This window comes from Hoplias malabaricus, chromosome 12 (assembly GCF_029633855.1).
Source record: "Hoplias malabaricus isolate fHopMal1 chromosome 12, fHopMal1.hap1, whole genome shotgun sequence".
In the NCBI taxonomy this organism is placed as follows: Eukaryota; Metazoa; Chordata; class Actinopteri; order Characiformes; family Erythrinidae; genus Hoplias; species Hoplias malabaricus.
In genome coordinates, this window is record NC_089811.1 from 38,745,122 (window position 1) to 38,801,591 (window position 56,470).

At 41.9% G+C, this 56,470-nt stretch overlaps 1 protein-coding gene, 1 long non-coding RNA gene and 1 pseudogene across 4 annotated transcripts; 1 reads left to right on the forward strand and 2 right to left on the reverse strand.

Moving 5' to 3' along the window:
• Nucleotides 1-14,841: 14,841 nt before the first annotated feature.
• LOC136664153 (protein FAM171B-like) lies at nucleotides 14,842-39,557 on the forward strand (annotated as a pseudogene).
• Nucleotides 31,700-41,707, reverse strand: LOC136664154 (uncharacterized). The gene is made up of 3 exons (XR_010795084.1): nucleotides 41,132-41,707; nucleotides 34,494-34,643; nucleotides 31,700-31,997 (listed from the first exon to the last, which is right to left on the reverse strand). It is a non-coding gene; the product is annotated as an uncharacterized lncRNA (long non-coding RNA).
• A 10,993-nt stretch (nucleotides 41,708-52,700) lies between these two features.
• On the reverse strand, nucleotides 52,701-55,666 carry dap1b (death associated protein 1b). 3 transcript variants are annotated; one of them, XM_066640992.1, is made up of 5 exons: nucleotides 55,545-55,622; nucleotides 54,152-54,323; nucleotides 53,818-53,905; nucleotides 53,465-53,528; nucleotides 52,702-53,298 (listed from the first exon to the last, which is right to left on the reverse strand). In XM_066640992.1, exons 2-5 carry the CDS (start codon nucleotides 54,210-54,212, stop codon nucleotides 53,182-53,184), a joined length of 330 nt encoding a protein of 109 aa, XP_066497089.1. In that variant the 5' UTR covers nucleotides 54,213-54,323; nucleotides 55,545-55,622; the 3' UTR covers nucleotides 52,702-53,181. The 3 variants fall into 3 exon arrangements, with proteins under 3 accessions (XP_066497090.1, XP_066497089.1, XP_066497091.1); XM_066640993.1 differs by lacking the exon at nucleotides 54,152-54,323 and having other exon boundaries at nucleotides 52,701-53,298; nucleotides 55,533-55,644; XM_066640994.1 differs by lacking the exon at nucleotides 54,152-54,323 and having other exon boundaries at nucleotides 52,705-53,298; nucleotides 55,545-55,666.
• Nucleotides 55,667-56,470: the final 804 nt, after the last annotated feature.

The following is a 56,470-nucleotide window of genomic DNA, read 5'->3' on the forward strand; positions in this document are numbered from 1 at the left end:
AGTGTCCGTAGGTGTGAATGTGTGAGTGTTTGTGTTGCCCTGTGAAGGACTAGTGCCCCCTCCAGGGTGTATTCCCGCCTTGCGCCCAGTGATTCGAGGTAGACTCTGGACCCATCGTGACCCTGAACTGGATAAGTGTTACAGATAATGAATGGATGAATAAATGAACGAAAAGGCTATTCATCTGTGCTTTCAGAAAAGGGGAAATTCAGTCAACATTTTTGGTGAATTGTGAGGAGTGATGGGAAAAGGACGCTGGCAGAGCCCTGAAACAGGCCTTGAGTTAACATGACCCCACTGCCCCACTCCTTTTTCCTCTGAATCACTAAAAAAACCTTGCAAACAAATGACAAGAGTCTGTGGCCCTGTCCAAATTGTGTGTCCATCCTCAACCCGGAGAGCGCTATGAAGGCCCTCAAACACACAGGCTTCATCTCAATGGAACGGGTCATGCTCCGCTCTGAGAGTAATTAACCACTGTGATCTAAGTTTTTTCCTTGCCTTCAGGCGGACAAGAGAGAGAGAGAGAGAGAGAGAGAGAGAGAGAGAGAAAGAGAGAGAGAGAGAGACAGAGAGAGAAGGTGTCTGCTGTAACTATGGCTGAGAGAAAGGCACCCTGCGGCTAGTTGTCCTGTTAGCCGCTCTTACACATGCTAATGCACTCACCAAAGCCTTGGCACCACTTCTGAGGAGTCGTGATGAATTAGTAGGTGGGAGGTGACTTTTTATAGTTCTCTCAACTTTTCTATTGCAAGACCATCACTGCAGTCCCTTTGAAACTTGAATAAAATGTGTTATGACAAAGATCCAGCTGCCTAAACGAGAATATGGTCCATTTGAATCTGGCATTTAACCCTTTGGGGTCTAAAGGCATTGTCATGACTTTTTAGATTCACATTTAAATGCACACCTATAAATAAATCAATCCCCTCGCTTGTAGATGTGTAAAGTACTCATGGTGACGGGCGGATTCCATATCTCATATATCCTAAGCTTGTTTCATAGCTTCATAACTCCATCTGCGAGCCACATGTGATCTTACACTGAGATGAAATCAAGAGCACGGACTCTACAGATGTAGAAAATGTTTGAAGTAATACACTGAATGATCACTTGTTTAGAAACCCCTACCTTGTATCTACTCTCATTGTCCATTTTATCAGCTCCACTGACCATACAGGAGCACATTGTAGTTCTACAGTTACAGTCTCTGCATTTTTTCTTATCCCTATTTCACCCTTCAATGGTCAGGACACCCACGGGACCCCCACAGAGCAGCTGTGATGTGGTGGTGGATCATTCTCAGCGCTGCAGTGACACTGACGTGGTGGTGGTGTGTTAGTGTGTGTTGTGCTGGTGTAGAGTGGATCAGACACAGCAGTGCTGCTGGAGTTTTTAAACCCTGTGTCCACTCTCTGTCCACTCTGTGAGACACTCCTCACTCGTTGGTCCACCTTGTAGATGTAGAGTCAGAGACAGTAGCTCATCTGTCGCTGCACAGTGTGTGTCGCTCGTCCTCTAGTCCTTCATCAGTGACACAGGACACTGTCGGCTGGATGTTTTTGGTCGGTGGACTGTTCTCAGTCCAGACACTGAGGGGTTTAAAAACTCCAGCAGCACTGCTGTGTCTGATCCACTCTACACCAGCATAACACACACTAACACACCACCACCACGTCAGTGTCACTGCAGCGCTGAGAATGATCCACCACCCCAATCACACTTGCTCTTTACAGTACTCTAGTGGTCCTGACCATTGAAGAACAGGTTAAATGAGGATAAGAAAGTATGCAGAGAAACAGGTGGACTGCAGTCTGTAACTGTAGAACTACAAAAGTGCTTCTGTATGGTCAGAGGAACTGATACAATTGTCAATGAGTGTAGATACTAATCCAGTGATTATTCAGTTTATTTCTGCACTGTACAATTGGAAAGATATTAATAAATATACAAACATCAAATCTGATGCTCAGGCCACCCCACTGGACTATAACCATATATAATAATTTATTACAATGTGGTTATCATTGTTAAAACCCAAAATATATTGTAATTTACTGTCATACCAGGCAGGAACACAACCTGGACAGACAGACAGACGCGTAAACATTTGCACAGCCAATCCACCTGGCAGCACGTGTTTATGAACTGTGGGAACAGGAGCATCTGGAAGAAGCCCACGCAGGGGGAGAACACGCCACAGACAGTGACCCGAGGCTGGGATTAAAACCACAACCCCACAGTCCCGGAGCTGTGTGACAGTGATGTATCCTGTTGGACCACCATTTTGCTCCTTTATTATTGTTCTGTATATTATGGTACTGTGGTATAAACACCAGCTTGCAGTTGCAAACTTTGTAAATAACTAAAATATATAGCAAATGGTACAGCAGTGGTGTTAAGGTACAGCTGTGTTCCTTAAAGGTACATTATATTCTCTTCTACAGAAGGTGTTAATATTTGTAATCTTTCATTTTAGAAATGTGTAAAATGAGAGAACAGAACACAAGTCCTGGAGATGAACCGGGGTATATGAAATCATTCATTCATTATCTGTAACCGCTTATCCAGTTCAGGGTTGTGGTGGGTCCAGAACCTACCTGGAATCATTGGGCGCAAGGCAGGAATACACCCTGGAGGGGGCGCCAGTCCTTCACAGGGCAACACACACACACTCACACATTCACTCACACACTCACACCTACAGACACTTTTTGAGTTGCCAATCCACCTACCAACGTGTGTTTTTGGACTGTGGGAGGAAACTGGAGCACCCAGAGGAAACCCACGCAGACACAGAGAGAACACACCACACTCCTCACAGACAGTCACCCGGAGGAAACCCACGCAGACACAGGGTGAACACACCACACTCCTCACAGACAGTCACCTGGAGGAAACCCACGCAGACACAGAGAGAACACACCACACTCCTCACAGACAGTCACCCGGAGGAAACCCACGCAGACACAGAGAGAACACACCACACTCCTCACAGACAGTCACCCGGAGGAAACCCACGCAGACACAGAGAGAACACACCACACTCCTCACAGACAGTCACCCGGAGCGGGAATCGAACCCATAACCTCCAGGCCCCTGGAGCTGTGTGACTGCGACACCTACCTGTTGCACCACCGTGCCGCCCCGTATGAAATCAACAAAGTTTTAATATCTACAATTATAATAGATTAAAGTACAATTATGTTCCCTAATTAAAGGGTACCACCACAGTGACAGTGTTTCTAACAGTGCATTCTATGTACATTTACTGATCAAATCCAGCAGTTTATTTCAGTGTCATAGGGATTAAGCAGTTAATCTCATTCATTTCCAGATGGAAATGCAGTAGCTGTCCCTCTTCATTTGATTTTAGGGCTTCACAGACCTGTAGAGTCTTGTGTTCCATTAGCTTTAAGACTCACGCTCCATAGTCCAGAGTAAGTCAAGCTGAAATGGTCTTATTTTAAAACATTGCCCAGCCCTAGCCGGCTAGTCCTTACGTTTAGGAAGATTTTTTATCACCATTTTTTAATCACCATCAAAGCCCTTTAGTGATGTTTCCTTAACATTTACTCTACACTCATCAACATAATCAGGTTTAAAAAGAATTTGACGTATAGCGTAAAATACCAAACACTAACTAAATTCAGTTCTCATTAATTTACTTCCACCACCAATCTCAGGTTTCTGCAGGTTCATTTTGAAAGGTTTGTTAGAGATTATAGTGATATTGGCTTAAAAAAAGATAATATTAATAAATTCCTCAACCTTTTCCTTATTAAATGTAAAAATCTTTAACAGAACATTTCATACTCCTTCCTCACAACACTGGGCTGCAGTCAGTTAGCGACATCACACCATAACCATCCTCGGATCACACTGCTGTTCGTGAGCAGTAACGTCTATACACTGATCTGTCATTTCTGTTTATCCTGAATTCACCCAAGTTTTTTTTCCCTGTCGTTGTCTGCTTGCGGTTCTGTGCGCCCAGCTGTTTCCGGCTCCAGTTACTTGGAGGAATAGAGACTCCAGCGCTACATCTCTGCCCAAACAAAGCTCTGTCCTAGTGGGAATCACTTCCTACATCCAGCAAGGCCCAGGCCCGAATCTACTTTCAGCTGTCTGCAAAATGTCAGGAAATAAATCTGTCAAATTCTAAATAAATTGTCTGCTGAAATCTCTTTGACATTGTTTCACCCAGTGGAAGCCTGTCACTCGACTCAGAAAAAGAACTGCGTGGTCCTGAACACACAGCCGCACTATTTCCAGCATGTATGATTATTCCTGTCTAATTACACATGGCTTCAAAAGATCCTCAGGTCCCTGCTGCTGAAGTGTAACAGACAAGCTCAGTATTTTAGAGTATTCTGTTCAATACACATTACCAACATGATTAATGTAGACCATCCCGAGCGAATAACCAGGACAAAAAAACTAATTAGCGACCCCTTTGTATATCATGCTCATCAATTCCATCCCTATTTAATTAACGACATTAATAGGAACCAGACTCCCTCCTCTCAGACGATGTAATTCTTTAATGTACTGAGGTACTGTCTAACAGGAAGGGACTGTCATCCGAGGATATGAATTCTTCTTTAAATTGATACGATGCTGTCTTTCTAAACGAGTGCCATCAACAATGTGTCTGAGAGTTTTTCCGAGACCTGCTCCTACAACGTTTCTGCTGAAAGAGGGACCAACAGCTTTCCTCCCTCTGCCCATCAGTGATGGCTTTACAGTTGAGGCTGGGACCTTATTTTTGTGCCACGTTGAGGTGTAAAGTGGATGGTTTTTGTTTGTGTTTTGCCTGCGTTATGCGTATGTCTAATCTAAAGTGTTTTAGAGCTTTCATTTTCTGTCCTTATTAAATTAAATATTACTCTAAGACACAGAGTGAGTCACTACAGCAGTTGCATCAAGGTACATTTTGCAGTGTGCCTGCACTTGCACGAATATATGGCCCATTGATTGTATTGTATGTCATTCGTGACTCTTTTCATGTGTTAATGCACTTCAGTAAGAGTTTTCTGCATTTTAGGACCAGCGTATTTATCAGATCTGCTACAGAGATATGAGCCGAGCAGAACTCTCAGATCTTTAGGAACTAGTCGGTTAGTCCTGCCTCGGGTCAAAACTAAACATGGAGAAGCAGCGTTCAGCTTCTATTCCGCGTTTAAAAGGAACCAATCGATTGAGAATATTTGAAAAGACTTTAGACTCTTTTAAATCAAGACTGAAACCATTCCTGTTTGAGCAGCTACAGCTCTGTTTACAACACGTCTCACTGTTAATTCTGTAACGGGGTGTCCGTTTTTTCTTTTATTGAATCATTCTAACTGTTTGAACCATTTCAATTAAGTGCACTGTTTTTAATTGTATTAAATGCCTTTTCTTTAATTATCCTTGCTCTTTATTTAAATGTTTTTAACTGTTCTTTTGACTGTGTTTGATTGTGTTTGAAAGGCGCCCTATAAATCAACTTGCTTGCTTTACATACAGGATATTGTTCCACACATTTTCTCCACTAACATTATGTAGACCTTTCTGTTAAAGTTTGCCAGTACCACATCAGGCTTTCAATTTAGAGTGAATTAAAGTGGCACACAATTCATCTCTGTACAAGTAAATAATTACACTATAAATGCAATTTGCTCTATGAGCTATTGGCAAAAGAAAACAAAACGTGACCAATGGGTTCATCTAGACAGCACCTCATTTAAATAATCAGCCTTTTCCCACACTAATATATTGAAGTTTAAAGTTCTGTTGTCCCTCACAGATCACTGAAGGCAGATTGATCAGATCAAAACATAAAAAATGACCTCCTTGCTTCTCCTTTCTTTTTTTTTTTGCCAATAGCTGCATTTATTAATCACCTCCAATTTTCATGTACAAGCATTTTGGATTTCTACAAATAAGCAAGTGAAGGAGAGAGAGAAAATATAACATTGCGGCTACTGACAAGGTTCAAATGCTTCATTGATGTTCAAGTATATTTTGCCTCAGGGAGACCAAGTATAAAAAAGAAATAGCACATTTTGGATTTGCAGTTACAAAGATGTCCAGGGTCTGTTTACTTTGTGTTCAAATCCCATCATTTACATTTATATTTACAGCATTCAGCAGACGCTGTAATCCAGAGTCACTCACAAACATGTTTAGTGCTCAAACAGAATGTGTATCCTCTCTAGTACATATAGGTTCAAGTCCAGTCTCCCCTTGAGCTCAGACACTGTCTGAACAAGAGCCAGTGCTGATACCTAGAAAGAGCTAAACATAGTAAGTGTGATACAGCATCTAGTCAGTGCTCGTATCTAGAAAGAAATTAATTGCCGTAAAAGTGTAATAGTGTCTGTTACGGTATCAACATTTGAAAATAAACTGATCCATCACACTGTTATTTTAGATGCCTTTTTACTACAGGGCTCAGCTAAATCTACAAACTTTAGCAATAGTTTCAGACCGTCTGTAACGTCAGGTGGGCTGCGACAATGTTTTAATATGAGAAAGGGACTTCAAATGAATCCTATGTGGGCTTATGTCTTAAAAACATCAATAAATATGTGACAGTTTCTGGGCTTCCCACCTATTCATATTAGAGCCTGAATTCTTTCCCATGAGAATGACAGCTTCTTTTTTGATAACAGGTTGTCAGAGTATGCTTTAGTGAAACTTAAAGCAGTGTTTCTTTATTAATCTTCATCCTCATCATTACAACACCTTGTAGGGCTTTGTTCTGAACACTTTACTTGTTCATATTCCCTTAAGGTTTAGAAATAATTAGCAACACTTGGTTTTGTCAGTGTTATGCAGAGGAAATCATGTTATAAACATGTCATAGCAGATCATACGCTGTCATAATTTGATTTGGCTGATGTTGTTCAGTAATATAACAGTGTCAGGTTGCCATCACTGGAAATTGCAATGACAGATGTTTTAATGTTTAACAACATGGCGTCATTTCTGATCATTTTGCTCTGAACTTGTTCGCCATGGTGACAATCGTTATGATACGTAATGGCAATAATCACTGATAGATAACATTACACTGCTACAGTTTTTTGATATAATCTGTCATGAAAGATTATGACAGCAGGATATGAGCCTCTATGTCAATATTCATTCATTCATTCATTCATTATCTGTAACCCTTATCCAGTTCAGGGTCACGGTGGGTCCAGAGTCTACCTGGAATCATTGGGCGCAAGGCAGGAATACACCCTGGAGGGGGCGCCAGTCCTTCACAGGGCAACACAGACACACACACATTCACTCACACACTCACACCAACGGACACTTTTTGAGTCGCCAATCCACCTACCAACATGTGTTTTTGGACTGTGGGAGGAAACCGGAGCACCCGGAGGAAACCCACACAGACACAGAGAGAACACACCAAATCCTCACAGACAGTCACCCTGAGGAAACCCACACAGACACAGAGAGAACACACCAACTCCTCACAGACAGTCACCCTGAGGAAACCCACACAGACACAGGGAGAACACACCACACTCCTCACAGACAGTCACCCGGAGCAGGAATCGAACCAACAACTTCCAGGTCCCTGGAGCTGTGTGACTACGACACTACCTGCTGCGCCACCGTGCCGCCCCTATGTCAATATTGTGTAGCACAATTAACATAATATATAACGTGATATTCTTATACATATGCTACACTGAAGAAAACCCAGCACCAGGCCAAGCTGTTATGTGGAGTCATAAGCAATGATTGATAGAAGAACACACACCCTGTGGCCGCCATTTTGGTTCAAATCATTTATACTGGAAGAGTTTATCAGAATCTAATCCATAGTCACTTTTGGGACATAATAGACGTCACCTCATTTAAAGGTTTACGATCATTGTGCTGAAATATGACTGCATGGAGGCCAGTTTTCCTCAAAATGTGATCCATCTTTTGACATCTACCAAAGCTGGACAGTTTTCACCTTCAACTTCAGCTTGAACTGAATGAAGTTTGTAATTGGGAAATACACCACAGAAGGAGTTCACTCAGATGTCGACTCTCACAAGAGAATGTGATGACCAGATGACTGAGGGGTTTTAAGCTTTTCTGTAGTAGATTGTGTGGAAAATGAAACATTCCTTAAAACGTGAAGTGGCAGACAAATGAACTGCTTCAGTTCAACATTCTTACACACTTCCCCTGCAAATCCTCAAATCTTCAGATCCGTACAGACGCATATTGTGAAAATACACAGGCTTTACATCACCTTCTGAGCTGTGGCTCCTCTCATTCTAGGCTTATCTAACTCTGTATTCTGCTGCTCCTCTTGCAAGCAAGGTTCTGGAAATGGTTTTCTGGATTAGCAAATGCATGGAGGCAAACAAAACTCCTTGACAGTGATAAATCATGTATACAGCACATTTAAAAAAGTGGACACAAATGGGTACAATTTGTGGAAAGCCTGAGTCCTTGGCTAAATGCATCAGTTCTAAACCTTGTTTACATTGCCGTTCCTTTATCTTCTATTGCATGCTTAGTGAATGTGCCTCTTCCTGTTTTCAGAGAGCACTGGCCGTGTTGGCAAACAAGACTCCATTTATTTACAGTCGATTGAATTCATCATTCTGCCTCAAATACCCAGAAGTACTTTGTGGGTCCCTGGGCAAGTTACGCTGTGCTGATGTCTTGAGGCTCATAAGTCTGCGAGAATGTCAACCTACAATACCAAGAAATTGGCCTCTATCACAGAGCCCAGAGATTTAGAGCCATGCCTCGTGTATGCAACACTGACGTCAAGACAAGCAACTGTTTATAAAAGCAAAGCTCAACTCTGCACTTCACATTATTGGTCATAAATTATGACTGATGTGATGGTGACAATATTCATGTTCTTAATTATGGCCAGTGGCAGTAGAATGTGGAACAGTTATATAACAACAACAACAACAACATGTTACAAAAGTAGTACATTCAGTACACCAAAAGGTAAACACTGTAAATGAAAGTGCACCAAAAGCCAAGCTGAAATAGACAAAGAACCCAAGATAAAAACGAGAACACAAACGTATTATTAGAACTTGACAGTCCAACACATTTGAGAAATGACATCCAAACCCAACTGAGCCTGGCTTATACAGTCGGGTCCTATCAGCTACAAAGACTATCATTTCACCCCAGTGTTTTGACAACTGAATGTCAGAGAAATCACTGACACTGCGAAGTGGGTAACAACCCTGACTTCAGTGTAGGAGGAGAGGGTTTTGTTCCCTCGGGGAGGCAGATAATGCTTTACCAGTAAGGTTCCTAACACTGAATTTCTCTACATCTAATGTGATTAGAATTGTAAATCACCCTGAAACAAGTATATCATCAGAATCAAAAGTAAAATCATGCATATCCAAAACTCAATATCATTACTGGAAAAAATAAAAACCTGAAATTTCAAAGGAAGTCGATGTAAATTTGGAGCTTTTCATTAGGTATGACATCAATGTGAAGGCCAGCTCTTATGTTCAAATGATTAATTAAAAATCAACAAATAAATGGAAAAAGATTTATTTATTTCTTTTTTTTAGACAGTGATGTTATACTAAACGCTGTACAAGTGTCAGCTGTACAGTGACACTGATTTAATATCAACATTTAATGTCATGTATGCCAAGGTAGATGATTAATGGATGGATTTGTTCCTGGTAAAAATACACAAGAATATGAATCTCAGGCTACACACCGGTGGACCTCTGCAGGACGTGGTGCAGCCTCCTGCCGGGTGATAATGGGCAAAGGTGTTTGCAGATCTCCGTTTGTCAGGTGAGAAAAGCAGTAGCTTGGCACCTTCATTACAGCCCTACACCGTGTTTTCTGCACCAGAGTACAGCACTTAGAGTAGATTCCACACAGTATGTTCACAGCTTGATAGACTGAAATCTAGGAGCAGACAGGTGGAGTTGTGCTTGCTTCTCTAAGACTTTCCAAAGAAAAATGGCATTGTCACTTCTTCCGTGACCAGGATTTTACTGCGGACTCTCACGATGAAGGATATGAAGGAATAATGCTATTTATTTAATATTTTTAGGTCGATTATAGGACAATGAGTTCTAATGTTGACCATTGGCTCTTTTTGAATGTGTATTTGTAAAGTCCTATTCTAAATTTTTAATGAAGTTCTGTGAGCCAGTTTTAGCAATAACACTCTCGTGGAGGTGGTGTGGATTTTTTTATTGATGACGTGCCTTTGTTGTTGTAGCTCTGTGGACTGTATTTTTGATGGAGTAAGGTCTATCTGGGTCAGTACAGGATTGATACGAGTCTGAAGCGAGCTGGAGCTGGACCCTCGACTCGGTACTCCCTGAGGTAGAGGAGATTTCCAGAGAGAAATGAGTCATTACAGCAGCTCATTTACGGTGGTGGTGATGGTGGGGGGGTAATCCAGGAGACACGCTCAATCATCCATCCACAGGCACTGTGTCTGGACTCCAACTGACCATTTTGAGTGTGTGGAGGTCAGGTACTGGGGACATGGTGGGGAACAAGGAGGAATCACTGCTCCTCTGGGGCCCGTGAGAGAGTGTGGGTGAAGAGGGCAGCAGAACAGAGCCTTGGCAGTGGGAAGAGTCTCTCTGCAATAGCTCAGTCTGACAAGTTCTCATCATCTCCTTCCTGCCTTCAGCACACTGCTGAAGAGCAGCAATTATAAGCCAAGTGCTGACTGGTGGCGCCACATTTCATTGACTGCTTAAAGGAATATGTCACTCAAAAATGATAACGTTGCTAATGATGACAGTTATTATCCTTTCTTTAAAATTGACAGTCAACAGGGCCATGTAGCATTATGCAAATGAGATTATGCTAAAAGGGTCCCATGAGATCACAGAGCTGGGCTATAGCATAGTTTGCTATTAATTATTTGGATACAATCAGCCAATTGACAGAACAGAATTCACAGAATGTAGACTAATGAGGCCTATGTGCTGACTGTTCAAAACAGTGTATAATAAGCTGCATGCATTCTCACTAATGATTATCAGAGCACAGTGACGAGACTCATTTTAAGCTTCGCTCTATATTGCAAAACCTAGGAAAGTCATTTAACTAGGATGGAGTAATTATTTCAGGACAAATTTACTGAAAGGTTTAAGCTCATGTCCCAGAAATTGTATGTAAATGTGCGAAACATTTCTATGCCTCACTTTGCAGGAAATTTCAAACTCTGACTGGATTTATTGCTTTTATGATCACATCTTTTTGTCACAGAGAAGTTTGCGAATTTGCGCTAGTCAGGTGCTACAACTGTTTCCCGAGACCAGAGATGATCATCTGTAACACGCTTTTCATCTCACTCTCACTTTTTTGTGTGTGCTTAAGGTATTGTATTATATTGTGGGAATTAGAGCTGGCATCTAACATCTATAACAAGGTATGGGTTTGTAACAAAACCAGAAAACACCTAAAATTAATAATAAAACAGATCACTGGAACACCCTTATTATTTAAGGCTATCCATTTACAGCCAAAGAACACACTTAAGTAATCTAAAGATCGATCATCGTGGCTATTTAGTACAAGCCGTTCATTTTTGGATACATTGCTGAATGGATTAGACAGAAGATCCATTTGCATAATGAAGGAAAAAGGCAAAGGAAAATACGTTTCCAACTTCAAAATTATACAAAACAATATGCAACTCATTACAAGCTCAAAACCTGGTACACAATTACAAGAGTCAGAATCAGATAAACACGTTTCATTTCTGTGAAACAGCTCAACTGTTGCTTTAGAAATTAACAAAGGAGATTAACAGACCATTCAACAATCTGAGGAACATATAAATATTATGTAGAGGTGCTGTTGTGGTGGTTGGTGATGTAGCACGCAAAGATCACATGGAAATGGTGGCACTGAGCATGCATTAACGGTGCCAGTGGGGCTAGGTACAGCTTTAGTCACCAGGGAGGCCAGTGTGTATTTACGGTTGCAAAACACTGATGAAGGGGAGGTGCCCACCTGATGACCCCTGTGAAAAGCTAGTGGTACAGTGGATGGTGTGGGTACTCAGGGGCTGGGCTCAGTGAGAAACCGTAGACGTTAAGGAAAGCTGGTTGCTGATCGGATCATAAACGGCCACAGCGACCTTAGTGTTTAGGTGTAGGATTCAACAGGAGTTTTGGTGGCTGCCGGTAGGAAGACAGGCCCTATTCAAACCTCTAAAGGATTGGCATAGGATATTTTACATCTTATCTTGTGTATTATAATTACTGAGAAAACTCAATTAAAGCTGCTGCTGGTGCTCACAGAACTATGAACTAAGCACCACAAAGTCCAGATCTCAGCTTCATTGCATGCGTTTGGGATTACCTACATTGCAGGAAACGCAACTGACATCTCAAACTGAACTGAACTGAAGTGTTGTAGCAGATTAAACACTGAAAAAAAGCCTCAAAGTGTGTGGCAGCGGTAATAAAGGAAAATCTTGTTTTGTACTATTTTCTGTTGAAGACACTGTACTTAACAGCAGTTTTAGTGAAAATTAATAGTTTTCCGGAGCACTGTATATGGTTTGAATGTCTGTATCTTTGTGATTTGACTCCCAGCTTTATCAGGCAGGTATCTTACTCTACAAATCACCGTACAGACACAGCCAGGCCTCTTCGCTGCAGAAACAAAGGCTGAATACATTTTTTTGTGGGGTTTTTTTCTGGGTCTGGAAAGATGGATTGCATCATGATGCCTTTTTGCAGGTGCAGCAAAGACAGAAAATACTTCAAGAACTTCACTGGCCTCTGTACCCTTGAGCTAGTGTACTGTTTGCATTTTCTGCTGCCTCATCTCTTTATAATGAAACAAAAAATAAATAAATAAATAAAACAAAACACCTGTACAGCTGAAATGTGCGCTGCTGATGTAGACACTGTTCAAACCACATTTGTAATAAATCAAACAGCACACTCACCTCAATTCAGAAACAGGTTTGATGTGCATGGAAAATGCTACAATGCTGCTCTCTAGTGTCAGAATGTGGCAAAGTAAAACAGTTACTTACCAAGTACTTTATGGGGAAATGAATGTGTTGTGAAGGGAATGCACTTCATAATTAAATAAGAATAAACACAAATGTGCAAAAGTAAGGGTAAGAAAATGTGTGTGTCAAAGAATTGATGTAGCAGCATGGTTTATAAAGGCAACAACATTATTAAAAGGTACTGCACGTTTTAAAGTGAACCTGAGCATATAGTACGATATAGTACTGCATGATACAATCTGGCCCCTGCTCCGTCAAGAGTTGTGCAGCGTTCAGTTCTCTTAGAAACTGTGAGTCTATTTGTCCTTGAAGTGACAGATCTATAGTGTTTTCCAGAGGGTAGTAGTGTGAACAGTTGATGTCCAGGAAGGGAAGGGTCTTTCAGGATGTTGGCTGCTCTGCTGTGACAGTAGTTTCTTTTCCTTAGCTGCAGTAACAGCTTCTATTCCTCTAGGGAAAATTTTACATTAGATTACTGTGAATATTCCATGGCATTAGGGAGGTCATGTACTGATGTTAGATGATTAGTCGTGTATCAAAAAACCCACAGCACTCCATCAAAAAGCCATTGGGTATATTGCCATCACTCCAAAGAACACAGTTCCACTGCTCCACAGACAAATGCTGAGGGTGTTCTAGCTCCTATAATGACTCCGCTTGGCGTTGTTGTGATCTTAAACTCATGTACACATGCCCCAAATCAATCCCATTTTGTTTTGTGTTTTCCTTTGGAGATGATATGTGTTCCGCAGGCTCAACTGTGTATCCACAATGAGTGCAGCGATAGTGAAGTGGTAGAGTTTGCAAACTTGTGTGTTTTGGATTGTGAGAGGAAACTGGAGCACCCGGAGGAAACCCACGCAGACACAGAGAGAACACACCACACTCCTCACAGACAGTCACCCGGAGGAAACCCATGCAGACACAGGGAGAACACACCACACTCCTCACAGACAGTCACCCAGAGGAAACCCATGCAGACACAGGGAGAACACACCACACTCCTCACAGACAGTCACCCGGAGGAAACCCACACAGACACAGAGAGAACACACCACACTCCTCACAGACAGTCACCCAGAGGAAACCCATGCAGACACAGGGAGAACACACCACACTCCTCACAGACAGTCACCCGGAGGAAACCCACGCAGACACAGAGAGAACACACCACACTCCTCACAGACAGTCACCCGGAGGAAACCCATGCAGACACAGGGAGAACACACCACACTCCTCACAGACAGTCACCCGGAGGAAACCCACGCAGACACAGAGAGAACACACCACACTCCTCACAGACAGTCACCCGGAGGAAACCCACGCAGACACAGAGAGAACACACCACACTCCTCACAGACAGTCACCTGGAGGAAACCCACGCAGACACAGAGAGAACACACCACACTCCTCACAGACAGTCACCCGGAGCGGGACTCAAACCCACAACCTCCAGGACCCTGGAGCTGTGACAGAGACACTACCTGCTGCTCCACACTGCCGACCTATAAGTTGGTTTACCAAATTATAAGCACATATTTACTACTGTTAATATGAGTATTCCTGATTTATGTTGTCAGTAATAGTAATTGTGAATTGCTTTTTGCTTCAATCACTTATAGTTGCAAGTTTTAACCAGAAGGTGGTGGCATATAATCCCTCACTTGTCTCTCACACTCTTCCTGCTGAAAACACTGGGGTGTGCTCACACTCCTGCTGCGGGGGTATGTACTAGGCTTATTTCTCTATCTCAGACTCACACATGGAGAACTCATGAGGGGGACTGTAGTCTTCAGTAGCTCTTCTCTTTCAGTTATGTCTCCTCTTTTCTGCTTTTCTTCACCATGCGCTCGTTCCCTGTGTTCTTGCTCTTGTTTACTTTGTCCAGATGCAACGAGGATGAGATGAGAGGGGCCCATAGGGGTCAAAGCTTCCTAGGGACACAGGACAGACTCAGACATCAGACACAGAAGCGAGAGAAAGGGGTCTCCTCCAGGGTAGTGCTGCTGGGTAAGTTAAGTTCTTGAGTTTACTGGCTGCATGTGTGCGTGTGTGTGTGTGTGTGTGTGTGTGTGTGTGTGTGTGTGTGTGTGTGTGTGTTCATTCCTTTCTCACCCAAATCGTGATGAGACACATTCATAGTCCACTGTGAAACGTGAAGCAAGTACAAACAAATAATAGAATATACGTTTTTTTGATCAAACAAGTGATTATAGCTTTGTCATCAGTTGTGGTTTCACACAGCAGCACATTCTGCAAAATATAGTGTATTTATTGTGCTATTGTTCTAATATAATACATTTGCATTTGTAAATTCACATAGTTAAATGTCATGTTATTATCTGCAGTGCTGAAGCAATGCTAATGAAGGTGACTGTAGCAGCATGGACGCAATCAGCAATCAGAAACTGAACTAGACCCAAAAAACAATGGCGCACAAACGCACTGGGCCTGTGTTTTTGTGTCTCTACCACTACATCAACTCTATGGTGGTTGATTGGGTGATTACATTAATTATTGTATGTGTACAAAGGTCTTCAGTGGAGTTTTCATAATGATATTAAGAAGTGATGAAGTCCTCCACTTTCTACTCTCCCCCTACACACTGTAAAGCTATGTATTTCAAAGCATTAAAGAACTAGAGACCATTTCCAATCACTAGACAATGGTGAAATAGTGGTTTGAAATACTGAGTATCTTCACAATACCTTAATCTCTTTCATTTGAACATTGCGCTGTGTTACTGCTTGTGTTGGTAAATATACCACAGTATACACTAGAGTCAATATACGGCAACAGAAATGAGTGGAGTATTTAACAAACACAGTGCAGTTTACATTAAAATACACTGTTCTTTGAAGAGCTCTGCAGTGCGTTGTACTGTAACGTAAAAACCCATTATTGGTTGAGTTTGAAATGAAGTTTGCTGTGTTTTGTTCTGCCCTATTGGGTAGGGCTGTGTTTTCGTACAGGAAACAGCTCAGTGCATTTCCCTTCTATAGTGCTACACTTGGATCTGCTAAACAGCTCCCTCCCGCTCTGTTCTCCATCTGCTATTTTTCACCCAGCCGAGCAGCAAAGCTTCCAGGACTCTAAAATTTAGAGAAGGCTTTCTGACCAATGTTCTGTAGAATCCTGTCCTTCGGTTTATTTTTTTTTTTAATTAACTATACATTAAATGTTGAACTAGCATAGTTTTTTACAAATAAAAAAAAGTAATGATTAATTGTATATATTTATGTTTAAAAACATGTATTGAAAAGCTACCTAAATTTAAATAATCTAAACCAAAGCTCAAACATGCTTTTAGATACAATATTATCCAAAGGAACAGAACAAATTAATGCTCATGCTTTTACAGAGCTTTTTCTTTGATGGGAATCAAACGCAGTGACATTTTTCTGGCTTGATATATTTAAACTACTTTTGGTTATTTTTTGTTGAATATTTTTTGTTGAATAAACTTTCCGTACCCACTGTAACTGGTCTAGGTCATGATTGTACTAGGATATAGTCCTCCTGGGGTCAGTGGCTGGGCATCTATTACACTGTCTGGTATTTGAAAAGTGTATAAATATATTAATTATAATTTGTCTTAGGGTGATTTTACATCTGCACTTTTTAGTCCGGTTAAATCAAACTCTGGTTGGTTTTCACCCTTGGTGCGGTTCGCTTGGGCAGGCGCACTCGGATGCGGCTCAAAACAACAGCACCGAGACCCTTGAGAGGATAAGTGAAGTGATCTCGGTACCAAATGAACTTGGTTTCTGGTGAGAACGTGATCTGACCTCAATCCGACCCAACAGTAAGGTGTATGCCACAGCTCAGTGCTAAATGGCATTCATAGCCAGAGTGTGCTTTGCTTATTGGATGCAGTAGGCAGGTGAACAGAGAACTGGTTAGAGTTTAGCCACTAATCGGAGTAATGCATCAGAAACGCAATAATCCACAACATGGGACCTTCTTCCTGTGTTTACATTCATGCTCAGGCTCAGTCAGGTCCGACCAATCAGCGTTAAGAACATTCTCATGTGGTTTGCGGTGACATGTGTTGGATTTTCAGTTTGTGACAACAATTTAAACCAAGATTCACTCCAAGATTACGAGCTTTCTAACTGATTCGGACCAGAACAAAAACTACATGTGTGAAAACGCCCTTCAACTCCAAGTTCTATTTCGTTTATGCATGATGATATAATGAATTTATCCATTACAAAAAAAAAAAAGTAACATGAGTTTTGTAGGGTGACATGGTGGTGCAGATCCAGGGACAGGGAGGTTGTGGGTTCGAGTCCCTCTCCAGGTGACTGTCTGTGAGGAGTGTGGTGTGTTCTCTCTGTGTCCGTGTGGGTTTCCTCCGGGTGACAGTCTGTGAGGAGTGTGGTGTGTTCTCTCTGTGTCCGTGTGGGTTTCCTCCGGGTGACTGTCTGTGAGGAGTGTGGTGTGTTCTCCCTGTGTCCGTGTGGGTTTCCTCCAGGTGACTGTCTGTGAGGAGTGTGGTGTGTTCTCCCTGTGTCTGCATGGGTTTCCTCCGGGTGACTGTCTGTGAGGAGTGTGGTGTGTTCTCCCTGTGTCCGTGTGGGTTTCCTCCAGGTGACTGTCTGTGAGGAGTGTGGTGTGTTCTCCCTGTGTCTGCGTGGGTTTCCTCCGGGTGACTGTCTGTGGGGAGTGTGGTGTGTTCTCCCTGTGTCCGTGTGGGTTTCCTCCAGGTGACTGTCTGTGAGGAGTGTGGTGTGTTCTCCCTGTGTCCGTGTGGGTTTCCTCCAGGTGACTGTCTGTGAGGAGTGTGGTGGGTTCTCCCTGTGTCCACGTGGGTTTCCTCCGGGTGACTGTCTGTGAGGAGTGTGGTGGGTTCTCCCTGTGTCTTCGTGGGTTTCCTCCGGGTGACTGTCTGTGAGGAGTGTGGTGTGTTTTCCTTGTGTCCGCGTGGGTTTCCTCCGGGTGACTGTCTGTGAGGAGTGTGGTGTGTTCTCCATGTCTGCGTGGGTTTCCTCCGGGTGACTGTCTGTGAGGAGTGTGGTGTGTTCTCCCTGTATCTGCGTGGGTTTCCTCCGGGTGACTGTCTGTGAGGAGTGTGGTGTGTTCTCCCTGTGTCCGCGTGGGTTTCCTCTGGGTGACTGTCTGTGAGGAGTGTGGTGTGTTCTCCCTGTGTCTTCGTGGGTTTCCGCCGGGTGACTGTCTGTGAGGAGTGTGGTGTGTTCTCTCTGTGTCCGCGTGTGTTTCCTCCGGGTGACTGTCTGTGAGGAGTGTGGTGTGTTCTCTCTGTGTCCGCGTGGGTTTCCTCCGGGTGACTGTCTGTGAGGAGTGTGGTGTGTTCTCCCTGTGTCTTCGTGGGTTTCCTCCGGGTGACTGTCTGTGAGGAGTGTGGTGTGTTTTCCTTGTGTCCGCGTGGGTTTCCTCCGGGTGACTGTCTGTGAGGAGTGTGGTGTGTTCTCCATGTCTGCGTGGGTTTCCTCCGGGTGACTGTCTGTGAGGAGTGTGGTGTGTTCTCCCTGTGTCCGCGTGGGTTTCCTCTGGGTGACTGTCTGTGAGGAGTGTGGTGTGTTCTCCCTGTGTCTTCGTGGGTTTCCGCCGGGTGACTGTCTGTGAGGAGTGTGGTGTGTTCTCTCTGTGTCCGCGTGGGTTTCCTCCGGGTGACTGTCTGTGAGGAGTGTGGTGTGTTCTCCCTGTGTCCACGTGGGTTTCCTCCGGGTGACTGTCTGTGAGGAGTGTGGTGGGTTCTCCCTGTGTCTGTGGGGGTTTCCTCCGGGTGACTGTCTGTGAGGAGTGTGGTGTGTTCTCTCTGTGTCTGCGTGGGTTTCCTCCGGGTGACTGTCTGTGAGGAGTGTGGTGGGTCCTTCCTGTGTCTGCGGGAGTTTCCTCCGGGTGACTGTCTGTGAGGAGTGTGGTGTGTTCTCCCTGTGTCTGCGTGGGTTTCCTCCCGGTGACTGTCTGTGAGGAGTGTGGTGTGTTCTCCCTGTGTCCGCGTGGGTTTCCTCCGGGTGACTGTCTGTGAGGAGTGTGGTGTGTTCTCCCTGTGTCTGTGTGGGTTTCCTCCGGGTGACTGTCTGTGAGGAGTGTGGTGTGTTCTCCCTGTGTCTGCGTGGGTTTCCTCTGGGTGCTCCAGTTCCCTCCCACGCTCCAAAAACATATGTTGCTGTGAAGGACTGGTGCACCCTCCAGGGTGTGTTCTGGACCCACTGTGACCCTGAACTGGACAAGCGTTTACAGACAATGAATGAATGAATGAATGAATTTTGTACTGACATCAAAATCCTATGCCTGTACAAAATCAGATAAAACCATTAGATAATAAAAACACTGCAGTAACCTGGAGCATATCTTGCTCAGATGTGGTTTAACTGGGGGGGTCCAGGTTTCTTCGATATATAATGTTTATCTTCGAAAAATTATGTTTATCTATTGTCTAAAATCTTAGTCCTTGTCATTTTCCCATGTCCTGCTGTTAAAATACGCTGAAAGGCTGGAGGCTTAACTGCATCCTGAGAGATATGCAAAGCCAAAAAATAATAATATTAAGTAAATAAATAAAATAAAAATAGTGGTGTTAGTGGAGTAACTCTGCATTTGATACTGATTTTAAAATAAAGGGCAGTCACCCTTTTACATTAAGGCACTGTATCATTTAATCATTTACTGTAGTTAAATACAGTAAGTGAATGAATGATGCCTTTAATTAGCACCAATAACTGTTGCTTATGTTTATTACTTTAAATTCAATAACATTGACTACATTAGTATGTGTGATAAATTAATGTACGTTAATTGTGAATCCATCTGGCTGCTGATATGATTTATTCATGCCATGTGGGAGTGTGTGTCTGTGAGAAACAGCAGGGAAAGCCTTCAGTATGGAAGAGTTTGTGAAAAGACTTAAGATCTGGGCTAGAATACGGAACATTTGAGGAAGAGAGGTGTGTACTGGGATGTAAAAGCTGCGTTTTGTGGCTGTGCTGAACACTGCAATATAGGAGATTTCCGCTCTGTAGTGAATAATAACCTACAGAATGATTGGATCAGCATTATTTCCTCACAACACTGGAGCCACAGTAGCTCAGAGATTAGTGTTGTCCGATCTCAAACACTGGTTTAATCCATCGGTATCAGAAATGTTTGGCTTGGTGTCACAAGATTTGGTTAAAGCTGTTTTACTGACTGCATAAAAACCCAAATAAGCGTGGAGGTAAATGTCTAAACAGAAGTACCGTTTCCCACAAAGCATTGTGTCCTTATAAACCACAGCCAGGGCACCTCCCACTGGTATTAACTTGCATTGAATCTCTTCCACTGAAAGTGTCGAAAGTCAAACCTATTCCTCTGTAGTGACAGAAGTCAGGATTTAGGTGTCTGCTCTTGGAAAGTATGGATTTACTGTCCTACTACCTGACGTGCTATATAGAGCTGGGATAGTCAGCCAGAAATCCACAGGGCCATGACTTATTGCTTCTGTTTTCACATATATACTACATCTCCTCTAGTCCAATATTTAGTAGGCCCCTCTCCCCAGTTCCTCACCCCAGTGTTTCTTTTATAGTCATATGCTGACAGACAAGTCACCACTGCAGGACTTCACTGTTCTACAGAACATGAGTGTAGAGTGTCCCAAAACTCATACAAGTAGTAATTCTAAGAAAAAATGTATTTAATCATAAAGTATACAGTATAGGGTTATGTATAGAATACTATGCTAAGAAATGTTCAATTCTTGACCACGGTGCCGAATTGATGTTCCTGGACTCTTAGCAACACTCTCACAAACTGCTTCGATGTTGTGTGTCGAACGAGTCGTTGAAGGACAGCCAGAGAGTCTAAGATCACTAGTTCTCACAGTCGATGAAGTTAAATCACTTTTCTGACCATATTTTGTACGGAAATAGCTGTAGCTGTAGCCGCCAAACCTTCATTATTTGTAAAATATTGCTCAACAATGAAAACATGTTGTTCTCTCGTGTAGCGCTCCATTTGTAACAACCCTGAACTGTGAGCTGTTGCGTTGTCTTTTTTTTTTTTACCCCGTTGGCAACACTTTACTGCAGAAATGCCACCAAAATCTTGCGTGAATTGTGGGACCAATGTCATTATCTACACTTTAACACTGGTACGTTACAATGTTACAGGCTATAAACTCCACAGCAGTGGTAGACTGGCTGCCATTTTTAGTATCGAGCCAAATAAAATCATCTCACCTGCTCAACAAAAATAAAATTAAAATAAAGCTAACTCAGGGCGGCACGGTGGCGCAGCAGGTAGTGTCGCAGTCACACAGCTCCAGGGCCCAATGACAGTTCCAGCGCCCAATGATTCCAGGTAGGCTCTGGACCCACCGCGACCCTGAACTGGATAAGGGTTACAGATAATGAATGAATGAAGACAACTCATCCTCACTTGTTTCCGCAAACAGTGTTAAGCGCTCTGCAATAGTATTCCATGTTTCTTTGGTTTGACTGCACGTGAATCTGCACATGAAGACCATTCGGAGTAGTTCATGTATTTAGCTCCACACAGTTGGAGGACCACACACAGGACGACCACAGTTGCTCACCCACAAAAACCTTCCTTATCACATTGTTTTAAGAATGATTACACTTGGATGTTTGCCCCAGCACGTTAATATCATCATTTATTATTATATTTGTCCCTCAACATTCAGGAATAATAGTGCTTTGAATTTAAAAGGTAAAAAATGGGGATTGCTGCTTTAAACTTTTTTTTTCCTCTTTTTGGAAGACACACTAAAGATCATAAACTGGCTGTTTATTAACTCCCTCCAAAGCAATGATTGATAAGAAGTGCACTTCTAGCATTACTCATATCACCAGGACAAAACATCACCTAAAAAAATTATGAAACAGGCTGTTTATAAAAGACAAACTGATGCCAGCACTGATAGCTCTCATTCTGGAACTGCTGGCATTTTGTTTCTTAAGCTTTCCACTGGGATTCCTCATTTACCACAGAGCGTTAAACGCTGAGCGTTATTTTATAGGGTCGTTTTTCACTGCTGTCCACACACAAGTATATTTCTCTGGTGTAGCATAGTAACAGCAGGTTAATTCAGCAATAACTTAAGAGAAATATCTCCCTTCCTCCAGTGGTGTGTGTTGGGCCATTGCCTGTGCCGATAAGCATTTACGTGCAATTAAATTAAACGCAGATGTAAGCACCACTGAGCCTCACCAAGGTCAAGAGAGGCTTGTAATTGAAACACCATAACAGTACAGTGCTGGAACAGATACCATGGCAAGAGTTTAGCATCATCAGCAAATAACGCTTTCAGGACCTTGCTCTAAAGCTGACACCACAGATTGGATGCCATTGTGTCCTTTGCTCGAAAAACCACCCATGTGGGGGCAAATAAGGGAGACATCCCATAAATAACGCATACAATGTAAATGAAATTTGCTCGCAGACATCCAGCATTCATAATTAAATTAGGTGTAATAACACTCATCTGATATACAACAGCTCAAATCTTCTGTGCTTCTGTAACAGCCTCCACTGGGAAGTCTGGGAAGGTTTTACAGTAGATTTTAGAACATTCCTCACAGTCACCTGGAGGAAACCCATGCAGACACAGAGAGAACACACCACACTCCTCACAGACAGTCACCCGGAGGAAACCCACGCAGACACAGGGAGAACACACCACACTCCTCACAGACAGTCACCCGGAGGAAACCCACGCAGACACAGGGAGAACACACCACACTCCTCAGAGACAGTCACCCGGAGGAAACCCACGCAGACACAGGGAGAACACACCGCATTCCTCACAGACAGTCGCCCGGAGGAAACCCACGCAGCCACAGAGAGAACACACCACACTCCCCACAGACAGTCACCCGGAGGAAACCCACGCAGACACAGGGAGAACACACCACACTCCTCATAGACAGTCACCCGGAGCGGGAATCGAACCCACAACCTCCAGGTCCCTGGAGCTGTGTGACTGCGACACTAAGTGCTGCGCCACCATGCCGCCCGTTAAGTCTACTTATTTATTTATTTATTTAGGTGAATTGGTTTTGGGGTTAATTGATGTTGTGTTGTTTGTCAGAACCCTTGTCCAAGTCCTGTCAGTTTGTTTCTGTCTCCCTAGAGAGGTGAGCACAAGGTAGATGAGTGCGCACTTACATGGTGCACATGTAGTTTATTTATTATACAGATACACCAGGGTAGAGGGCAGGTACCACCCCTGTATTTTCTTTATAGGATATAGTTAAAGTGTATAATGACATAACTTAGGTGTTAGAGTTGTTTTGTTATTTTCTTTTCTTTGATACTGTCCACGTTCCTCCCTCCTAAGGTTTGTCTAACTGTAATGTGTTACTGTTGTATGATCTTTTGTATTAAAGATAAATATATTTGTAGTCCTTGATACAAACTGGTCACTGCTTTGCTGGCTCCTTCTGCACATTTGTTACGGTTCCCTTACTACCACCATAGACCAGCCCGTTAGTAGGGGTGTAACAAGAGCAATTCCACCGCTGTATTGGTCAGTACTTGGGACATTAGACTGCTCTAGTGAACGCTTGGCATTGAGCATCATGTTGTCATTGTAGTGTGGGAGGTTTCATGGCTAAATAGGAGCAGCCTGGTGGCCAATCTTCATTAATTGCACATTGCACCAGTAAGAGCAGAGTGTGAAGGGTTAATTAGAAGAGGGTAAGAGAACAGTTTTGCTCAAAATATTGCAATGCACACAACAATATGGGTGACACACCAGAGTTCAAAAGAGGACAAATTGTTGGTGCACGTCTTGTTGGTGCATCTGTGACCAAGACAGCAAGTCTTTGTGATGTATCAAGAGCCACGGTATCCAGGGTAACGTCAGCCAAGAAGGACGAAACACATCCAACAAGATTAACTGTGGACGCAAGAGGACGCTGTCTGAGAGGGATGTTCGGGTGCTGACCCGGATTGTATCCAAGAAACATAAAACCACGGCAGAATTAAATGTGCACCTCAACTCTCCTGTTTCCACCAGAACTGTCCGTCGGGAGCTCCACAGGGTCAATACACACGGCCGGGCTGCTGTAGCCAAACCTTTGGTCACTCACGCCAACGCCAAACGTCGGTTTCAATGGTGCAAGGAGTGCAAATCTTGGGCTGTGGACAATGTGAAACATGTATTGTTCTCTGATGAGTCCACCTTTACTGTTTTCCCCACATCTGGGAGAGTTACGGTGTGGAGAAGCCCCAGAGAAGTGTACCACCAGACTGTTGCATGCCCAGAGTGAAGCATGGGGGTGGATCAGTGATGGTTTGGGCTGCCGTATCATGGCATTCCCTTGGCCCAATACTTGTGCTTGATGGGCGCGTCACTGCCAAGGACTACCGAACCATTCTGGAGGACTATGTGCGTCCAATGGTTCAAACATTGTGTCCTGAAGGCAGTGCCGTGTATCAGGACGACTATGCACCAACACACACAGCGAGACTGGTGAAAGACTGGTTTGATGAACATGAAAGTGAAGTTGAACATCTCCCATGGCCTGCACAGTCACCAGATCTAAATATTATTGAGCCACTTTGGGGTGTTTTGGAGGAGCGAGTCAGGAAACGTTCTCCTCCACCAGCATCACGTAGAGACCTGGCCACTATCCTGCAAGAAGAACGGCTTCAAATCCCTCTGACCACTGTGCAGGACTTGGGTATGTCATTCCCAAGACCAACTGACGCTGTATCGGCCTCAAAAGGAGGTCCTACACCACACTAATAAATTATTGTGGTCTAAAACCAGGTGATTCACTTTCATTGTCCAACCCCTGTGTATAGACTATGACAACAAATAAGTTTAAGTGAATAATATAAAACCTATAAAGGGTGTCTACAAACATTTGAAAATACAATAATAAATACAGCAGTACAATAAGGAACCGTTTTATTATTTGAGATATATAAATTTTAAGGCTGTTTTTACCAGTTGCTCATTTTATAAAGCCATATTAAAGTCAAAATAATCATCAACAGAATACATGTAGTAACAGTCTGAAATCTGGTTTTAGAATGTCCATATTGAGGGAAAAAAAAAAAAAAAAGCTTGGGCCAGTGCATGTTAAAGCTTTCCCACCAGGGAATTTCAAACGTCTTTAGAAGGGGATTATAATAATCTGTCATCATTCAACCATGGATAGATTTATCAGGCCTGTCATACTGACTGCCTCTCTATTAAAGCCACTGCCGTGCAAGCAACACTGTTATTGTGAGGTCTATCAATGTGTCAAAACAGTATGTAATATGTTTTTAAAAGCATGACATGTGTTGCAAATTCAAAGTGGTTGATCTGGATTAACAGTAGAGTTTTTGTTCATGGTGTCTGTCGGTTGAAGGAGTCTGTATAATTAACGACCACATCAGATTCAGTGTAAATCCTGCTGAACGTAAGTGACAGAGAGATGTTTACCACTAACCAAATTCAGGAGCGGTCTCCACTGGCCATTTTCCAGACAGTTCTTGGCAGGGCCTTGCAGGACCAAGCATACGGCCGAGCACAGATACACGTTACGTCACATAGATTACTAGATATTTACCTACTGCAGTTACAAAATTACATTGGGTTTGCATCCCATTTTTCAGCTTTTACTACTTTTGTTTTGCTAATTGCTCTGTTTCACATAAGACACATTTATTTTTTAGGAGATGGGTATGTCTATATATTTAAATAAACCTAGCATAAATGTTAAAAAGGTTAGAGCATAGGAAATCAGTGCAGAATGCTCTATTTGCTGTTCATTGTTTTCTAGAAATGCTAAAGGAAGGATTACATTTACAGGCAAGCTAAAGTACACACTGTAACCTATTTTCTGAGGGCATCTATAATACCATTCACTGTAGGGTCATTCCTAGAGTGACCAGATCTGAGATGGTGAAAAAGAAGACGCGTCTTGGGCGGGGGGGTCCCTTGCTGCCGTTGTATTCTTAGCTGAACCTATGTGTGCTTTTAGGTCCTTTACACCTTTATTTGCTACACAAAACATGAGAATTTTTTTTTTATTCATCTGAGAACTTACATTTACGTTTCGGCATAGCTGCTCGAGATGAGGGTGGGTACATGAGCTTTGCCTGACGTAAACAAGGACTACTGACGTGCAGACTGACCAATTAAATGTTTACAGAGAAGGTTATCGACCAATAACGGCAGCTCTACAGTCAGACCGTCCAATCAGAAGATTTTAGGCTACTTCACCACGCCCCCTTCTCACTCAAGCGAACCAATCGGAGTAGGGGAGTGCGGAACTAGTTTGTGAGCGAAACGCTTCTCGAAGTTCTATGTAAGTTCTAGAAAAACAAAAATCCCAGACGTTTGTGAAATTCCGCCCAGACATTTTTTTAAGTCTAAAAAAGAGGACGTCTGGTCACCCTAGTCATTCCTAACTTATCAGATTATCAATGACAATAAATTGAAGCTGGCTCTCTGTGTGAAGTGTAAATTGTTGAGCTGCTAGCAAGCAATGAGAGTGATGTTTGTTTTAGCCAACTGCGGGAGATGGAAGTGAAATATGATCAGCAGGCCTATGTTAACATCTTCCGATTCCAATTAATTTATTATAATGGTGCTTCTCTGTAAATAAGCTTTAGTTAATCACCATGAACCAGTCAAGAAACCTGTAACCCTCCCATCTCCTCTTCAACACACAAACAACGTTGTGCCCACTAATGGTGTAATTTAATCATACGTCTTTTTCTAGCTCTCTGAAGTCCTATGGGACAAGGCACTGACCACCTGTATAATTGCTTACAGCTCAAGTTCATTATGAAAGTGTTGTAGTGCACAACATCAACATAAATCAATAATCATGTCCCCAGTTAAGTCATTTCCATCAGGTTTACAGGCAGTAATTTGGCAGAAATTATATTTTCTTTGCCTTGTATTGATTTCACATATTAATGCCATTCTGTAATGCTGTAGCTATTGACTCCTGTGTTCATGTAGTAATTTGCTGCCCTTCACAGATATTACAGAGAATTAAATATGCTTCTAAATGCTCTGAGGTCATTACAGTGCATTTTAACCAAAGATGGCTTTGCTAATTGTTCCTCGAGTAGCTGCCAGTCTCAGAGGGCACATTTTCTGCGCAGTGATTAAGATCTGCTTTGTCAGCTTTCCTGCCTGCTGTCACCTTTACTTCACCACTCTGACAAAGGGAAGGAATCAGAGCTCAGCCTTGTGCTGGAGGTTCTGCTCACATTTGGTGTCAAATTAGCAGCTTAGATATCTACACTTAACTTTAAATGTTCTTGTAGGGGTATAAAGTAGTACATGCATTTTTAATAGAAACTTAAAATGCTCTTTATTCCATTCCAAGCTGTAAAAAACAACAATAATAATAATAACAACAACAACAACAACATTCACACACAAATCTCATATTAGCAGTATCAAGAACCACCCATTAATTTATTCAGGTATGTTTACTGCAAAAAGGAGCTAATTTAAAAAACTTACAGAAGCCTCAACAATTCATTTCATGGTTGCATTTTCTGCTATTTTATTATATATATATATATACACACATACATACACAAATATCCCAGTAAACAAGGAACGTCCCTGGATGTTCAAAATAGGTCTAAAAGTAGTCTGTCCGTCAAGGACACATTTTAAACGTCAATGGACGTCCAAAATCCATCTTAATAAGTGGTGACCAATCGATAACATCAATGGACGTCCAAAATACATCTAATAGTCGTCTTTTCAATGTCTGTGTTTGGACGTCTTTTCAACTTTCATTTTCAACCTTAAGAGAATTTTGATTAGACAGCTGTCATTACGTTATTTCAACGGCTAAATGTTTACACATACATATATATATATCGTAGGTTAGAGTTAGACTGACTATTGCCTGACATCTACAGCACTTGAACACTGCTATTTATTCTTAAGAGTGTATAGAAAATCCCCCTAGAATCAAATGTAAACACTTAGCCTTGTTCTGTAGTTCTAGGGATGCACCGATTAAGAATGTTTTGGGCCAATAAGATAACCGATAATTAGCATTGTTGGAGTAGCTGATCTGTTTGTAATCGTTTATCATTAATAAATGCAGATGCTGAATGAATATTTCCATGTGTTTTATATAAGAAGGGCTCCCACACTGTGGTGGTTGAGAGAACCTTTGTCGTTTAACCTGCTCTGTGTGTGTGTGTGTGTGTGTGTGTTACACTGCTATCTGTGTGCACGTGATTACTGAGCTTTGCTGATAGTTACTTTTCACCACAGAGAAATTTAATCCCAGAACGTGTTCTCTGCAGAAACAGTGAAAAACGTCCACACGGCAGACATATCTTTGTATTTACAGGCGTCAGTGTGTATCTGCAAGCACAAAGAAGGGGCCACGTTATCGGTGTAATATCGGCTAAATTTCCAATATCAGATCGATAACAATAACTAAAAAAATGTTTAAAAATCCGCATATCGGCAACTAACATCGGCTGCTGCTATATCCTGCATCACTATGTAATTCCTGAACAATGTTGACAGGGAGAGACTGAAGACATTGTTTTAAAGTTCAGTACCCCACCTGGTGATAAGCCGTGGGGCTGTAGTGTGAGTGCATTCTGAAGAAGCCTCAGCAGTGGCCGTGTATTTCTGTCTTTGAGCACTCTGCCACTCTCTGTCGCTGGTTTAATTGGCTGTGTAAAGATTGCTCCTGCTAACAACTAATCTGCAGACCCCAGGGGAGCATTGTGATGATAAAGCACAAACTGCCACAAATGCAGAGCAAGTGTGATACAGGCAAGAGAGACAGAAATGTTTAAAACATGATAATAATTAATTTTAAAAAGATCAAGATAAGGAGGAGAGAGAAAAAAGATGAAAGGAAAGCAACATATATACTTCAAAGCCCAAAGAAAACCAAAGACAACTGTGTGAAGACAGTGATAAACAGTGTGTGCCTTGCTCTCTGTTGTCTGTTATGCACTGGGGTGTTATTGAATCTCTATGATGAATCAGTTTGGCACGGTCTGTCTAATTAGATCTCTGGTTACTTTTGTTTGAGCAGTTCTAGCGCTGTCAGAGAGGGGGTTCTCAAATGTAATACATAACCTTTACTGTTGTACTTAAACTCTTCCTTAAAAGTATTTCAAAACACACTCATTGGGAGTTGTTGGAGGCTAATTAGTCCTCAGCTACAACAACTAAGTTTGCTGTAAATATGCACAACTAAAGCCTGGGTTAAATCAACACTATTCTAGTGTTCAAATTACACTCTGTTGGAGCCTATGATTCCCAACACCTGCACTGCACATACACTGCACTCAATGTCTTTCCTTACAATATGTCATTCACATCAAAATGAACAGATGTCCTTGTTTGTATCTCCCATCTCCTGAATATCCTGGCTTGCACCCAGTGATTCCGGTTAGGCTCCGAACCCACCCTGATCCCTAAACTGGATAAGCAGTTACAGACAGCAAATGAATGAATGAATGAATCTCGTCTCAATTTAAACATGGCTATATTTTTAGAGTTACACTCAATGAATGTTGAAATACCTGTCCCTGACTTGCACATTTTTGGTCTGCCAAGGTCATTAATGCATTGCATTCTCAAACTCCCTTTCCACACCACCTTGTGAAAGAATTCGGCCCCTTGAACTCTTCAATCTTTTGCCACGTTTCAGGCTTCAAACATAAAGATATAAAATTTTAATTGTTTGTGAAGAATCAACAACAAGTGGGAAACAATCATGAAGTGGAATTTATTGGATGTGTCAAACTTTTTAACAAATAAAGAACTGAAAAGTGGGGCATGCGATATTATTCGGCCCCTTGCGTTAATACTTTGTAGCGCCACCTTTTGCTGCAATTACAGCTGCAAGTGGCTTGGGGTATGTCTCTATCAGTTTTGCACATCGAGAGACTGAAATTCTTGCCCATTCTTCCTTGCAAAACAGCTCGAGCTCAGTGAGGTTGGATGGAGAGTGTTTGTGAACAGCAGTCTTCAGCTCTTTCCACAGATTCTCGATTGGGTTCAGGTCTGGACTTTGACTTGGCCGTTCCAGCACCTGGATACGTTTATTTGTGAACCATTCCATTGTAGATTTGGCTTTATGTTTTGGATCATTGTCTTGTTGGAAGATAAATCTCCGTCCCAGTCTCTTGCAGACTCCAACAGGTTTTCTTCCAGAATGGTCCTGTATTTGGCCCCATCCATTTTCCCATCAATTTTGACCATCTACACTGCCCCTGATGACGAAAAGCAGACCCAAACCATGATGCTGCCACCACCATGTTTGACAGTGGGGATGATGTGTTCAGGGTGATGAGCTGTGTTGCTTTTACGCCAAACAGTTGGATTTTGGTTTCATCTGACCACAGCACCTTCTTCCACATGTTTGGTGGGTCTCCCAGTGGCTTGTGGCAAACTTTAAATGAGACTTTTCATGGATTTCTTTGAGAAATGGCTTTCTTCTTGCCACTCTTCCATAAAGGCCAGATTTGTGCAGTGTACGACTGATGGTTGTCCTATGGACAGACTCTCCCACCTCAGCTGTAGATCTCTGCAGTTCATCCAGAGTGATCATGGGCCTCTTGGCTGCATCTCTGATCACTCTTCTCCTTGTTCGAGATGAAAGTTTAGAGGGACGGCCGGGTCTTGGTAGATTTGCAGTGGTCTGATACTCCTTCCATTTCAGTATGATTGCTTGCACAGTGCTTCTTGGGATGTTTAAAGCTTGGGAAATCTTTTTGTATCCAAATCCAGCTTTATACTTCTCCACACCAGTATCTCGGACCTGCCTGGTGTGTTCCTTGGTCTTCATGATGCTCTCTGCGCTTTGAACAGAACCCTGAGACTATCACAGAGCAGGTGCAGTAATATGGAGACTTGATTACACACAGGTGGTTTCTATTTATCATCATCAGTCATTTGGGACAACACGGGATCATTCAGAGATCCTCACTGAACTTCTGGAGTGAGTTTGCTGCACTGAAAGTAAAGGGGGGCCGAATACTTTCACAAGCTTAAGGCTTAAACAAGGATGTAAACATTGTTAAAATTTCAAAAGCACAGTTTATGCATTTTTAGCCCATAGCAATCCCATCCAGAAAGGAAGAGTGTTTTAGCCCAGACAGCTCTTTAAAAGTGACTAAATGCCACCCAACAGAACGGACATCATTTACAAAAACAGATATTGAAATTAGGGTTGGGGGGTATCCATATTTTTCATATTTTCAATTTCAAAATATTATCTCGGTATACAGTATTACTGTGGGGAGGGGGTTCTGTCAGGATGCGCTGAGCCTTATATTTGTGTTTTTCTCCACCTGTTTTCAGACCGTGACATCAGCAGTCATTGGGCTCCCACAGCGCCCCCTCCCTGTGGCTCTCGAATACACATTAACATTTTAGCGACTGAACAGAAATTTGACACCACACCCCTCATAAATACCACCCTCATTTTGAGATACCGTCCACATTTTTAAATACTGTGGTATACAGTGATATCGTTATCCCGTCCAACCCTCTAACTGAAATTTGGGCTCTGTTTGGTCAGTGTGATTTGGTCTAAATTTAGCTCAAGACATTTGCACCCAAATAAAAAAGTGTGTTCAATTAAAAAAGTACTAAAAGAATATTTCAAACTGAAATTCTCATACAGACACATACTATAAATGAAAAAGAAAATGTACTTTTATTTATTTATTAATAAATATGCAGCCACTGTTTGGCACAGATTTTAATAATCACCAGAAAAAAAGCAACGCCATCAGACCCTTTTGCTACAGCAAAAAAATAATAATAAAATAATAATAAATAAATAAATGGCAGACTTTTTAAATAAATAGACATTTACTATTGATTGCAACCTTCATTTCAGAAGAAACATTTAACACAGATGGGTTTTGTATAGATATTGCGAGCTACTTCTCTGCACTCCAGTTATGATTTTCCACTCTGGGAAGCCAGCCAGAGGTTTCCAGTCTTGTTCTGGATCTAAGTGTCCATTTTTCTTTCATCATCTGCCAGATTGCTTTCCTCTTCTCCTAGAATCTGACGTGTTGAAAGGCAAAAAGTAAAAACGTGTATACTGGTAAGGTTGTATTAATAAGCAGGAACTCTGATTCTATGTCTTTTTTTTTTTGGCACCAGACACAGCATTTACCCTCAGGTTTCAGGTGAAGGATGCAGTGAACCACCAGTCCCTGAGCCAGGCATCTGTGAATGTGTATGTAAACTACACATTTCTCAGTGCCACCAAGACCAGCAGTGATGGATTCAGTGTCCTCAGCATCCCATACAAACAGGGCAGTTCTCTCACACTTGTGGTCAACAAAGATGGCTACATCCAGACAGCACAGCCTTGGAAAACCATCAAGACACCAGGTAAATACACAGACCTACAATATCTACTGGGATTTTTAGCTAGATAAGCGTGTTGCTAAATGTTAAGATTTTGAACATGAACCGTTCTGGATTTGTGTTATTAACTATAGTCATTTAGCTGAGTGCAATGCACCTTAACATTGTTTGTACAGTGTTCACAACCATTCATAACTTGGGTAATATTCTGGTTCTTAACTCTTGTTTTTCAGTATATTCATCAGTTGCGCTGTCACTTTTCCCCCAGAATCAAGGAAACATCTGGCTATTTGAAGATTCAGTCATCATAACTGGCAAAACCTCTGGTAAGAATGTGTCGAAACAACCAAATGTACAGTGGAAATATTACTCTGACATAAAAGAAAGGCTGCACAATTGCACTGGGGTCTATGGTGAATACTGAACATTGTTAACCCATGACTCACACAAAGAGTCAAGTACAACGGGGAGCAGGCTCGGCATTAAGTTTAGAGGTGCAGGTTTGGGACTTGACAAATGGGGTAGAGGAGAAGAAACAGTGCTTTCACTTAACGGCTAGGGTGCCCAGGAACCACCAGCTGTGATTGAGTGCCCACTGCTGTGTGTACAAAAAAAAATCTGTATGTCTGTCTGCATATCAACTTCCCAGTACTTTATACGGGGCGGCACAAGTCCTATGTGGGTGGAGTTTCCATGTTCTCCCCGTGTCTGTGTGGGTTTCCTCCCACAGTCCAAAAAACATGGAGGTTAGGTGAATCAGCTTCTCTAATAACTGGCTTGTTTAGTGAATGAAAGAATTGTGCTTTTCCACCTCATGGGTCCGGCTCTACACGACTCGGCTCTCAAAGCTTGTCGCTTTTCCACTGGCAGTGCTCCGCCGCAAAATGGAACCGGGTGACGTCGCGAAACCCAGACTCTAACAAGAATCGCTGGCTTTGAAAACCACAACAACGATGGTGGTAAAGTTAGGTGCTGTTTACTCATCGTGTATTTGCGTGTTGTTTTAGTTTTTGGGCTGGACACAGCTCCGCCCCCAGTTCTCACAGATCAGTTACTTGTTGCACATTTCTTGACTTTCACTGGAAATTTCGTTGATGGCCAAGGGAGCATATAAACCTCTTAAACACCTCAAGGTAAAGTTACGAGCTGTGCTGGATTTGAATGAGCTCTACATTTCTTGGTGATTGACATGGCTCTGGCCAATCAGCGTTCTGCAGGTTTTCCACATCACCACTTAGTACCTACTCGGCTCGGTTGGAACCCCGGGGGAGTTGGGACTGAGAACTTACCCGGTTTCAGGGCCAGATTTGGCCAGTGGAGAAGCAAAAGAGATGAGTTGAGTAGTGTAGGTTACATGCAGTGGAAAAGCTCTATATATATATCTGTATGTGTGTGAGCCCAGATATGAATTAGTGCTTTGTTCGGGGTGAAACGCTAGTGCCCGATGCAGTCCTCCAGGTCGTTCCTGGTTGAGAGTAGGTTGTGCACATTTGGCTGCCACTTTGCACCAGTGTTTGTGTGTACTGAATGTTGATTGCGAAGCGCCCTTGGGTTTCTAGAAAGGCGTTATATAAGTGTAACATTATAATAAATAAAAATAAAAGAAAAAGTAATTCACCACATAGCTCAGCTTCCTCACACGTCTTATCATCTCCCTATAATTTAAAAAAACTATACGGGTTTTTAAATATATACATTATTTACAATTCTGATATCCTAAATAAGTGTGATCAAATGTAAATGCCAGTTCCAAGTATTTAAGTTAATATGATGTACTACTGGTTGCCTTCAGAGCTTGGAGATGTAACAGCGAGCAAACAGAATTAAATTACATTTTTTTATTATTTGAAAGTAATTTGGGCCCATTAGTCTGTGCTCTAACCCATATGATATATATACACCACACTGATATACAGTGATGTTTATTGGTTATAATACGCCCTTGTGTTTCCCATTAGAAGGGGTCATGCCCAAACCAAATGTGCAGTTCCCAAGAAGCCTGCTGTCTTTACCAGGGTGTAATATCTCATTTTTAATGGCCTATCTGACTGGTCTCCAATTTCCTGCTGAGAAACACTACCCCTACACCACAGGGATCATTACCAGCAAGTCAGGTGAGATGCCAGTAAGAAAGGGTATTAGAGGATTCACAGCTTTCACACATTTATTGGTATGCTGTGTACTTACAGGTTATATAAGTGTTGACCTTAAGCCAGTTGCAGCAGTAAGTGTCCAGCTCTTGTGTAAGGGGGAAGTCGTCCAGGTCAAAGGGCCTGTGAAGATCACGCTGCCTCTTCCGGAAAACAGCCTATCAAAACCTTCTGACACCATCCCAGCCTGGTCATTCAACAGAAAAACTGGTTAAGTCTTGAGAAATCGCTGTCTGAACTAAATTTTCTGTCCTTAAGGTGATTTGAAAACCTATGGAAGCCTGTTTCTGCCACATAAAATAATGCAAAAAAAGCTACCAGTTGTTATTTTTCATTAATATGCAATTTGCTATCTCATTATTTTGAGATACTAAGTCAATATATTGAGATACTAACTCGTTATTTTGAAATACTAAGTCCATATATTGAGATACTAAGTCATTATTTTGAGATACTAATTCAATATATTAAGATACTAACTCATTATTTTGAGATACTAAGTCAATATATTGAGATACTAACTCATTATTTTGAGATTCTAAGTCCATATATTGAGATACTAACTCATTATTTTGAGATACTGAGTTAGTATCTCAATATATTGACTTAGTATCTCAAAATAATGAGATAGTATCTCGAAATATTGAGATATCAAATTGCATATTAATGAAAAATGACAACTGGGGCCTTTTTTAAAATTATTTCATGTGGCAGAAACAGGCTTCCATAGAAAACAGCCACCCTTCACTTTGTATTAAAAAAAAATATAGATGTACAGAGGAAAAGTCTTTTTTTTTAACATTAACACAGAAGAGTTCCTGTAAAGTTACTGTTTTGGAGATTTGACTTTTGGTATCACAACAAATCTGTAACAATTCTTGCTTTATTAACTCTTCCTGGCTGTTCCCTGAAACAATGGAACTATGTTTGTGGATTCAGGTGCATGGATGAATCATGGTTTAGGAATAGTTAAGGTGGAGCGCAGCCGTTTGGTCTGGGAATATGACGACGCTTCCCATCTCGGCTACTGGATCGCTGCCCCTTTTCCCTCACCTACAGGTAACATCCTGTCATTACCTTCCACATCATTCTCTGTGGAGTGCACCTTAGTCTCAGCCACAGACGCTCCGACCACAAGTCGACTGAGACTTTGACCCTGTGTCGGAAATGCCTCTCTATTCACTCTTCCCTGTATTATTCAGTATTTCACTTTTATAGGAACTGAATTCAGGAGGGAAGTGAATGATTTCGGACACCACCTCATGTGGGTTTATACCAAAATGCATTGGATTGTGGGTAATCTGATATTCATTAGTGTAAATAGGTGGTACACTACTCTTTGGAGTGCATTGTGGGATTGTTTGAGTGCACTGAAATGTGTCCACTATGTGTTCGGACACTACTACAAAATGGCGGAACCCCACAATAGTGCACTATAAAGTGAATAGGGTTTCGGACACAGCGTGATACATTTAGTGCGTTAAGTTGGCCTCACTGTCAGGACTCTGCCAGCTGCATTATGATTGGCTGTCTGCCTCTAACATGTCATGCCAAAACTGAGCTGTGATTGGTCCTTACGCATGGCAGTCTAATTTCTTTTAAGGCAGTAGCAGACGGTTCTCGACCACATTAAGTGGTGAAAGGTAAGCGAGACTAAGTGCACTCCAACTTTGTGTACTACATCAATCAATGCTTTTGTACTTTATGGAAAGAACACCAGTAACCACATGTCGTGTTGAAAATCTAGGCTACATGGGGCATGAAAGTACTTTGGACTTCACTTCATACCACACGTACTTTCTGATGGCAACTCTCGGTGGAACCTTGGTGATTGCCCTTGGTCTGTCTGGTGTGATGTCTTGCTATTGTAGGTAAGACTGTGTCCTGTGATAACTTTATCATTACCTCTATTGTTCACACAACGTTTGAAACGTCCTAACTTTGTAGCAGATTCTGTTTAATGTTAAATGGCGATATTTCTGAAAGTACTGGGAAAAGTAATTGTGTGGCAACATATGAACAGACAACAACAGGAAACAACTGTATATTATTTCTACTGTTGCTTAGCTTCAGAGTACAATGCAAGTAGATAATGCAGATTACAGATGCATGCATTTGTGCTATTGTCACAAATCAGAAAAACTGATATTGTTTAACCAATAAGAAACAATGTTACGTTGTGTTTAGAACTTGTAGCATTTTCAATATCGGGCTCAAACATGACTGAAATATCATCTTCATTTACATTTAAAATATCAGGGATTATTTTTCCATATATTCAGACCGCTCATTGACAAAATAGTTGAAAATTATTCATTCATTCATTATCTGTAAGTGCTTATCCAGTTCAGGGTCGCGGTGGGTCCAGAGCCTACCAGGAATCATTGGGCGCAAGGTGGAAATACACCCTGGAGGGGGCGCTAGTCCTTCACAGGGCAACACAGACACACACACAAACACATTCACTCACACACTCACACCTACGGACACTTTTGAGTCGCCAATCCACCAACCAACGTGTGTTTTTGGACTGTGGGAGGAAACCGGAGCACCCGGAGGAAACCCACGCGGACACAGGGAGAACACACCACACTCCTCACAGACAGTCACCCGGAGGAAACCCACGCAGACACAGGGAGAACACACCACACTACTCACAGACAGTCACCCGGAGGAAACCCACGCGGACACAGGGAGAACACACCACACTCCTCACAGACAGTCACCCGGAGGAAACCCACGCAGACACAGAGAGAACACACCACACTCCTCACAGACAGTCACCCGGAGGAAACCCACGCAGACACAGAGAGAACACACCACACTCCTCACAGACAGTCACCCGGAGGAAACCCACGCAGACACAGAGAGAACACACCACACTCCTCACAGACAGTCACCCGGAGCGGGAATCGAACCCACAACCTCTAGGCCCCTGTAGCTGTGTGACTGCGACACCACCTGCTGCACCACCGTGCCGCCCTTTAAAAATTATTAATAATTAATAATTATTATTATATTATAGTAAAATATTGACAAAAATATGCCTTTAGATCCTAGCTGTTAATTGATCCTTTAATCCAGTGGTTCTCAAACTGTGGCACGTGAAGCAACGTGATTGCTGCATTCACCAAGTTCACAAGGATGATGGGGGCTCAAATCTGCTGGATGTACTTGGATATGTTTCGACAGATTGGGTAGTACCTTGGTGCGGAAGCTGTAACTTAAAAAGACCTACACTGCACAACATAGGGCTTAGGAACCCAGTTCGGACGGAGCCGAATAAACATAACCTGCGCATGCCTGCTTTTACAGGGATAGACCATGTTACAGACGGATACAATTCACTTACATTTATGAACGTCAATGTAGCCAAATCCAAATCAGAATTGATTAATGAGTATTGAAATGAGAATGTAGCCTTAATCTAACAGTTTACTCCAAGTGAATACACTACCTGTGTGTCCCCATCAGGAATTCTCTTTGCAAGCCTGAGAAGAAGAGAGTCGGCCACGCAACAAAGGCGGTTCAGATGAAAGATCAGACGACCTGCACAAACGGCCACCTGGACTTTTCTATCAAGGATCGAGAGCCCCATGAGGAGAGCTCTCACTTGGCTGCATCTCAGAGTATGTGTCGGAGGAATCAGCCTGTCAACTGTGAGATCAAATGGAGCTTCAGAATCACAGACGAAAAGAGTGGGTATCCAGCACTTCCAGTCTTTGAAAACGTGGGGGGGACGATCACAGACTCTTCAAAGACCTCACAAAAGCTTCCTGTGCACATCAACAGCAGTGAGATTGTGGCGCCCAGGTCTCAGAAAGAACAGAGGCTAGTGCTCTACAATCAGCCTGTGAGGGACCACTTCAGTTCATCAGGGCAAACATCAGGCAGTAGCTCTGCAGCTCTACCCAGGAAGGCTGTGCGGTATGAAAACATGGAGAAATCAGTTAGAAAGAGCACATTTGCACAGACGTTTCCAAGAACACCCCGACCGTCACATATCCACAAACAACTCAAAGAGGAGGCTCAAGCCTTGGAGATCCCATATGGAGAACCTGGATTATGCAACAGTCCAGGAAACAGGAACTATTTTAATGGCCTCCCGGAGTCGGTGTCTGTTCCAGAGACCCTCAGTGAAAGTGTGGGGATGAACACTTTCTGTGGAAACCAGGGCGTTTCAGAGAACACTCTTCGAGAACCGTCCAGAAGCAAGCCCTTCCCACACGCAAAAGCGTGGTTCGTCTCCCTTGAGGGGAGACCCGCTGCCCGGGTACGTCATTCCATCCTAGACCTTCAGAGAAGTCCCTTCCTCACAGACAGCAACGACACCAGTCTGGACTCTGGAGTGGACCTCAACGAGCAGCAGATGGATGTCAGGAGAATAACCCAGACTCAGCCACTGTGCACTGATGTGGACATGAGCGGCAGCAATAGTGCAACAACTACAGCCTGCAGCCCAGAGGAGCCGGCCTAAAAAACCCAGCCGCCACGGAAGGAGAGGTTCCATCGCCAACCTCCCAGAGGACAGGCAGCATGCACACACATCCAGCACAGAGGGCACGGAGCGTGCATCCACCTCAAGGACACAGGCTTGGGAAAGCACCTGGCCCCTGAAGGAAGATAGGTCACTTATGAAGCGCAAATAGAGACAAAGGTTACGCAATTCTGAGGGCACTGATTGGCTCTCTTCTGGAATTCTCTCTTCTTTCATTACCTTTTACTGAATTTGTAAATTGAAGCTTGTAAATTGTATTTCTTCTTTCTTTCACAAAGTTTTTGATTGTTCTCTTTTGCTGGCTTTTATTGCTCTTCCTTACACAATCATGAAGCTTGACTGCAAGGTATAATATAAAATGCGTATTCATCTATTATTAATTATTATTAGCCCGTCCAACTGAACTCCTTTACGAGCTTTGATCTGAGCTCTAACTGACCTGAAGAGGAGTGGGGGTTTAGTAGTGAGGACAGAGGTGTGTGGTTGCCCTCCTCCTGCCACGCTGACTCTCAAGACATGGCTCAATGTCTCCATCTGGCGGTTCGTTTTTGAATAAACAAAAAATAACGTTGTAACCTCCTCCTGACACACTTCAAGAAGTTATAAAGCGTAGTTTGACGAATTACAAAGTAGACACCGTCACCAGTGTGATATCATTAAATATTAAACAATATAGGATTAATGCCAGGGGGAAAACAGATTAGTGTCTGCACACAGACATCGTATCAGCCCAGCGCTAGCCTCTGTTCACTCACTGCCCACGAAACTTCAGGCAGGGGGTGTAGAGTGTAACGTTCAATCATTCATTGCCTGTAACCCTTATCCAGTTCAGGGCAGTGGTGGTCCTGGAGCCTACCTGGAATCATTGGGAGTAAGGCAGGAACACACCCTGGAGGGGGCACCAGTCCTTCACATGGCGACACACACTCACACCTACAAACACTTTTGAGTCTCCAATCCACCTACCAACGTGTGTTTTTGGATTGTGGGAAGAAACCTGAGCACCCAGAGGAAAACCACGCAGACACAGGGAGAACACACCGCACTCCTCACAGACAGTCACCCGGAGGAAACCCACGCAGACACAGAGAGAACACACCGCACTCCTCACAGACAGTCACCCGGAGGAAACCCACGCAGACACAGAGAGAACACACCACACTCCTCACAGACAGTCACCCGGAGGAAACCCACGCAGACACAGAGAGAACACACCGCACTCCTCACAGACAGTCACCCGGAGGAAACCCACGCAGACACAGAGAGAACACACCGCACTCCTCACAGACAGTCACCCGGAGGAAACCCACGCAGACACAGAGAGAACACACCGCACTCCTCACAGACAGTCACCCGGAGGAAACCCACGCAGACACAGAGAGAACACACCGCACTCCTCACAGACAGTCACCCGGAGGAAACCCACGCAGACACAGGGAGAACACACCGCACTCCTCACAGACAGTCACCCGGAGGAAACCCACGCAGACACAGGGAGAACACACCACACTCCTCACAGACAGTCACCCGGAGGAAACCCACGCAGACACAGGGAGAAACACTTTACAGAAACATTTTAGTAATTCTGTTACAACCCTGAGGGCAAGGAGACAGTGGACCACTGTTGTTCCACTGAGGACAAAGTTCACTAGTGTTTTACACAGCGTTTTCTGGGCGGACCACTGCTGATTAAACAGAATTTTAGACAAAATGCCACATTTTAGCCCTTTTCCATTCACAGTCCAATTTACATATTTTCCTTCATTAGGTTCTTTTTGTTATTCTTTATAAATAAGATCAGTAAATTATTTAAATCAGCACACTGTCAACATTTTTATCATTTAATCATTTTATATCAGTCTTATACTCTTTATTATATCTCTCAGAGTTGGTGGTAATATTTGTATTAGTTTGTTTTCCAGAATAAAAGTCTCTGTGAATGTAAAATCTGTTTGAGGAGATTATAAATGAGTTCTATCCGGTACAGGACAGTGATCTGAGTGGACTGATGGTGGACCAGAAGTGGTCTACAGTCAGTGGTGTGACAGCATTTTTATGACAGTGGACCGGTATCTGCTCGCTGTGTCTAGAGGTACAACATCAATCACATAGGGTGGCAAAGCTTTTTAGCTATGGAAATTAGAAGGGACTCTTGTGTGGTTTATGTGTTCTCTTACCTGTTTCAAACCTCAGATGATAACATCACTGCTACAACTCGAGTGTCAGTGAGTGTTTAGGTAAATAATACAATTCATACAGCCCCTAACACGAGACTATGTAAATCATTCAGTTAAAACATATGGACTGGAATATTATCAAAGTAAACCCACACTAACACAAACAAAGCTACACCAACACTCCCACCCTGCGACAGTTAACTCCTCCCCCAATTAAACCAGCCCTGGCATTAATTGGTCAGCCGACCCTCACGTGATTAGTGCTGTTAAGAGCTATGACTGAAATGAGCGATAGAGCGGAAGGCTATGTTGTGTTCTAAGGTTGTGTTCTGAGGGAGGAAAGCTAATGATGGCACAACGAGGCTTCATGAACCAATGGGGCTTTCCAGTCAGTCCAACTGGCCCAAAGGTTCTCCAAAAAGTTCATTACCCGAAGCCTAATTGAATCGTTCTAGTGACACCTGCTGTGCAAAGGGATGTATGACAGAGTAAATTAATCCAGAGCCAGAGTATCCTGGAATGTTTATGTATAGAATAAACTATATTTGCCGCTCTGTCTCAATGAATATAAGTGTGTGTTTGCATGAACATATTATTGGTTTAGTGTTGTGATGGTGAACACTCAAAATAAATACATCAATGACGTACACTGACACTGAGTGTTTATGGAACTGGGAGTGAAGGAGTGTAAAGTGCGACATAGCAGTATGGGGAAACGGGCATAACTTAATGATACTTATTCGTAAAACTGTACTGGAGGCTCGTGATCTCCGGGCCCTTAAACGTCACTGCACCTCAAACAGGAATGCCACCGTCAAGGAAATAACAGAATGGGCTCAGGAATACTCCCAGAAAGCATTGTCAGTGAACACAATCCACCGTGCCATCCGCCGTCGCCAGCTGAAACTCTACAGAGCAAAGAGGAAGCCATTTCTAAGCAAGCTCCACAAGCTCAGACATTTGCACTGGGCCAGGGGTCTTTTAAAATGGAGTGTGGCAAAATGGAAGACTGTTCTGTGGTCAGATGAGTCACGATTTGAAGTTCTTTATTGAACACTGGGACGCCATGTCATCCAGACCAGAGAGGACAAGGATAACCCAAGTTGTTATCATCGCTCCGTTCAGAAGCCTGCATCACTGGTGGTATGGGGTTGCATGAGTGCTTGTGGCATGGGCAGCTTGCATGTCTGGAAAGGCACCATTAATGCAGAGAACTATGTTCAGGTTCTAGAACAACATATGCTCCCATCTAGACGTCATCTCTTTCAGGGAAGACCCTGCATTTTTCAACAAGATGATGCCAGACCACATTCTGCAGCAATCACAACATCATGGCTACGTAGGAGAAGGATCCGGGGACTGAAATGGCAGCCTGCAGTCCAGATCTTTCACCTGTAGAGAACACTGGCGCATCATAAAGAGGAAGGTGTGACAAAGAAGGCCCAAGACGATTGAACAGTTAGAGGCCTGTATTAGACATGAATGGGAGAGCATTCCTATTTCTAAACTTGAGAAACCGGTCTCCTCTGTCCCCAGACGTCTGTTGAGTGTTGTAAGAAGAAGGGGGGATGCCACACAGTGGTAAAAAATGGCCTTGTCCCAACTTTTTTGGGATTTGTTGACACCATGAAATTTTGAAACAACATATTTTTCCCTTAAAATGATACATTCTCTCAGTTTAAACTTTTGATCTGTGATTTGTGTTCTATTCTGAATAAAATATTAGATGTTGGCTCCTCCACATCATTGCATTCAGTTTTTATTCACAATTTTAGTGTCCTAACTTTTTTGGAATCCAGTTTGTATGTATAATAACTTAGATGTTCACTCTCAGAAAAAAAGGTACGGTCGATGTAGAATATTGGTCACTAAATGTACAAACTGTGTAAATATACCTTTTAAAGGTACAACAGTGTTTAAAAGTCCAGTTTTGTTCCTTAAAGGTGTATTACATTATCTTCTCTGGAAGGAGAGCTCTTTCATTATAGAACTGTGCCATATAAAAAACATAATAAAAGTCCTGGAGATAGTCCGGGGCGTATGTAATCAACAGTTTTAAAATCTACAATTATAATAAATTAAGGTTCAATTATGTTCACGTGATTTTTACGGTAACGATAAAAATGAATTTTGATAGGTCTGTTTTTACAAATACTAAACTAAAACTTAAATGTTTGGATCCAGGTCATATCTACAGCTTTTAAACTTCTCAAATGCCTCACTTGAAGCCAAGGCGGCGGATCTCCTGATCTGTAAATCACGCGCGGCCACAGCTGCGGGGTGAAATGAGTTGGAGATCAGCGGCTCATGGAACGTCACAGCCGTTCAAATCAAAACACTGGAGAGTTCTAAACCGTTCGTTTTACTCCAGACGGTGTTTAAAGAGGTGGAGCTCGAGCACTTCGGGTTTTCTCTCTTCTGTTGAGAGTAAAATGTATAATAGAGGCTATAAAAGTGCCTGAGGGCTTGAGTATTTTATATTTTATACATTATTTATGTTAACTGTGAGCCTTGTGAAAAAATCTTGTGAAAATACTGATTTATTTCTGATTTATTTCTGATGTGAAGTATTAAATACACAGCAGAGATTATGACAAAAATATGGTTTTAAAGAAAGCCTGTTATTAAAATGACATAAATAAGACTTCAAAATGACCTCAAATTAACTTGGTAAACCACTACTGTCCTGACGTCACATAAACGTAAGGAAAATAACGTCTAAAACAATTCTAAATTCAACTATATTTCGACCGTCAGCTGACGTCAGGAGCAGACGTCTCAAAATGTTCCAACGTGTGCTCAAACGTGCTCCAACTGTCGTTTTTTCCCCCTCAAACACATCGTTCCACCTTAAAAGGCGCGCAGCTTAGAACTGTAAATGATACATTGTTTTTTTTTTTTTTGCTTGGTTACATTTGTTGTATTTGTGATGGAAAACTGTTATTGAGAGTTGTAGTGGAAGCTCTAGGCCAAGACGAGCATATTTTGGAGGAATAAGGATAGGGGGCGTTTTTCTCTTTAAAAGTATCTTCAAAGAAATCGAAACTGAAAGAAAGGACCTCTTGAGGAAGGCATTGACACGGAGAGGGGCACAAGAAAAGGTACACTTTGGAATTGAACATGATGTGAAAACCTTTTTACTGAGTAGTTGTCCGGGTTTCTTGTTGTAAACTAGTGTTCACATATTATTCTTATACACGGACCTTCCTGTGTTGCCCTGTGTTCCTGCCGCAGGGCCCGGTCCGTTAACTGGTTGTATTCCTGCAGCAGAAAAACCGAGAACGACCCATTTCCCTGTTTTGCATGTTATCAACTGTATCAGAGAATGTTGATTTGTTTATTTCCCCTTTGCTTCCAACGCATCAAAACACAAATACCGGGAATATTAGAATCATGTATATTTTAGTACGAATTAATATTTGGTTTCCTCAGACCTAACAGGAAGGTAGCTTATAAAGCTACGTGTCACATAAACATCACCGTTCTGCTGCGGTTTCGCGAACTTACTGCTATCATCCCCTCTCCGGACTCCCACGTCCCCACTGTGCACAGAACTCTCAGCATATGTTCCCCGTAAAATGGGTCACGTATGTTCATCTCCCAGCATTTTAATCAGCGTTATTACTGCACTATGTGCTAGGACACTTTTGTAATTGTCGGGCTTTTTCTTTTTATTATTATTATTTATTATTATTATTATTATTATTATTATTTATTTAGTGTTTAGTGCGGTACGGTGGCGCAGCAGGAAGTGTCGCAGTCACACAGCTCCAGGGACCTGGAGGTTGTGGGTTCGTTTCCCGCTCCGTGTGACTGTCTGTGAGGAGTTGGTGTGTTCTCCCTGTGTCTGCGTGGGTTTCCTCCGGGTGACTGTCTGTGAGGTGTTGGTGTGTTCTCCCTGTGTCTGTGTGGGTTTCCTCCGGGTGACTGTCTGTGAGGAGTGTGGTGTGTTCTCTCTGTGTCTGCGTGGGTTTCCTCTGGGTGACTGTCTGTGAGGTGTTGGTGTGTTCTCCCTGTGTCTGTGTGGGTTTCCTCCGGGTGACTGTCTGTGAGGAGTGTGGTGTGTTCTCCCTGTGTCTGCGTGGGTTTCCTCTGGGTGACTGTCTGTGAGGTGTTGGTGTGTTCTCCCTGTGTCTGTGTGGGTTTCGTCCGGGTGACTGTCTGTGAGGAGTGTGGTGTGTTCTCTCTGTGTCTGCGTGGGTTTCCTCCGGGTGACTGTCTGTGAGGAGTGTGGTGTGTTCTCCCTGTGTCTGTGTGGGTTTCCTCCGGGTGACTGTCTGTGAGGTGTTGGGGTGTTCTCCCTGTGTCTGCATGGGTTTCCTCCGGGTGACTGTCTGTGAGGAGTGTGGTGTGTTCTCCATGTGTCTGCGTGGGTTTCCTCCGGGTGCTCCAGTTTCCTCCCACAGTCCAAAAACACACATTGGTAGGTGGATTGGAGACTCAAAAGTGTCCGTGAATGTGTGTGTGTGTTGCCCTGTGAAGGACTGGTGCCCCCTCCAGGGTGTATTCCCGCCTTGTGCCTAATGATTCCAGGTAGGCTCTGGACCCACCGCGACCCTGAACTGGATAAGCGCTTACAGATATTTTGTTTTTTCTCGGCTAAAACTCATGCTGGAGCAAAGACTATAAGGCCCAGAGCCACCAAACTTTAAAGCAAGGTACAGCTAAGGTCCAATGAGAGAAATATCGAAAATTACACTTATTGGCCTGTTGGTGGCTATAGCAATACCAAACACGTTTATGTCCGTATCTCCTAAACTGTATGACGTAGAAACAATTCTTTTTTTTATTTAGAATTGTTCATATTAATTTTTCGTATTTTGTTGTACGTAGTTTAATTATGTTGTAGAAAACGTTTTGTTTTCCTTAAATCAATGATATTTATATCACTCAAAACAGGGAAATTGGCCGTTCTCCGTTTTTCTATCACAGGTTTAGAAATGGAAAACCAATTAATGAAAGGTACATGAACCGGCCTCTTTACTGAAGTCTGATTTTTGATTTCAGGATAAATGGACCGTGTACTCAGGGGTAAAAAGCCACATCTGATCAAATGGTTACGGGGGAATAGTATGATCTTACAGTACGTAGATTCAGAGGGTATTATAACACCAACCGAATATACGAAGCTGAAGAACATCCCGGATGACGACACTAGGAACGGAGAACTCCTGGACTTTATTTTACAAAAGGGTCCGGGTGTTTGCCAAGACTTTTTGGTGCTGTTAAAAACGGATGATGTGAATGAGTCGAACCCAGAGCTCAGGGACTGGATAAAGACAGTGAACATATCAGGTAAACAAACCACCTAAACACCCGTGTGGGACTCATACGGACAACTCAGCTTGGTAACAGCAGGTTTAGTTCACGGGTTACATTTTGGCCAAAGGGGACTGTGGGGTTAAACTTAAGGCTAAAATGGACAGCCCTCCTGAGAACACAAAATCTTTCTAAATGAACCTATCCAAATGGAGAGTTAGGACCCGGGTGTCAACCCACCCATAACCCATGCCCATCTTGAACTCAGCTAGCCCATATTCACATGCAGGCCCCACTAAGGTGTCCTGGCTAGCAGTCTACACTCACACTGCAATGGGATAAAGAAGAATACTACAGTTATCTGGACACATGGGGAATGGGATGGGATTGATGGGATTTGTACTTCGCATAAACATGAATAGGTGTTTTTAAAATATCCCGTATGAATATTAGGGGTCTGATTGTGAGGGCGTGTAACCGGAAGGTTGTCGTTTCGATCCCCGGAGCGGGCAGGCACCTAACCCCCTGCTGCTCCCTGGGCTCCGGGCATGTGTGCACACTGCCCCCTAGTGTTCCATAGTGTGTTTAAACGTGTGTTTCACTGCACAGATTGGGTTAAACATGTTGCGGTTCAAGTGCTGTCACCAACTGCAGCAGGAAACACAAATTAGTTCATTTGTATGTGGCCTAAGATAAAGACAAAAGTAATATCATTTTACACAAATATAACTGATAGATGTAGGTGAAAAAACAATGCACACAACTTTGAAATATTTGAGTAAATTCAATTCACGTAAAAAAACTGATCAAACTAAACTGTGTTTACTTGCAAAAATATTAAATATAAATTCTCATGCAGTTTATCCATTCTTCTTTCCTGCAGATACAAGTACAACTCAGCAGACCCAGGTCTCAGGCACAAGTAAGTTTTATTGTATTGTGATTTTTATAGCTCACATTCTTAGTCTTTAGTGTATTTGAAAAGGGAACACAACATTGTGTTTGCAACACTTAAATTATGAAGAAACAAACCCAACGGACATATTATTTAGCATAATTCAACAAGCCAGTGAGGTGTACACTGTCTTAAATATTATAAGACATTGAGACATTTCTCTCAAAATGGCGTGTTATTAGTAAATTGTGATTCGTCTTTATTTCTCTACAGGTAATGACATGCGCATTACTGCAGTTGATGGCAGTAATGTTATTGCCCCTGTGATAAGTAACACGAGCATGGGTGACTTCCAATTAAATATCAACTGTAATTCCAAATAATAAAGTGATAACATCAAAATATATGGTAAATATTTTCTTAAGATGTTTTAATTTGAGATACATTCATTTTGCCATTTGAGTCAATGTGAGTAGCAAAGTTGAGGATATTTATACGTTCAAACATTGTGGAAAATGTATCACTTACTTAGGCCCTGTTTATTCTCAGCATTACCAACCAATCCGTGTGATGTTCATATTAAACCTGTGCTCTACGGTCAAAGTGCACTCCATCTTCTCAGCAACAACATTGAGAGAGGGAGCAGTTGGAATGTGAACAAGGTTCATGCAATGAATTTAAACCTTATACATGGGTTACACACACCCATTCAGACCCAATCACAGTGTGTGTTTGACTACCTCAGAATCAGGAACTAAATTCAAACACGTTTCACTCACGAATCTGATTTTAAATTTGTATTCACGTAGCATCCTGATACAGGACTCATAAATACCAAGTGTAAACAGGGCCCGAGGGAAGGGATGATATTTTTCCGAAGGGCTAGTGCTGTTGAAGGTTTTAATTTCCAACCAGATGCACACTTTATTTCCACTGTTTATAAATTACTAAAAAAGATCCACTTCATTTAGTTTTTGTTACTTACATCAAAGTTTCAGTTCAGATTGTAGCACAAATGAAAAACATTTAGCAAAATGTGTGCATTAGGAACGTTTTCATTTAAATATTGATAAACTGGGTTTGAAAGAAATTCAGTGGGGATAGACACGGTTGAGAACTGACAAAATATGTGTGCAGTCCTAGTTAAAACATACAAAATTAAATTTTAATATTGTTACGGCCTGTCTAGGTAAGCTGCAACATAAATAATAATAACAACAAAAATGTTTCCCCAACTCCTCCCACTTCAATCCCACCAGACCAAGAAAACCACACAATGTCACAAGACTCAAGATGTTTTATTGACTGTAAGACTATAATGGAAGCAAAACGTTAGGAGTGATCTAGGCCCAAAATAATCAAAACCCCTTTCCACCCAGCATCTATAACCAAAACCAAACCAAAAATAATTAATAAAGAAAATACAAAAACATAACCTAACTCCCTAACATAAACAAAAACAATTCAACTCCTTTAAGGAAAAGAAACAAGACTACACCCCCTACAGCTTCCAACTTAGTAGGATAACTACTGAGTTAACACTACATTAGGTAGCTGAATCACACACAATCCTTAGTCTGGCAGGAAGAAGCAATGGTAAGGAGGAAGAGGAAGAGCTTCTTTCAGCCAACCACCAGGGCTTTATATCTGTTCTGCCTTAATCCTGTCAGCCAACCAGAGCACTGTTCCAGCAGCAAATCAGTAGCAGCACCTGAGGCATTTACTGAGAGAGTAGAGAAACACAAAACACACAAATGAGTCACTAGACGTAACAAATATACCATCGATGTCAAATTAAAAACACGTTCCTCCATTTTTTGTGGATTTTTAGTTTAATACGTCACTGAACAGAGCAGCTGTCCTTCACACACTGTGTGAACATTTTATAATGAATAGACCAACAGAAATGACTTTAAAAATATTTTTACATTGACTTCCACTGAAACTTAGGAAGATGTTTTCCTTCTGTAAAGTTTTGGGATATACATTGTTTATGTTTTAATGATAGAATGCTCCGGTGAGCTATTGCTAAAGCTTACTTTATGAAACCTGTCTTTTCCATAAGGTTTTTCAATGATCTTTAATAAACAATATAAACAATATAATGGCACATTGTTTTAAACAGATGTTTATCACAGATGCTGTACTTTCTAAATCTGATTAAACATTTTCTCTAACTTTACCTTTAATTTGACGTTATATTACAATTATTTGGTCAAATACAGAAACCCATAGGAATTAATCTTACCTTAGAACTAGTATTCATGTCTCTGTTTGTCCTTAAATAAAAACCTAAACAGAGCACCACCACCACCATGTCCCAGATGACCAGGTCTGCATATGTGATACACTCCTGAAGAACAGCTTACAGGCATTATATAGTCTAATGACTCTGACACAGCTGTCACTGTTCTCACTTCAGAGCTGTGCTGAGCTCTTTTTTTTTGCCAAACAGATGAAGTTTTAGAGACAATGAGAACTATGAGCCAGTCATTGAGATCAGTCCGTTATGCTCCTCAGAAGGTGGATCGTGTGAGCTCCTGCTTTGCTGTGGAGCGAAACAGAAATGGCCCAAAGTGACTTGTTGAATTATGCTGCATTATATTTAAGAAGGTTTCTCGTCTTCTGTGGAGTTACTGTTTTTTAGATACAAGCGCGACTGTATGTGGTGTTTTACTAATATAAATAACTTATTTCTTCATGCTTTTTATATTTTGCAGATGACACAACAGCTGGAAACCAAAGAATCGCAGGTTACTACTGACCGAATATTTGGTTTTTCCAAAACAAAAGACATCTTTGTAATATCTACATAAAAGATGAATAGGTGAATTGTTTTTCAATATAATTACATTGCTTTTTCTTTTTTACATCACAGATAACCAGGAGTTTTTGAGGATAAACCGGAGTGCCTTAGTACGTAAGGTAAAGAATGTTGTTGGGATCGTGGATGACCTCACACTGAGCAGTGAAATGAGAGCTATCGTGGAAGCAATGCAGACGGATCAGGCCAGAATGAGGAAAGTTCTGGATTATACAAACAGCACAAAAGCTGCTCAACTTCTGATCGATGCCTTGTGGAAACATGCACCTGATGTCATGGAAGATCTGACCAAAGCATAAGAAGCCTAGTCTTATTTAAGACCTCTTTACAACGGGTGCGACTGGTGCTCTGAGTTACATTTTAACGACATTAGGTTCATTACATCATTCCAAAAAGGTGAAATATTTTTACTACGGTTTACATATATACTTTCTATTATTATATAATCTAAGCAGTTTAATGGGATACTGTCAGTCTTCAGGGTTTTATATGAAAATATAAATCATGCATTGATTTTTACATTGACTCAGCAGTTTGTGAATCTTAGGGCGTTTTCACACCGTAAAAGTCCGGTTCCTTTTATCACTGTATACCTTTGCAGTTTAACAAGTGAACTAAAGAACTTTACAGGATGTACAAACGTCCTGTCGTCATCACATACGTGGACAGCATCTTCCCACACTTGATTTTGATTGGTTTGTAGGCAGCGTCTGAAGATTTTTTCCGGGCGACACACGCACTTTTAAATATTGTTGCAGCTGTTTCTTAACCTTCAAGTGGCATTGTTCCCTCTCAGAAAATAAGGCATACTTTTGAGTATTTTATCTGTTTTTTCACGTGTTCCTACTACAGCAGACTCATGTTTACTTCTTTTCCATTTTTTATTTTTTTGTTGTTTACTGGGTGTCTCATTGGTCGGAAAGTCCGAACCATCCAATAACTGTTTTCACACTGTCCGGGCCGTGGTCCGAGGCACCTTTCACACCTGCAGTTGGGTTTGGACCACACTGAAAGGTCTGAACGACTGGACCACACAATGCAGCTGTGAAAACGCCCTAAACTTATACCGGGGCATTGCAGAACATAACTCTTTTGAAAGTATATTTTTATATTTGCCAGAATCTTTCCAATTTTTACAATGTCCTAATTCACTATCACTTTAACTCGACGTGAACCCTTGATTTATATTTTGTAATTGTGGATTTATTGTAAATTTTTACAAATATTTTCAAATGTACTCTTTGTGGCATTGTTATCAATCAGGAATTTTCAGTGAATTTTTAGAATTGGAAAAATAAAATTTTCAGTCTTTTTTAAGGTGATTTTAATGAAATAATTGAATGCAAAATCTATTATATTTGATGCAAACATTAAAACTTGTTAAATAAACATAATATTGTGGAGAATATCATTGTATGGAAACATTCTCTACCCATTTAAAGCTCTGTTGTTAAATTAGTTAGTTAAGTTAGTTAAGTTAGTTCACTTAATGTGAATCACGTGGTGGATCATAATAAACATCTACATAAACACATATGCTAGACACACACCTATACATCGGTGCAGTCCAACGAAAAGCGTGTATCTCCAAAATAGCAGCACTTCAGGAGAAGGGGAAGATGTTATTTGAAGTCATTTTGATGCATGTTTGTTGGTTCATTACTAAATGTTTACACAGTGTAAGGAGCTGTAGTAATGTCCACAAAAATGGAGATACATGTCTTTTTTATTGGACTGTGACTATATACAATATCAATTAACTAAACATAATAATAGTAATGTTTCTAATAAATATTTGAAACATACTTTTTATTAGTTGAGTATTAAATAAATTGCATAAACACGAGATTTATTACACCAAATCAGCCATAACATTATTACCACCCTAAAATGAGTTTCAGAACTCACTGTCCATTCCCTGAGTTCCACTGACCATACAGGAGCACTTTGTAGTTTTATAATTAGAGACTACAGTCCATTTCTTGTTACTATTTTCCAGGTGTGATGTGGTGGTGGATCATTCTCAGCGCTGCAGTGACACTGACGTGGTGGTGGTGTGTTAGTGTGTGTTGTGCTGGTGTAGAGTGGATCAGACACAGCAGTGCTGCTTGAGTTTTTAAACCCTGTGTCCACTCTCTGTCCACTCTGTGAGACACTCCTCCGTCGTTGGTCCACCTTGTAGATGTAGAGTCAGAGACAGTAGCTCATCTGTCGCTGCACAGTGTGTGTCGCTCGTCCTCTAGTCCTTCATCAGTGACACAGGACGCTGTCGGCTGGATGTTTTTGGTTGGTGGACTGTTCTCGGTCCAGATACTGAGGGGTTTAAAAACTCCAGCAGCACTACTGAAATTTAATAAACACAAAGGCTGGTCTCATGTGGAAAAGCTACCATTATAAACAAACCCATACTGGTTCAGGGCCAACTTTAACAACACAGGAAACTAAGCCGTAGAGTAGCTCAAGGAGTAACATGACAGAACTGATTTCTGTGTCAGTCTCAATCACATTTAAAGGTGTGGCTGAAAACTGATGTTTACGGTTCACCGAATTTCCCATTACATCATTAGTCAAAGGAAAATGAATAACAGACATTTCAGAGAAGGGGGAAAACTCTTTATTGCAGAATATAACTTTTTTTTTTTTAAACTCCAGAAATATGCTTGTATTTAATATAAACTGCAGAACATCTCCAAATGCTACCCACTAAAGCTGATTTGATGCAATGCCTTGTTTATTTACTCAATCAGTAAACACTAGTGCACATCAGAACGGTCACAAGTAACAGGATCGTCTACTGAGATTTATTCCACATTGATTACTTAAGAATTCAAACATGCACAGAAAGGCACAGAAAGAATGCAGACGAAACAACATACTGCAGCAAACTACACGTTTAATCGAACATATACACGTTTAAAGCAGATGCTACCAAGTGACAATGTAATTTGAAGTTTTTTTTTTATTATTTATTTTTTTGGGGCAATTCTGAGGTCCTTGCTGCGACTCATTCATCTGAAGCTCACTTCCTGTTGAACACAGCTACCCACATCCTCTGTAAACAGCAATATCAGCTCAACACTTGCGGGGCTGCTGAATGAAGAAGAGCCGCCGTGCGTGCGGTTTCTCTACACTGGGTCTGACCCTGTGGTGACGCCCAGAAACAGGAGTCTCAGGGAAATCATGGCCCAGCTGCAAGAGCAAACACCACAAATCACTCTGGTGCATCGCTGTATAGTGTGTAAAACATGAATATAAAAGTAGACACCCATCGCCTAGAAAACCCATCAGCTTACATTACTGTGAATTAGTTCCACTCTATTTAATACTAAGATACAACTAGCTGACACAAACCTACCTTTCCCAGTGGACCTGAAATTAGAATTCCAATCTGCTGCATCCGGGAATAGACCGTCAGCAATCTGCACACACAGTTATTTTAAGACTCCATGTACAGTGGACCAAGACACTGCTTTCATGCATTCACACATTTCTAATAACGCATGCACTGAGAATGTATGCAAATTATCCATCAGTACTTCACCCTGTGCTATAAGCAGTTACAGTTCAGTGTTAGAAGTGCTGGGAAATCATAAAAGCATCTGAAAGCTGAGCTACTGTTTACTGCTTGTTTTTAATTATGTAGAGCATGCAGCTAAAGCAGTGGAATCTGTACAGAACGCAACACAGCTGTGAAATAGTTAACCTTGCCTGGGTTTGTCTGGTCTCTTGCCTTCTTTCTCTTGGATTGCAGTATCCTCACTGCTTTTCTTAACCACCCTTTTTCCTCCTGCCTTCACTGCCCATAAACAGAAGGAAGGAAAAAAAGAACAATGAAAAAAGCTGTACCTTAAATGCAGATATAGGTCACGGTTCCGTCCACACCCATCTTGGACAAACTGTTTAAACAAAGTCTGAAAGGCTTAAGCTCAGTAATTCAGTACTTGCCATTAGCAACACAACCCTCAGAGTACGACAACTCCTTTAGAAATATTACAATACACAATATACACACACAAATAGTGGAAGAAAATAAATAAATAACCTGTATACATGCTCTGAAAGGCCCAATTACATGCAAAACTCTTCAGGGTGTTGTCAAACATCTAAATCTTCTAATAACTCCAGTCTGCATGGTTAAAATCATTTGTGGTATGCCCATCTCCACAGGCCCAGTGTACATAGTGTTACTGGAGTTGGGTGGCTGCCTAAAGAGCCTGGGGCAAAGAGAGATACCATACAATTTAATAAAATTGTCGGTTTTAAAGCAAATTAAGCTGCTATTTTCATTTTAATTCATACTTATATCTGTCAGTAACTACAATAATGTGGAATATTCATGGAGGTCCATTAAGTGGTGCCTAGCCTTTAATGTTCATCTTATGTGCCATTGAAAATAAAAAGTTGTTCTTAATGAATTGGCTGGTGAAATAAGTGGTAAATAAAATTTAAAAATGAAGTTTCTTTGCTTCCTCTCAAACAGAGCCTCCATTTAAAAGAAAAGGCGATAAGCAGTAATTATGTAATCATTATGCAACAGTGACCCTGAACTGACATCACAGTTATCCAATTAACCATTTACCTGCTTTCTCAAAGTCATTAATGAATCAATTATCCACGCAGATGCTGCAATAAACAGGTCTGGTGTTAAAGAGCAAACTGTAGCAAGGATCACTACAGGAAATGGAGATTATGGTGTTTAAATGGCTATTAAATTTATGGATTTTTCTCTTTTTATTTCCCCACTGACGTCATTTATTTGGGCATGTCTTAATTCCTTTACGTTCTTGTTTTTCCTCATTTTTGAACGTAAACAACGGGGATAAAACCCAAGTCACTGCCTTGTTCCAAACACAGCACAGAAGTTGTGTTAATAAACTGCTGAACACTGAACAAAGGATATTTGTCATCAAAGAAACAACAGATTCAGGAACTGTACAGCATTGTTTTTACAAAATAAACTGATTCGAATTCGCATCTTTTGTTTACATTCTGCATAAAATTCGAATTGCAAAAAGACAGGAAACGACTATTTTCCTTCATATGTGCAATTTATAAGTGTTTAAACACGACGACTTGAAGACGACAAGGAACTGCATCTTCATCCGCTTTCGAAATCCGCTCAAACCGAAATGTGATTTTGTTTTTCAAGTTGTTTTCCACTTTCACTGTTAGTTGTTCGCCACAGGTCACGGTACGCTACGGAAAACCGGGAAAAGGTTTCACCAAAACACCCCCAAACACGACTTAGCGCTTTAGTCTGTGTCACGAAGTGTTTATCGATGATAAAAACAATCTTCATCCTTTCGAAAAACTCTCAACAGACGTCCGTCCTCACATCGACACAAAAACACCGCCAACAACAACAACAGAAAACACAAGAGTGCCTTAAAACGCAAACGGAGGCTAAATAAGAGTCTACAAACACAGTATCAGACCCGCAGGAGGATGGCCAGCCTTCAGAGTCAAAGTATCCTTCATTCCAGCTTTGGAGAGTTGTTCAAGATTCGTGAACTTCAGCTGTAACTAAAATCCGCCCCCTCTGCTCCTCTCTTTATACACACACACACACACACACACACACACACACACACACACATACACACACACACACACACACACACACACACACACACACACACACCACACTCACACACACACACACATTTGTTTCCATTATATTGTGGGGACTTTGCATAGCCACTCATGTAGAGTATTAACCCTTTCATTTCAAAACCTTTTTTTTAAACTTTGAAGTTGTTAACTTTAATAACTTTATGCTATTTATTTAATAAGGTTAATAACCTTAACCATAACTTATGCTCTAGTATAATCCTAACTTTAACCTTATTCAGATTCAAACATTATTCTAACTTTAAAACTTAAACTAAAATAAAATATCCATGTAATGTGGTGTAAGATTAGGTTTTGGTCATTATCACACACACACACACACACACACACACACACAAACACACACACACAAACACACACACATGCACACACACACAAACACACACACACAAACACACACACATAAACATACACACACAAACACACACACACACACATTTATGTGAAAAAGGAAGCAGCTAAATGTGCTGCAGATCTTTTAAACCCCTCATGCGAATGTAACTGAGGCACCTGCAGCTACAGCCGTCACTAAATAAGATCACCCTACAATGTGTGGTTTTCTTGATGCTAGTGTTTTACTTTCACTTATATCTGTGTGAACATAAAACACTCAGTGGGGGCCACATTCTCCATGCATGAGGAAAATCATTTGCATACCAACACTTTTAACAATAACTCTGGAATAAGTGTATTCTGCAAAAGTTTGTGTGTGTGTGTGTGTGTGTGTTTG

Bases quoted from the DNA above. Each gene is read 5' to 3' on its own strand.
- dap1b (XM_066640992.1), bottom strand. From the start codon at position 54,212: ATGTTTGACAACACCCTGAAGAGTTTTGCATGTAATTGGGCCTTTCAG. The intron at 53,529-53,817 runs GCAAGGTTAACT...CTGTGTGTGCAG, and splicing joins AAGAGACCAGACAAACCCAG to ATTGCTGACGGTCTATTCCC. The intron at 53,299-53,464 runs GTAGGTTTGTGT...TTGCTCTTGCAG, and splicing joins TTTCAGGTCCACTGGGAAAG to CTGGGCCATGATTTCCCTGA.